At 39.3% G+C, this 72,089-nt stretch overlaps 2 protein-coding genes across 7 annotated transcripts; one reads left to right on the forward strand and one right to left on the reverse strand.

The window, feature by feature from the left end:
* Window positions 1-5,694: 5,694 nt before the first annotated feature.
* On the reverse strand, window positions 5,695-24,606 carry LOC148130211 (uncharacterized). Of its 5 annotated transcripts, none has more exons than XM_087968201.1 (5): window positions 24,544-24,606; window positions 16,504-17,634; window positions 11,866-12,029; window positions 9,687-9,816; window positions 5,695-5,987 (listed from the first exon to the last, which is right to left on the reverse strand). In XM_087968201.1, exons 3-5 carry the CDS (start codon window positions 11,990-11,992, stop codon window positions 5,774-5,776), a joined length of 471 nt encoding a protein of 156 aa, XP_087824327.1. In that variant the 5' UTR covers window positions 11,993-12,029; window positions 16,504-17,634; window positions 24,544-24,606; the 3' UTR covers window positions 5,695-5,773. The 5 variants fall into 5 exon arrangements, with proteins under 5 accessions (XP_087824327.1, XP_087824329.1, XP_087824328.1 ...); XM_087968203.1 differs by lacking the exon at window positions 24,544-24,606 and adding an exon at window positions 23,712-23,854 and having other exon boundaries at window positions 11,866-11,992; XM_087968202.1 differs by lacking the exon at window positions 24,544-24,606 and adding an exon at window positions 23,712-23,854 and having other exon boundaries at window positions 11,866-11,995.
* FAM234B (family with sequence similarity 234 member B) lies at window positions 24,602-53,580 on the forward strand. Of its 2 annotated transcripts, none has more exons than XM_026694587.2 (13): window positions 24,602-24,776; window positions 29,902-30,294; window positions 34,155-34,253; window positions 34,602-34,790; window positions 36,040-36,170; window positions 36,580-36,727; window positions 39,426-39,567; window positions 43,654-43,797; window positions 45,093-45,174; window positions 45,738-45,893; window positions 49,692-49,794; window positions 50,397-50,620; window positions 51,741-53,580. In XM_026694587.2, exons 1-13 carry the CDS (start codon window positions 24,740-24,742, stop codon window positions 51,744-51,746), a joined length of 1,854 nt encoding a protein of 617 aa, XP_026550372.1. In that variant the 5' UTR covers window positions 24,602-24,739; the 3' UTR covers window positions 51,747-53,580. The 2 variants fall into 2 exon arrangements, with proteins under 2 accessions (XP_026550372.1, XP_087824324.1); XM_087968198.1 differs by having other exon boundaries at window positions 24,622-24,776; window positions 50,397-50,625; window positions 51,747-53,580.
* The last annotated feature ends 18,509 nt before the right edge of the window (window positions 53,581-72,089 follow it).

A 72,089-nucleotide genomic window follows, 5' to 3' on the forward strand; every position in this document is an offset into this window, starting at 1 on the left:
CTCCCGTGCCGCCTCCCACAGTCCGAAGGGCAGATATTAAAGGGACCGAAGCTTTCCCCATAAATGGTAGAAGTTTCCGGAATGAAGTAGAGGAGGAGCAATTTTTGAACAAAGTTGCTTGCAAAACAGGAGCAGTACAGGAGACTCCAAACTTGGCAACTTTAAGACTTGTGGACTTCAACTCCCAGTCAGCTGCTGGCTGGAGAATTCTGGGAGTTGAAGTCCACGAGTCTTAAAGTTGCCAAGTTTGGAGACCTCTGAGTTAGAAAAAGGCAATTCGCGACAGCGTGGGGATGGGTAGCTACCAATTTATTTTGCTGCTATCATGTAATCAGATGACGCAGGCAGACCATTCTAATGTCGATGGCCTTTTTCTTATCTTATTATCGATGTTTGTTCTTTGTGATGGCTTAACTCAAAGCATATTTTATTCTGTCACTTCTTTCCATTGCATGAGGTAGATAAAATAATTAGTCTATATTGCTTAAAAAGCTCCCGGATGATCCCTTCCATTCTGTTTCTCTTGCTAGTAGGGAGGTGAACAGCTGAACAGATCAGAGTTTATTGTTATTGTTTCTCCTTAAGAATATAAACAGCACTTTGAGCCAAGGTAGTGGTTTTCTCTGGCAGGTAACTTAATACAATGTATATCAGCTAATCTGTAAATGTAGTTGAAAGGCACCAGGTTGAGGAAAACTTGTCTATGCTGTGATTCTGCAGAATGCCAACCTGGATAGCAGCTAGAGATGCCAAGGGCTGAACTTTATTCCATGTCATTTGTGATATTTTATGATGGATTAAAGTGGCAAGGAGGTAGCTATAATTATTAATTATGTTCCTTTAGCCCAAGGGTACAAAACTTGATTGATTGATTGATTGATTGATTTGATTTGTCAATTGTTTACAAGATAATAAGTATAAGTGTATACATAGTTATGAATACATGAAATGGGTACATATAAGAAAAATAAAAGAAACAATAGGACAGGGGTGGTAGGCACATTGGTGCGCTTATGCACGCCCCCTACAGACCTCTTAGGAAAGGGGTGAGGTCAATAGTAGACAGTCTAAGGTTAAAGTTTTGGGGGTTTGGGGAAGAAACTAGTCAGGTAGAGTATTCCAGACATTGACCACTCTGTTGCTGAAGTCATATTTCCTGCAATCAAGTTTGGTGTGGTTAACCTTGAGTTTGTATCTATTGTGTGCTCTTGTGTTGTTATGGTTGAAGCTGAAGTATTCATTGACAGGTAGGACATTGCAATGTATGATTTTATATACCATACTTAGATCAGACCTAAGACAGCGTAATTCAAGGTTTTCTAGTTCTAGAATTTCAAGTCTGGTGGCATAAGGTATTCTGCAACGAGTAGAGGAGTGGAGAACTCTTCTTGTGAAATATTTCTGGACTTTCTCAACAGGGTTGTGTTTGACTTGGGTGTGTGTGGCCATGGTGGGTGTGGCCCATTCAACATCACTCGTGTTGACACTCTGTCAGCGAAAATGGGCTCCTGAGCTCCATTTTAGGCTGCAACGGCATCCTGCAACTCTCTGCCAGTGAAAATGGAGCTTGGGAGGGCTGCCTGCAGCCTCCTGAGCTCAGTTTTCACTGGCAGAGGCACTGCGGGCTGGTCCTTTGCTGTTTTCAGGGCTCCCAATGGGCCAGATCTAAACAGCCAGGAGGCTGATTTAACTAAATCTCCCAAAACCCAGATCTTAAAAGAAATCTGATACCAAAATTTTCTTCTAAAGCCTATCTTTTTTTCTCACCCAAAGGACAAGAAAGAGCTTTAAAATAAAATTTGACCAACTGGGGGGCAAATATTTTGAAGTTGCATTTATGTTACAATTTTCCAAGCCTTTTTGTACATGTTGTCAGCTCTGTTATAGGTGTGTATCTATTACTGTGTGTATTACTTATTCTTGTAAATTAGATAACAGGATGACAAGTTGCTGCTCACTGAAAAGCACCAGGTTGTGGTGAATAAAAAGTGGATGGGACAAATTTTCACAGCTGTGCACTAAAATGAAGGATAATGAAAGACAAGTAGAAGTGGCATGTTTTTTTTAAAAAAAATGAAAAGTTTCAGGTATATGCGGATCACTGTTTATTTTGAAGAGGGTTTATGGTGTGGAAAATATCACCTGTAGGGATTCAAAAGAGCTACAATGACTGTTTGTAGGGCTATACAGAATGCTTATTTCTGGAGTAGAAAGTTAAACATTCTAAAGAAATGTGATTTTCTGTAGAAAAGAAAAAATGTCTGACTTACTTGAAAGCGCTCATCAGTTCTTGGCTAGCTCATGATTAGTCTCAAGCAACAATTAAAGCAGCTGTGCAAAATGTAAGAGTTTCCATATGAATTGGTTTCCTTCCCATCTATATTCTGAATCAAGTAGATTTAAATGCCCTGCTGAAGGTATCCCCAGAGAAAGGAATGAGCAGATTCCTTTTAAAGCTTTAAATATGCTTTATGCTTCTGATGATTGACTATGAAACAAATTATTCAAACAGCAGCCGGTGGAGACACTTATTCACACGCTCCTGAAAGAGCCCTAGGGAAATAGGTCGGTGCAGATCTGTAGTAGGGTGTCTTGATTCAATAAGTTTTAATCATTCACAAAGTTTTAAAATAGCTGAAGCATGATAAAGGTGCCCATTTTGATTCGATGCATTCAATTTCTTTGCTAGTAAGATAGACATTTTCACTTCTAGTTCACTTATGATTTTGGCTGAATCTACTATAGTGCTCTGCCTGTAACCACTTCCATATGTGGGCAACAATTTAGGGGAAGAAATTTGTGACAATTCTCTAAAATTGATATGATTAGCCAGATCTGCTTTTCTAGAGCATACTTAGGGCAGGATTTGCTTTTATTATTATAGCTTTCCTCTGACCTTTTCATCCTGCTAGCTTGAATTTGTTTAGGCAGATTTGTTTGGAGAGAAAGAGATTGTTATGGTTTTTTTCCTTGTTTCTTTCATGATTCCCAACCCTCCCCCAAATCTTATCTATATCTTCATTTGTCTGGCATAGGAAGGATTACTTTGCAAGTCTGTGACTATCTGTTTTTCAGTTGCTTTAATTCCCAGAGAAAGCCTGGATACCCCTGCAGTTCTTTTGGCAAGGTTTTCCAGAGTGGTTTCCTAGGTCTGAGTGTGTGTGACTGGCCCAAGGTCATCCAGCTGACTTTGTGCCTGAAGTGACATTAGAATCCACAATCTCCCTGGTTTTAGCCTGATGCATTAACCACAATACCAAATTGGCTTTCAAAATACAATTCTCTAAATGGAGGGAATTATGCATAAATAGTTCTGAGTTTGTCAGTTTTCTGTCAGATTTATAGTTTTGATTTAGAAGACTATTTAACTCCGTTGGCCCACTCCAGTGACATGGGCCGTCTTCTACTTCAGGGGTTGCCAACCTTTTGGACCTCAGGGACCACCAAACTCATAATTTTAAATCCCAGGGACCACTAACCGGTTCTGTGGGTGTGGCCTAATTTGTGGGTGTGGCTTGTGACTGGATGGGCATGGCTTGTATGTAAATATTATAAATATTTATATAAATGTTGATTTTTTTTATTTAAAAAAGCAACTTTTACCCAAAAGCAGGCAAAGCAGGCAGGCAGATTGAGTTGCTCACAGAATCGTTCAGTGATCTATCTATCTGCCATTGGCTAGCTCAGTCTGTCACATAAAATTTGCTTTCCGTGAGTCTGCACTGAATAGTACCTTCAGTTCTAAGGGAGGTTCAGCTGTGCTTAAAAGTAGAGCCGAAGATCTAAAGATTAGCTAGAAAGCAAAAAAAACAACCATTTCCTGCTTCCTAGCTAATCGAAAATCTCCTAGTACAGCAGAACAGCTGATGTTCAGAAAAAGGAAAAATAGCAATTTAGCAGGTAAGTTTGCTGGGTAAGGAGTGAGTGAGCAGGGAGAGTTCCCGCAGGCCATGTGGGCGGCACAGCCTTGTGTTTCTGCACAGTCTGGATTAATGGCTTTGGGGGGTGCTCTGGGGGTGAGATTTCTCTGCGGCCCACCGGTTGGTGACCGTTGTTCTACTTCACTATTTATTGCCATGTATCTTTATACTCTCTGCTCCCAACATGGTGCCTTCTTTTTTTTCTTCAGATCCTCCTCTTCCAATGTTCTTTCTTCTGGCTTTTATGCAATATCCGTGTCATTTTCACCATTTCTGATGAATCCTAAAAAAAAAGAAAAGAAATGCAGGCTTCCCATACCTTCTAGTAAGAAAGAACCTTTTAGTAAGAAAGATGCCTACATTTGTAAACTATGAAATTAGCATGATACTCAGTGAAATAGTCAAACCTGGTGGTAAACTTCACTATTATGATTCCAACAAATGATAAAACTCATTTGTTTGTTCCCTCTCCCTTGCAGTTCTGCCCCCCTCTAATTTTTGTTAGTTCTGTTGCTTCTTGTTGTGGTTGAAATGTCCTAGCTACACGTCCTTTTTCCAAAGCCTATTAGCTAAGAATGAGCTGCTAGCTGAGGAATGTGACTCTTCTTGCTCTTATCTGATCATTGAATCAGCTACTATTATAAGCTTCCTCCTCAGACATGTATTCAACAAACAAAAATATACTCCTTTAACCAGAAAACCACAGAGTCAAACATTCTTCCCCAAGGTTCAGCAGACTAGTTTCACAACCATTTGATTCCCTTGCAAAACTTTCCTGATCTTTTTTTTTTTGCTTCTTCTCATAACAACCATCTGACTATTCTCTTTCTAAAGAATGCTTTTAGACTTGTTTTTTTAAACCTGAATCTCAAAGCAAATCAAGATCAAATCAATAATTTTGAAGTACAAAATTAAATTGAATGCCGATACATCAACATTTTGAATCTTAGTACACAGCTTATATGTATTGAAAACTCACAGTGGGAATGGATATTTCTTGAGACTTCGTGAGCTACATGGACCAACCTAAAGACTGGAGATTTTTGTTTGTTTCTTGTAGAAAGTTAGCACCCACCCCTCTCCTAAAAGAATTAAATATTCTAAGAAATATTAAAAAGGCAGAATATTATATTTCCCTGCATGAGAAAAGGAGAAACATGTTTTTAAAGACAAAGCAGCTCCCTGTTCCACCCCGCTTAAGCTCCAGGATGATGGGTTTAAGACATGGCCCTCAGGATATGATAGGATTAGCCCTCTACTCATCTAACAGCAGAGCTCACTACATTGTGATATCACCTGGGGACATTACATCACCCAGCAAGATTCAACCAAGCCTGGGACTCAAGACAACCTACAGAGTTACCCCTGCATGGCCCCATGGGAGTCCGACAACCAATCAGAATGCATTTCTTGCCATGGAACAGGAAGCAAGTTCAAAGCCCAACAGAGGGTATAAATCTCTCTCCCTCTCTCACCCATGTGCTCCATTTTGCCCAGGACTTCAAACTCCATGTGGTCCTGTCCACCATTAAACCATCCTTCCAAGCAGTCTCCATGTTTCCAGTGTCTTTCTTTCCACTTGAAACTGAACCCAGATGGACATTTCTTCCAACATTGTGTTCTATAGAAATGGTGCTTCACTGAATTTAGAAATAGGATTGAAAACAACAGTTGAAGAGGAAGAAGGAATTATTTTTTCAAATAGCAAGAAGTCACATGTTTAAGAAGCATTCATGAGGAGAAGCATTTTCAGTGAATTAGCATTAAACCTATGTCCTTTTAACCAGGCTTTTATTGTGTGGTTTCTTAAAAATCTCAGGAATTTGCTAGTCTTCTTCCTTCATAAAAACAATTTAATCCCTCTGAGCTCGCCTCCATGCATGTGTCCTCTTCTCTGGTAGTCGTTGCAGCTGGAGATTAGTAAACTTTTGACTCCTGGCCTTGTAACGGATAACAAACGGAGCCCTTTCTATTATCCTAAGCCTCTCATTCAGTTCTGCTAATCTTGACTTTATTGAATTCACTTGTTTCAGGAGATTATCAATTGCTTCTGAAGCAGGGCGGAGGCTGCAGATTTAAAAAAAGTGTCATGAGGTGATGTACAGATCAGTATTCAACAGAAACCATAGCAATTTATTGACAAGCAATGGCATACTGCAACGAATCATATGTCATAGTTTATGATAAAGTATCAACAAATTCAGAGCAGCCTTTCCCTTCCTGGAATTCTTCAGATATGGCAGACTGCAATTTCTGCCATTATTCCTAGCCAGTATGGCACTGACAGTTTAGACAGGGAGATGTAATTCAACTCCTCTGGATAACTAGTTAGCTTTTGACAGGAAAACACATCCAGTTTTGCTAGTTGGATTAACCAGATTTCCCCTGAGATCCACCAAAGCTTACACTGGTTGGGTTTTTTTATTTGTTCCAGATTTAGATATACTTTACCACAGAGGAAGCAACAGAATCTTTTGACAGGTGGGGCACATTGAATATTAAACTTGCTTTAAAACAGGGGTGTCAAACTCACTTTGTCACAGCGGCATCATGTGAGGTATCAGGACTTTTCCCTCCTTCGCTAAACTGGGCAGGGACATGGCCACCACGTGACATATCTGGCCTGCAGGCCGCAAGTTTGACAGCCCTGCTTTAAAAGCATAACATAGATGGATATTTAAAATATTACAGGTTAATATGCAGTTGTATGCTAGCCTGGAAAGAAGATACATTGACTGACAGAAAATAAAATCCCTGAATAATATTATGTACATGAATAATGCATGACTCTGACCAGGACATTTTACGAAGTAGCCTACAATCCAAATTCAGCATTAAAGATGTCTAAACTGCCAACAGTGCAAAATACTTGAATACTGCAGAGATATGTCATGAACTGCAGATACATATATTGGCATAAATTGTTAGGGTTTGAATCTCATGATGTTAAAATAGACCACATTATCCTTCATATGATTAGCATTAGTCATCAGAAACAAATATGCATTCTAAAATTAATAATAACTGATAGAGGATCGTTTGAATATTAAAGTGCTTCATATATGTTATTTCAGTAACCCTTATTACATAGACTAATGGTATTTTATTTATTTGATACTCATTTTAGAGAACAAGCAAAGAGAAACAATTATGTTGATATTTTTCTATGGATCATAATTTGCTTGAATTCATCTGTCTGAAGTACTTTCTGATAAAAGGATTTTTAAAAACTGTTTATTCTACTTGTGTTTATATAAATGCCTGCCTACTGATTTCAGTCAGCCCAGGTAATGATCTATCCAGTGTCTGTGTGCATGGCTATATGAAAGAAAAAGAAAGAGAGGGAGAGGGAGAGACAGAGACTCATGCTGAATGCATCTTTAATCTTTGGAAAATGGATTAGGATAGGCATTTTATTATGTATTTAGCATGACATTTAAAATCCTTTTGGAGACTCCTGTACACCTAGCTACCACTTTGCATTTACTTTAAGAGCATATTTTACACAGGGGAGCATTTCATGCTCACAACTGGCACCATTGAAACATTATAAGCAAATAGCTCTCATCTTTTTCTAACATTAAAAATTCCATCCTTGTTATTTAAAAAGAGGTAAGTGCAATAATTTATTTGTTGTCAATGGGAACCAGTCCTCCTCTTGCACCTCCTCTCTCATATAATCTTTATCCAATCCTACACACCCCACCCCACTCTCTCTCATTCTATTTTTCTCAGTTTTGTTCAGCTACTTTTGAATGATGAACAGCAATTTCTTGCTTTCTGGTGGACAGACAATCACTTATCTCTTTACCTTTACTAATCTAACTTATTTGTTAAACTGAAGCATTATTATCTAAGCCAGGTTAGATTTATCTATAGGAGATGCAGCCTGATCCTTCCCACATTTACTTGGAAGTCAGCTGAACTATCTTGCTTCTTCAGTCCTGCTCAGACTTTTGCCTGTTCTCTTGTAGGCAAATCTTATAGGTGCCAGCATAATTCTAAACCCCTTTACACATTTCTATAATGGCATTATATTTGCTGTTTTTATTTCTAGAAAACAGACACACATGAATGCACACACTAACTACAGAGTATGTGGTTCCAGCCAGGGATGGGATTCAATTTTTTAAACAACTGGTTTAAACTGTGGGTGTGGCTTAGTTTGTGGCCGTGGCTTGGTGGCCATGTTATTGGCTGGGTGTGGCCAACTCAATATCACTCACATCGAGGCATGCATCTCCTCGCCTGGCCTCTCATGACTGTGGGGATGCTGTAACAGTTGTAAGTGTGAAAAATGGTCATAAATCACTTTTTTCAGTGCCATTGTAACTTTGAATGGTCACTCCACACAAGGAAAGTACCAGCAAAGGAGGGGAAAAAATTTCCAGTGACGTTCCAGAGACAGGAAGTCTAGTCCTGCCAAGAATGTAATAAGGGTTAACGGAGAGGCAGTTTCTGTAAGCAACACCAGAATGTTTCCTTCCTGCCTTCCTAATTCCTTCTAACAACCGGTTCTCCAAACTGCTCAGAATGTTAATAACCGGTTCTATCGAATAGGTGTGAACTGGTAGAATCCCACCCCTGATTCCAGCAGAAGACATGATAATTGATGGCTCATTTTGTCTTCATGGAAGTACAGTACATACAAGTGAAATGAATCTCAAGCAAGTGGAAAGTGAAACAACCCTCCGCCCAATTTCTGACATACCATGGAGTCTCTTAGAGCCTTGGGTGTTAAATGGCAAGAAAAGTCTGGAGCTGCAGTTCAGCAGCAATAGGTGTGAGCTACAGAATCTCCACATCTATGTTAATCTACCGTGTTTCTCCAACAATACGACCTCCCCCAATAGGAAGACCCAGCATGTTTTCTAGGCATAAAATGAAATTAAGCCCCTCCCCCCAAATTTAGGCCTATTTTAAAACATGCGAAATGGGGGGAAGGGCGGGGGGACTTGCCGTTAGGAGCGCCCCATGGGCAGCAATTCCTAATGGGCGATCATGGCAGAGCGCGGAGAGCGCCCTACTCCTGCCAAGCACCTTTGCTGAAGACCCAAGACCTTCAACGCCCACCGCTGTTGATTTCCCTTCTGCCCATGCCACCGCCGCGTTTGGAGCTGCCACTTCCACGTTTGGAGCACCCCTGCTGTTTGGAGCACCGCTGCCATTTGGAGCTGCCGCTTCTGCATTTGGAGTTGCCGCTGCGTTTGGAGCTGCCGCTTCTGCGTTTGGAACACCACTGCTGTTTGGAGCACTGCTGCTGTTTGGAGTTGCCATGTCCGCATTTGGAGCTGCCACCGCGTTTGGAGCTGCTGCTTCCCCGTTTGGAGCACTGCTGCTGTTTGGAGCACCACCGCCATTTGGAGCACCTCCATTTGGAGCACCGCCGCCACTCCAAACATGGCTGCAGCTCCAAACACAGAAGCGGCAGCTCCAAACGTGACGGCGGAATGGGCAGAAGGGAAAGCAACAGCGGCGGGTGCCAAAGGTCTTGGGTCTGCAGCAAAGGTGTTTGGTGGGAGTAGGGAGCTCTCTGCGCTTCGCCATGATCACCCGTTAGGAGCGGCTGGTGGCGAGGCTGCCCGCGGGGCGCTCTAGATGAGGATGCAAGGGGGGGAATTAAGTCACCCCCGAAAAGACGGCCTAGCTGTTTTTTTGGGGTTCAAAAAAATATAAGACCCGGCCTTATTTTATGAGAAACTCGGTAGTCTTTCCTATAAAGGACAGATTATACAGAAAGATGAACTGCCTTTCTCTTATTCTTACCTAGACAGTTCTGGCAGCAGAGTGTCAGGGTGACTTAACAAAGAGAACTTTATTTGCCAAAAGATGCTGTTCCCCCACTTCTCCAACAGGCGTGTGATGCTCTTGGTTCCTTGAACGTTGACCTTGTCAGCTACAGAACCAAAATTGATATGATGGTGCAGGGAAAAACAAAGACTTGAAAACAAAATAGTTTTCTTATCAACTATCGATACAAAGCTACCTTTGTGAATTAATAACAGCTTTAAATAGTGTAACCTGCAATAAAGGTACATGTTATTCAAGTTCTGCTTATGGCCAGTACTGGGAGGGTGATAAAGGAGAATATTTGTAGCTCAGAGTTGAAATTAGGGGTTTTTGGTGCTCTCTGAGCTTGCTTGTTTTCATGCAGACATTTCATTACCCAAATTAGCACCATGATGTTACCTAGTTTGGCAGTGAAATGTCTGCAAGAAAACAAGCAGGCAACAGAGAGCACCAGGGCCCCTCACTAGGAGGGGAGGCAGGGAGAGAAAGGAGAATGCTAGATGAGACCTACTCCATTAAGATTTTCTTCATACATATGCGCAAGACTGCTTTCAGTTTTCTAAGATTAGTTTTTAGACTTTTTAGAAATGTGAGTGGCTGATCCATTATCCACAGCTTCTCTTCTGTACTCCTGCAGACTGACTAGTTTGCACTGCTGGCTTCTGGGAACAAGAGTTCCTGCCAATTTGTTTCTTTGTAGCGTTCTCCCAACACTTAGGTTTTTATCTTTAGTGCACCAGTGTGTTCCAGCACTCTTATCTCAATGTCTGCATAAAACTTGGAAAAGCTGGCCAACTGAGATAGGGTTTCTATGGAGACAACTCTTCTTGGGTTTAAGCTTTTGAATAAGTAGGGGAACTGTCTATGCTTCATTGCTGGAGATGTGTTTACACATTTCAAAGAATAAAAATGAAGAGAATAAAAGTCCTGATTGGATATTTTCAAAAGTGCTACATAAGCATAGATAGGAATGTCCAAACCTCTAACTTTACAAACTTATTTAGTATTTTACTAAGATGTAGCTATTCAGTGGGGATTATACTAAATGAATGTGACAGATTTTGCCTAAAATAGATCCCAGCAATAATTGCACTGACAATACAAACTGGAGTAATTTTTGTTTGTCCAGTTGCAAGATATTGGGGATATGCAATATTTCACAAAAGCAATGGCAATCTATTGAGGAAAGACAACTGTTTCAGGGTTAAAAATGCAGGGGCAGTGGCTTAACTATTGTAATTACTCTATGAAAACTTTCAATATAGCATGAAAATAGTGATGAGAAGAAAAATTGTTTGGATTCCCCTCCCCCACCTATTTGATAAAGCTTAATTCACAGATTATTTCAAAGGAAAAATGTTGATTGCTGATGTAGCTTTTTAATACTTATTTTATAAGGGGCCCAGCGATTGAGTAAATTCCCCTCCATTTATTGTACAATTGTTTTTCCCAAGTCTGCAGCCAGCTTCCCTTTATTTCTAAAGGACAATATAATGAAATTATTTTTTCATTGTGGTCTAATGAGCATGAGATATGCTGTTGAGAAATTTTACAGTTTACTTATTTCTCATGGAGAACTTCGATGAAATTAATCACCAGTATTTTATAGAGAATTTTGAAAGATATGTGCTCTTCCAATTTTTATATTACATTCTTGAGTTGTGCAAATCAAGTTAAATCTCACTAGAATGATGGCTCTCTGAATTGGATTGTTGTATTCAGTTGATTCAATCTGAAAAAATCTGATCTGGGAAAAGCTTTTCTGTATAGGAGAAATGGTCATTAAATTGGCAGATAAATTCAAATCGATTCACCTGTTTTATCGGATCTGATTATGTGATTTGAAAAACTGATTGAATTTAGAAATTATATTGTGACTTCGTATTATATTATTATAATACCAGATGTACCGTTATATGGATAACATTTTCATCTTGCATTTGTTTGTAGTTTAGTGCTCTGTACTCATTGTAAAAATAAAGGAATCATTCAGTACCTTACAAAAACATTCATGTTTGTACTAATACAGAACCATATGTGCTCATGAAATCTTTAGAGGGTTAAACAGGCAAACATAGATAGCCTTCCTCCCTCAAGAATGTGACTCATCTAATGTTCCACAACTACTGTATTCTTGCCTAATTGCACCACTTACCTCCGTCTCTGTAGTCCCATTCCTGAATCTGATCCAGAAACTCCTTCTGACAAAGGCTATTGGGCAGGAAGTGGAACAAGAGAAGAAGTGGGAGAGCACCTATGATGAGCTTGGTCAGAACCTTCATCTTCTAGGTCAAGAAAATATAATCCAATTCTGAGTTTCTTTTAAAAAGAAGAAAAAAGCTAATTCAAAGAAGCAGAAATAACACAATATAAGTTAAACGTCTATGGAGATTCTCAGTCTTCCAGGTCATGGTTGTCCCAAAAGTGCTTTTTCAAGAGGCAACTAGACTTTCTTGTTTTTCTTTGAAGATGTTTCTGAAGAAGTTTCTTGGATGAGAAGCAAAACATCTTCAAAGAAAAATCAGAAAGTCCAGTTGCCTCTTGAAAAAGCACTTTTGGGACAACAGAATATAAGCCCTTGCTGTGGCTATAGTGTTATATTCTACACATGACGAATTATATCTTTGGCTATTTTTTTAACTTTGGAAAAAATAGCAGGTTGTAGAGATCACTAAAGAGAGAATGAATGAAACTTCCTTAAAACCTGCTATGTGATGCCAAATGTAATTTTCCCAGCCCCATAATTTTGCCCAATTTAGTGAAATTTGATCTTATTGGATAAAGATCATTAGACAATTGACATATTAGTAACATAGTGACTCCATTTGTTCTGTTAGTTTTCACAAATATCGCTTTAAGGAAAGATAATGTGGCTCATGTATGCAAGTCTTTCCATTCCTTAACTTCCTTGGAACCAATACAACAATCTGTGCCCTAATAAGGAACTAATACAATTGCAAGGGAAGGTTAATCCTTCCCCATTTCTTCTCAATTGGCACAATTATTGGATTAGAAGGCTAAGTGCCACCTATCTCTAATCCTATCCTGCTTTTCTGGTTCACTGCAATGAACCAAGGACTAGACTCTGAAAGAAGTGGAAGAAGTCAATTCATTTCAAGATCAGGATGTTCTTAAGCACTGAACTATACTGTACTTGTAAATACCAGATGATCTTTTGCTGTTTTTCCTCCAATGGATTAGCATAATTGTGTGAAAATGGCTACTCATCATTATTGCATCTCACATTTGATTTTTGTTGAGCTGGGTGTACAGCTGATCACAATTGGTGGCAATACCCAGTCAGCCTTAGCCACCTTGAAAAAGCTGAGCAGGTGATTATAATTAAATAAGAATTACAAAGAATTTCCCAGACTTTAGGCTATATTGGGAAATTAGGAAACCATCCAAAGCAATGGCAATCCACTTCTGTGTTAGTGCTAAAACAGCTGGAAGGCCATCTGTGTATCTTATGTAGGTTCCATGAATTGAACTGTGACAGATTTTGCATTATATGGATATCTGATGATTGCTATAATGAGAGCTTCTAGCAGTCAGTAAGCAGTTGTGCTAATTCTGTTAGTTCTGTTAAATTGCAGAGGATTAAAAGAAACCCCAGTACTCTCAGGATTACTGGTAATAATTCACAAGGTTTATATCATTATAAACTAAGTTCTCATATGAGAAATGAAAAAGTAGATATTTCATGTAGAATGCATGTGTCAATTACTTATGCTAAGCTTGAAAAAACTTAAATTATCCTTCCAATTAAGTATGATTTGCATTACTTAATGACCTAGAAATCATCATAACCTCTCTTCTGAATACTCTTAGGAATTATTGGGAATTGATTCAAATATGAGCAAAGATGCGCACTTTTCCAGATTGGGGACTGCAGCGATAGTTTAAGAAGAGTTAATACTCAATGGAACATTAAAATTTATTTCATGCTTTCCCATCCCATAAGTACATGGTGGAAGTTTCACAGTTTTTAGATTAATGACGTTACTCCTTTCTGGTAATATGACATTACAGAAAAGAAGTAAGTCAGTTAAAAAAAAAGTTTTGGAAATTTGATTATTGACAAGTGCTTAAGTATGCAATGTATCTTTGATCTTAATGTCAGAGTTTTAGGCAGGTTAAGTGAAAGCAGGTACCATGATCTCTGAAATAAAATGTGCATAGTGGCTTACAAGTTTCACCCCAAATGTTGTTGGTAACATCATATAGGAGGAATTATATAGCAATATTTCTGTCACAGCAAAGATTTGTGAACATTTCTCTCATGCGAAATATGGACAGGCTCACTGATTTTCTACAAACTGCTGAAGATTTTTCTTAATCCATTTGTTGAACAGCACTATATTTCACTAATATTATCCTTAGTGACTTTCTCTGCCAATTCTTATTAATAATTGAACATTCTTCTTTCTAAATAAACTGCTACTCCTTTTTATATTACATTGGTAATGAAAATGCTTGATCATTTTCTCCCAGCAGAGACAGATCAAAGTTTATTATAGCAAAAGGCTGAAATTGTAGCATAAATCTCATAGGTCAAATAAATGAAAGTGGAGGCAATCTAACAGCTCCCATCCCTTTACTGATTCACTCCTATGAGATAAAATATTTCAAATCTTTCTCCGTTGAGGATATAAAAGGCAGAAATAATCTTCCTTGTATCTGGGGAAAAAACTATCTTCGTGACTGTGGATTCTATAAAATGTAAATGGTAAACCTTCAAATAGAAATTTCACTTATTACATTTTCAGGGCCTTAGGAGACCAATCTTCCTCTCAAATCTCTTCATAACAATACACTTTCAATTTTTATTGATTATAATATCCCATCATATCTGGTTAAGTAGTTGCATTTGGATTACTATGCTATTTTCCTTCTTTACTATTTATAATTTAAAATTGAAGACTTTAGAAAATGTATTTGTCTTATTTTGCAGTCTTGCAGATTTCCAGATTCACTTTCATCATTTCTTTCATATCTTGTAGATCCAATCTCACTTCTGCAAATAGTTCTCCCATTTTTAGGCTGCTCCTTTTTTCCTACTTTCCTTGATAATTATACAATCCAAACGTCCAGTAAGTTGTTTCAACCAGCATCTTTTATATTTAATTTCAACAATCAATGTCCATTAGTCTTTGTTTCCAGTTTCCTTCTATTGGTTTTTCCAAAGGCACCGGATAGTTCCAAAGCAATTTCTTCAGATGTCTTCCCCTTGTAATATTCTAATATTTCACTTTTCAGAGTTTTTCAGGGTTTTTATTTTATTATAATGAAGTTCCTCTTATTTTCTTTTAAGTTATAAGTCAATTTTAAAAGGACCAGACACTTCAAAAAGTCACTGAAATTTTTCCTGTACCATTAGGTGATGCTCTCAATTCTGTTTCCACATTCCACTCTTTCTTTCACTTCTTCCTCTTTTTTTAGATAAAACTTTTGTTAATTTTGCTAATTCTAATTATTAGCTGTTATTTCTTTTCAACACATTCTATTCCAGCATTTACATCTATTTAGTGCCAAAAATCCAATAATTATCCAATTTAAATTCTAAGCCTTTTGTGTTCAAATATTTTCCTCTAGATTTTCACCTCCAAATTAATTCTTTCAATATTCAAAGCCAATTTTATAAGTTCTAATTTCCTTTTTTCTCTCTCTCTCTGGTCGCCACTTCAATACACTTTCACAAAACAGTTCTTTATTCCTTAATTCTGGGGTACCTTAATATCCATATCCAAATATCCAATATCCAAACTTCACATCTCCAGGACAGTCTTAGTTTCCAGGACTGCTTCCCGTCTTTGTGTAACATGGCATTTCCAAAATTTCTTACTGTAAGATTTGTTCAATTTAAATATCATTGATGGAGTGGTGTACCATCTATATAACATTTGGTACCAATTTTATATCAAATTATAAATTAATGTAATTTTTATATATTTAGTTCATTATCCTTCCTATTGTTATATTGTAACTGTGACTTTGAAATTTCAGTCTCTAGTTTATTTATTTCCTGGATCATTTTATTGAGATTTTTCATGCAGATTCCATGTTCCTACCATACCATAAGTCTGTCTTTGCAGCTTCAAATTTTCTTCTTGTTCCTGGAAGCCCAAAGGCTTTTATTCTAGCCATGCAACAATGGTGCTTTTTACTTTGCCTGCTATATTCATTGCTTCTTAGGCTACAGGCCTATGCACATTTACTTAGGAGTGAATGTTATTTGATAGCTGCCTTATATTTATTATGTTTTTATTTTTAGATTTTGAAAAATGGATTTTTTAATATGAAGTGAAGAAAACGAAAAGGAAAATTAGATAAATTACATAAATAAATTAAATTCAAGTAAACAAAAGAAGCAATAACATCAAGACAGATTCAACCCCACTTATAGCTTCTACAATTTATATATTATTGAATACATATTGTTAAGCAATAAGTTGCTTTGGAAGGAATAAATAAATGACGAAATGAGTTAAACTTTATGATGTTGTCCTTCAGATATATCTCAAAAGAGGCATAGATATTTCATAACATAGATAACCTATATATGTCCAGAATCTAAACTCTTTAGATCTATTCAAAGATTTTCTCTCTCTCTCCAACCACTTGAACTACTACCTCATTTGTAAAAAAAAAAAACACATACATTTTCACATTTTGGCAACTGGACTCATCCAGGGACCTGATAGAAATATTACAGGTCACATAATATCTTTTGTATATTGGACATTTACTTTATTCCTGGCTAGGAAAGCATGATAGTTTATGTAAAATTTACCTGGATTTCACAGGACAATGCTCTCAAGAAGTCTCTGTTTCCTCTTCTCTATCACAGGCACTCTTCTATGTTCAGCTGATAAGTGATGTATCCTATTATGTACTATCGTGATTTTTATTCCACATGTTTCTCCAAACTGTGTTCAGAGCTTCCTCCAATTTCTCCTTTCTCAGCTTCCCAATTTATCCATTCAAGCCAAACATATCTTCCCCATATAGGGGAATAGCAGAGAACTGAAAATATAATTAACTGGCTTTTTTCAAAGCTACTTCTTCTGTCCAATGTCTTCTGATTCATCTTTCTACTTCCCGTTATATCTCCACAATTATTTGGCAGCCCCAATGATGATATAACCCCGTTTGCTGTCCACAGTAGTTTCTACTACTCTGTTGTTTTCCTTTATGGAAGACAAAGTTTGTAGCCAACTGTGAATCTGTTCCCCAGGATGATCCTGCTGTTTGTCAAATTAATTCTTCGTTGATTACAACATTCAGGATATATTATGCCAAAACTTTTTTATGTCAAAGTAAATTAGGAAATGAAGGGCGTTTCTGTTTTTTTCTTTTTTCTTTTTTTGGTCATGCATTTCTTTACTCTCAAAGTTCCTGGATTGTCAAACTAAACAAAATCAGAATTACTCAACAGTTTCATAACAGCACAATCCTAAACATGTTTACTTAGGATTAAGTATTATGGAGTTCAGTGAAACTGCAATGAAAGAACTTCCAAAGAAATAATGTGATAACACAAGAACTAGTTTTTGTGTCTGAGCGTCTGTGTTCTTATTCATCTTTAAAAAGTGAACTGACAATTCAGTGATACCACAGAATAAGTCATATATCCTTCAAGGTAGACAAATTTAGAAAACAGGAGTTATTAGGAGTCTTTGAATGTACTTTGATATTGTTAAGGTATTGTAACAGAATCTTGAAAAACTGTCAAATATCCTCCCTACTTCAACTTATATCTAACCCAATTAAACTGGAGTAGTTTTGAGTTTCTTTTTGTGCTTTATTTTTCCAAGACTCCAGTCAATTTTCTGCAATGTCTTGGCACTTCACTCCTCGGAGTCAAACCAACCTTCATGTTGCCTTCCCCATCAGAATTACTCTTCCCTCCCATGAGGCAGGTCTAGCAGAATAGAATAGAATAGAATAGAATAGAATAGAATAGAATAGAATAGAATAGAATAGAATAGAATAGAATAGAATAGAATAGAACAGGAATACTTTATTGGCCAAGTATGATTGGACACACAAGGAATTTGTCTTGGTGTAAATACTCTCAGTATACATAAACAAAAGATACATTCGTTAAGAATCAAGAATCATAAGGTACAACACTTAATGATAGTCATAGGGTACAATCAACAATCAAATCATACTAGGAAACAGTCAATATAAATCGTAAGGATACAAGTGACAAAGTTACAGTGATACAGTCACAAGTGGGAGGGGATGGGTGATAAGGAGTGATGAGAAGATTAACAGTAATAGTAGTGCAGACTTTGTAATAGTTGTACAGTGTTGAGGGAATTATTTGTCTAGCAGAATGATGGCTTTCGGCAGCTAATCATGGTAAATGGAGAAGGCCAAGATGGAAAACTTAGATGAATTCAGAATGCCCACCCCACCCCCTGTTGCCAACTAGAAAGACTAAGGTGGCAGGAAGCAAAGGGTTCATTGTCTGTCCAATCCGGCCCACCCTGAAAAAAAATTGCTGGGCGTGGCATATTGCCCTGTGCGCGTGGCCCCAAAGCTGCAAAACAGTGCGGAGCGATCTAGGGGTAGGAAAGAAAAGAAATTTGCAAAGGCCTTGGCTGGGAGTTCAAAAATCACCTTGAGTGCGACCTCTCCGAAGGTGAGTCCCCCCGATCCCCCTTTTTTTCCGGGGCTTCCAGGCTTAAACTTTGCAAAGGCAAAGCTTGCAGGCTGGAGCGTCTTCCCGCCGAGGAGCGGGAAGGGTTCCACCTGGCGGGCGGGGCGGGCTGCTTGGAGCCACCTAAAGCTAGGCCGCTGCTGGTGGAGCCTTGCCCTGCCTTGGTGCTCCGTTTCCCGGCTCGGCGGTCCTGCTCGGGTGGCACTTTAAAAGCCTGCTCCCAGCACCCGAGCAACTTCCCAGCAACTTTCCGCTTCATTTTAACTCGCGGGTGCTCGCGCCTGGCCCCGAGCCGCGGCGCCCGCGAGTTAAAACGAAGCCGAAAGTTGCTGGGAAGTTGCTCGGATTTCAGGGCTTCCAGGCTTAAACTTTGCTCGGGCGGCACTTTAAAAGCCTGCTCCCAGCACCCGAGCAACTTCCTAGCAACTTTCGGCTTCCTTTTAACTCGCGGGCGCTGCGCCTGGCCCCGAGCCGCGTGGCGGAAGGGAAGCCCAGCGGGCAGGCAGGCAGGCTGCTTGGAGGAGGTTCCGGGCTTCCCCTCCGCCAGGCGCGGCGCCCGTGAGTTAAAACGAAGCCGAAAGTTGCTGGGAAGTTGCTTGGTTTCGGGCTTCAGGCTTAAACTTTGCAAAGGCAAAGTTTGCAGGCTGGAGCATCTTCCCGCCGAGGAGCAGGAAGGATTCCGCCCGGCGGGTGGGCAGGCTGCTTAAACTTTGCTCGGGCGGCACTTTAAAAGCCTGCTCCCAGCACCCGAGCAACATCCCAGCAACTTTCGGCTTCCTTTTAACTCGCGGGCGCTCACGCCTAGCCCGAGCCGCGCGGCAGAGGGAAAGCCCAGTGGGCGGGCAGGCTGCTTGGAGGAGGTGACCCGGCAGTGCTCCGGCAGCAGCAACAGGCAGTTTCGCCCGGGCTCCGCTCAGGTGTCCGGCTGGGGCTGTCAGGAGTTGCTACCGCCGGCGCAGCTCCGTGCGGCTCCAGTCCCGCATTGCCTCGGGAAGGAAAAGGCAAAACCAGGAGCCGCTGAGCCTGAGCCTCCGGTGCCGCTGCTCCCGTTGCAAAGCACCGCCGCGGCTCTTCCTTTTTGCCTTTCCTTCCCGAGGCAACGCGGACTGGGCGCGCCGGCGGTAGCAACTCCTGATTCAGGGGCCCTCCGAGGGAGGGAAGGAGGAGAAGAGGGGGGGAGGAAGGGGGTGATTCCCAAAAGATCTTGTGCTGACCCAGCCCGTCTGTCAAATTTTAAAAGTCAATGCGGCCCCCGAGCCAAAAAGTTTGCCCACCCCTGGTCTAGTGAGTCTAAAGTTCACAGAGTTGGTGCTTGCATGGATATCTCATATGGCATTGTTAGACCAATTGTGATGCATATGGGATCAGGGATAGCCCTTCCATTGAATTAAATATTCATTGCTCCTTGCATACAGAATTAAAAAAAACAACAATATTCCACCTTGTATTCCTGTGATGAATATGATAGACAACTGCTCCTACCATTGGCTATCAGAACTTACTGATCAACAGACGCAACCTGAACACTCTCTGTCATCTTATTTTAGTGTTTTGGCAATATTGCAATATATTTTCTCTCAGAGAAAGAGGAACATATAAATGACATTTGTGAAACAGCTGTCCGTCAGTCACAGAAGAAGGAGGTGAGTCAATGTATAGGTCTCCTTATAGGTCATCAGTTCAAGCTTTAATTATGGGTTTGCTGTTGTGATAAGTAAAGCTTATCCAATTTATTTATTGGTGATCTTCCTGCCTTTAGCTTCTTTAGAATGCACTTTGAGGGGTGGAGTTGGCAACATTTTCAGATTTCAAGGTTGTGATAGATGGAAAGGGACAGAAAATGTCAATACAGGTTTGCATGATGTCACATTTGCCAATTTATTTTGTGAGTTAGTAGTATAGGTGATGCAGAAATTGAAGGATAGAAATAGCACCTCCCTGATCTTATATTGAGCGAGAGACTATCCATTCTGCAAGTGTTCCTGATTCCTCACTTGCACAAGATGGATGGCTCTCGTTAAAACATTCTTCATCTTATTATTGATATGCTGCTTTATTAGCAAATCTTTAATGAGGATACAATAATTCTCTTCAGCAGGGAGAATGTAAGGTGAGGTAAGAGGGCCTTTCCCCCTTCCACTGAAGCCTGGAGTAATAAAGGTCCTAAAGGAAAGTTCAGCGTATCAGTTTGCACAAAAATGGAGATCTGGATGTCTGAATAATGGCTTGGATGAAAAGTTACTCTAGTTCTCAAGGTATTTTGCTCTTGATTAGACATTTAAATTGGCATTCTTAGTTTACATGATCTGTTAAACAGGAATGATGCTTCTAAAGATGGAAATAGCCAGAACATTTTGGAGATCTTTAATCTTTCTAGGTGTCTGCATGTAAATATGGAATTAACTTTTATAGGATCCATCAGATTTATAGAAATCTGACACCTCTAATAGTCTAAGATAAAAAGTATTTTTCCAACTTGGTACACTGTTTGTTTTCACATTGGTGCTGTATCACAATCCTGACTTGAATTGAATATAAAGAAGGGATATCTGAAAACAAAACTGAATGTCATTCAGATAAATTACTACACAATTGTCCAAAATATCAGAAAATAACTCACTCGTGAATCTGAAGAATATGACAGGGCAGATAAGTACACCACAGGGCATTACTATGCATTCAAATTTGTCACAACAGCTGTCATGATAAATATCTATATTCCCTTTTCATTCAAATGACTTTATAAGATCTTTCAATTTAATGAAAATGCATGTATAGGAGAAGGAGTGGCAGAACGTGGGAGAAGTTAAAAGAGGGATCAGTCTAGAATCCCTTCAAAGCCACAAGCAAATTACATCCCATCTCTCTTGAATTCCATTGACCCTTATCTAACCCCAAGCAGATATGAACAATTAGTTGAGAAGATTCTTGTACATAGGCATGATTAAATCAGTTTAATTGGATCTTCATGTGTGGACCTGATCTTTTATACCTGACAACTTTCTTCTGAGGTAATCCAGCAAAGAATGGTGGATAATGGGCCCTAATAATCAAAGAGGTTAGAAGTCCATCATGAACAGTTCTCATAGAAAAATAATCTGTTTAATTAAAAATATGTGCAGGTGCAAGAAAGAAAGAATTTTTTTTGTCAGACTAATACAAAAATTATTTTAAAGTAGTTAATTTCTGAATAGTCATGGAATATTGCCTTTTGACTGGGACATGGGGTCCAAGTACACATATCACACCCATTCAACAAACATGTCCACCTGCAAACCTTGTGTTCTAAGCAGAAATGCTGGAAGAATAGAGAAGACTTAGAACCTTCCTTTTTATTTTTATGATCTGCTTTATATTTCTGGGCTCCTGGCTACCCTTTGGCAGAATGAGAACCAAACAACCTTGATCAGAATTTCTTAAGAAAAAAACCATGTTTCCCTGGGTTTCTCAATCTTGCTTCAGCAGTTCACACTGCCATTTGTAGACATGTTTGGCTATTGGGAGGTACATATTTTTCTGGAGACTGTTCCCAATACAATCAATCTTTCCAATTGCTCACTACTGAACTAATGGATGAGGTTACAGGGACACTGTGATGGGCTTCCAAAGCAGTCTCCAAGAGCCACAAGTATTAAGCCAGAGGATCTAGTATTAAAAAAATAATGTATAATATCAGATGTGTAATAAAAGGAGCTTTCAAAGCCATGATTGTCAAAATGTGTTCCCTGGCTTAATGGGAAACAGCAATTCTTGCTGCCAAAAAAAAAAAAAAAAAAAAAAAAAAACCAAGAAAAACAAATAGTTTTAAGAGATGTCCAGAAAATAATCTATATCACATGTTTCTTACAGTTGTTTTCATTTTAGAAGGGCAAACATATTGAAGTTTCTTTCATCACCATTTAGCAAACCAACATTCCTGGAAACATTTAAAACCTGAACAAGTAAAATAAGGCGTACTTAATAAAGCTGCGATGGCAGATGGTTTCATACTGAATAGCAATTTCTATGCTTCTAAAATTTACCTATGTAAAACACTGTTAAGAAATATGTACTTTGAAATAGCACTGGCTAGAGGCATGGCTAAAAGCACAGAAAAGAATAATTAACAATAATGTTTAGATAGCTTTTCATTAACCTGTATGGTTTTTTTTTTTCAACGAATGAATTGGCTTATATTGGGGAGATATTCATGCCATCATTTTATCCAATGTACAAATATCTTGGGCAACGTACTAGAAACCCACAGCTGTTCACAGGGGTGGCTTCAAAAATTTCAGCAACCAGTTGTCTGCCTGGTTGCTGGGGGTGGTGATGGCATGGTGGGCGTGGCCTAGTCGGCCTCCTGCACCATAGCAGGGGGGGCATTTTTGCCCTCCCCAGGCTCTAGAGGCTTTCCTTGAGCCTCCGGGAGGGTGAAAACAGCCTCCCCAAGCTCTGGAGGCCAGAAACGGGCCTGTTTCCAGCCTTTTGCAACTTCCGGGAGGCCCATTTTTTGTCCTTCCTGAGCCTCCACATGGACCCTGTACTTACCCGGCATCCAAAACGGACCACAGGGGGACTCCTAGGAGGGGCAGGGTGGGTATGGCCAGCCAGGGGTTGGCTTTACCGGTTCACCGAACTGGTAATTAAACATGATAAAATTAGATACCGGTTCGCCCAAATGGGGACAAACCAGTAGCAGCCCACCCCTGGCTGTTCGTAAATTAAGCATAATCTTTTCTTGGGACATAATCTCCAGATCATTAGCCAGCTGGTAAAATTTTCAGACTGCAGACGTTCTTTCTCAAGATTGGATAGATATTATTTCAAACAGAGTTCTCTATGGGAAACAATTAGTTCACATTTTGCAAATAAAAAAAATGAAAAGTCCTTTGATTCAGATTTTTCTATGCTTCATTTATTGATATAATTTATGAAGAATAATATACAATATTCACACACTCTCGGTTTTGTGTGGGAGCTATCACTATACTGAGGCAGTGAAGCTAGAGAAAAATTTCATTGTTGCAACAAAAAGTCCAGGAAACTATCGAAAAACAATGTTTTAATTTAGAATCAATCTTTAAAAAACAAACAAATCATTCCTATGTCTTTTAAAAATGACTTTAAGGTGCAGAGATAGTAAGTTTTGTGATATCTTAATAACTCACACAAACTTTTCTGCATAAAGAAAGATCCAGGAACATTTTGTTATTAAAAATAAACATCTCTGGGTGAGATGGGTAGCATCCAAGTTAAATAAATAAATAAATAATTATTTAGAAATGGAATTTACAATATTCTGTACATTTTAACAAGGGCAGTTTCATATGACAATATGAACTACAAACCTTGATGGTGCTATTTGCAAAATCGAAAATATTGGTGCCAAGAAGAGATGCGCCATAATTCCCCTAGAAAAGACAAGCAACGCATTCCAGGGGTAGAAAAACATTCTGATCCCGGACATACTATAAGCGGAAACGCTAATGGGAGTATCGGAAACGCTAATGGGAGTATCCTGATCGGAAAGTTCGTTTTCGTTCTCCGATCCTTGAACGACTTTTGGCTAGGGAGCAAAGCACTTGGAAGGCGCTTCCTCTGAAGACGCCTGCTAATGACCGCTTCCCCAACGTTTGAAACATAAGCAACCTTTCCAGCCAACCTCCCCCCTCCCCCATTAAAATACGGCTCCCCAAATGGGAATTGTAGTCCTAGTTTATTAAGGGCAGAAGCGTTCTGTCTGGTCTGGCTTTTTCTGTCGGAAAGCAGGATAAAAAAATAATCAGACCGTGAAAGAAACAGCAAAACACTTGTTGACTCTCGTTCCTCCCAATGCCTCACAGCTGTCTCTTTCTAAGGAAGGGAACTTACAAACTGAAACCCTTTGATTGAAAAATGTGATTTACTGTATTAGAATTGCCGAGGTCGGGGGGGGGGAGGATGGGAGGGGGAGTAGGAGAAGTCCTGTCGCCAAACTATGCGCCAACCTAATGTTAATTATCTCCCAGAAGTCCAATATTCCAATATTAGCAAAGTTTGGCTCATCTCTTTAGTGCCCTAGCCGGAAAGGATCCTATAAAAAAACTGGTACCCAGCATTTTAGGGAAAGCTGAGTGGATCTCTTGCATCTTGTCATATGATCCAGTCACTTAGAAAAACAAAATGCCTTACGCTGATTACCTTAAGGCGGTCTCAGCCGTAAAATATGTACAGTTGCAAAGCTAATTACAAATGCAGACTGTCGGCTGTTTTCCCATCTACGTAATTTTCGTGCAAGCACGCTAAAGTTCATTAACACTTTAATGCCTGCCATCTGCAAAACTACACTTCCCAGGAGGCAGAAGAGTCGGGCGCATGCGCGTCTCTTGCCTCCAGCATGGCCACGGTGTTGTCACGGGCGCTGAAGCTGCCAGGTAGGGGTCTTGACTTGCAGCGCGCCAAACGCTGGTGGGAAATGCAGAGTGGGCAGGATGAAGATGACATCCCTGGAGTATGCAGGGCTGGGGCTTTTAGACTCGGATTTCTCAGTCCGAGAACATCCGGGTCCCATCTGGAGAATAGACCCACCAACATCCTCCCCGAGTATATCCGGGTCCCAGCAGGTGCCCTTTATCTCTGACCATTATAGAGAGAAAAAAAAAAAGATGAATGGATTGAAAGAATAAGGATAATTATTGTAGGGAGTGGAGAGGCGAATGAGATAAATCGTGGCTATCTTTGTTAAGCGTTTGTGGATGCGCAGTAGAGGTGCGGAGACCACCCAGTCCTTTAGCGGGGAGGAAAGGTTAATCTTGATGGCAGAAGAAACTGAGGCAGTGCTGGTCCCAGGGGAAGTGATGGGGTGAAGCTTTGAGATAGAGGAATGAGTAGGTATTATTTTACTGTTGCAACAGAAAATAGGTCTGCCTGTTTGTGCAATCTTTGTTCCTAAGAGCAATTTGGATCAAAGTATTGCTATCCAGCATTTTTGCAAATATTTACATTTCACGAGGAATAACGTGTTTTGGAAGTAAAGGAATTATTTGAGAACTCGACAGACAGTGAAAATGGGAGCCAGATACTTTCTGCCTATGATACAATGTTGCAGTCGCCTTCACTTTCATTCATGGAATTTTCAGGGAGGGTAAATAAGGCTTTTGGGTTTGGAATATTTTGTTTTGTTTCACAGCAGAAAAGGGGAAAAGGCAGAGCAGATAGAATAATAATACAATGCTTGGTTTATTGGCTGTGGTACCAGCTGTCCATTTTGGAATCTTTCCAGCTGTTAGTGAAAGTGCTGGGAAGGTTGTGGTTGATTTAACTGAGTTTTTGTCATCTCTTTTAAACTTCAAGAGATATAACTATAATTAAAGTCTTATTTTAAGCTTTTCATGGTTGAGTGAGGCTGCATATCAAACTGTGTGCAGAGGTCAACAAATAATAACTTTCTTGTACAGCTTGGTTTATCTTGTCCAGGATTTTCTGTTGGGCTAATCTTAACCTTAAGGGTGAAGTCATTTAGGTGAGATGGATGATATAGGAATATGATGAAAAAACATGTTCGTCTTTTTTACATTTTAATAGGTTTAAAGCAGAGGTCCCTAAACTTGGCAGCTTTAAGATTTGTGGACTTCAATTCCCAAAATTCCTCAGCCACCTTAGCTGGCTGAGGAATTCTGTGAGTTAAAGTCCATAAGTCTTAAAGTTGCCAAGTTTGGGGACCCCTGGTTTAAAGGCTGTAACCTTGTGTAAAGATGCAGAGAAACATCTTTAGAGAGAATTGAACAGTGAGAACTGTGAGCTATGCACTCTTCAGTGAATTGGGAAATTCTGAAAAATTAATTGAAAAATTCCAGTTAAATGCAGATTGAACAATTGCACTATGGTACATAATTTGATTTGGTGAGTTAGAGCCTGAGAAATTCCAGACAAAAATGAGAAAGTACACCTAAGAAGCTATTTTTTTCTTCTGAAACTTAACATCTTTCTATTAGCTGAAAATGTGGACTATTCTAACTTCTTGTGGTTGTTAACCAGCAAAAGTAAATCAAGTATCCTATAGCAATGTAAAGAGAACCAGTTCGGTATCATAATTAAAAGCTGGACAGAAACTGAGAGACTGAGTTATAGTCCTGCTTTAGGCATGAAGCCAGCTGCATGACCTTGGGCCAGTCGCGCACACCTAGTCCTAGGAAGGAGACAACAGCAACCACATCCAAAATCATGCCAAGGAAACTCCAGGAAACCTTTCTGGGCAGGTATGAGGAGTTAAGGTTGACTTAATGGCAAAAAAAAAAAAAAAAAAAAAGTTGGGTAGAAAAGCCCTGTCATACTGGAATTGGATTAATAATGGTTGGCTTCAGAGTCTGCTTTTCCTTTATCTTGTTTGCTCTGGCATAGATCCACAAAGTCCCAGGAAGAGAAATCCCTGGAGAATTGAGATAATGCACTTCTGATTGGGAATTCTCTCAGCTGTCTTGCTCATTAGACTGAACCATGTAATCCCTTTTTAAAGCATTTCCCACCTTTCTATCAAATACAGCCTTTTCTCTATTATTTTTCCTTGTAGAAAGCATTCATGTATTGTGTATCCCATATTTTCCCTTTCCTCCCCCCCCCCCGCATTGAGAAGATTTAGCTTCAGTTGAGTTTGCGTAGTATGTTTTTCTTCATATTTGATATTTGATTTGCATAGGTTTTTGTTACTGACATTTTAAAATGTATTTTTAATCCTTACTGCAAAATTAATAATAGTGGAGTGAGGTAGTAGATAAATGGGATAAAATTGAAAACACACAAACATCTTCCATAACATTTTCAGAGCAGCCACATAAATTCCAAAACATGTATCAGAAAGCAAAGGAGTGAGGCTCCCCCTTCTACAATAGCTTAGTCTGCAAGTTAAGTTAATCTTTGTTGGTAATAAAGAGGATGCCCAAAGACAGATCTTTGTTTTGCATTAAGCTAACTTCTCACTTAGTTTTGTTGCAGTTAAAAGGATATTTAAGCATAATTTCAGATGAAGCATAGAGCCTGGTAGGCCACTGAGTGCCATGGAACACACTGGCACATACAGGTGCTGATTTTAGGATCCAGGATTTATAAATTACTTTTCTATGGGTTATGTGAGTCGTGGCAGCGTTAAGATGCTGGGCTTGACTGGAAAGCCAGCAGCCCAGGTTTGAGACCTGATTGTGAGACCTGATTGTGATACACCACGGTTCCCATCCTTGCCCCAGTTCCTAGCAGTTCGAAAGTAGAAATGCAAGTAGATAAATATTGGTAAGTATCACTTTGGTGAGAAGGTAACAGTGCCCTGTGATGTCATGCTGGCCACATGACCACAGAAATCTCTTTGGAGAGCATGAACTCAATGGCCTTGAAACGGAGATTAGTATTGCCCCCTATAGTTGGCAATGACTAGCGAAGGAAGATCCACAGGGACTCCTTTTGTTACTTCTCAATTTTACATTGCCTAACCAAAGCAGGCAAAAGAAATTGAGGATGTAGTCTTTTAATGAAATTGATATAATTGGATGAATGTATAAGTGATTTTTTTTTAAAAAAAGTATAGTGACAGAAGACAAGTTTCTTGCTATAGTAAAGCATATTAGATATTGTTCCTGAAACCTTAAGGTGTGATCTCAAGCATAATTATGGGAAGTAAATCATACATGGTTATTTTGAAGTAAGTGTGCGTTGATAACAGTTTAAAATTCCTTTTGCTTTGAGCTATAAAGTCAAAATTATTTGTTAACCCCTTTTGTATTTTAAACATCATTCTAGGAAAACTCTGTAAAGTGTTGCTATGATAACACTAAACAAATGTACTGCTTCCTAAATGTGTTTACAGATTTTTGGCTACTAATCATGAAAATGACCTGTAATTTAAACTATCATGCACCATTTTATAGAAATCATCTGTTTTTACACAATGGCAATATAATGTACAACCTTCAGTACCTGTTGGTTGTGCTGCGCGCATGAAAGAAATATACAAAAATGTGAAACTTTATTTATTTACTATTTAATTTGTCAATTGCATACAAGATAATAGGTATAAGTAAAAACATAGCTATGAATACATGAATACATATAAGAAAAATAAAAATATATAAAAGAAACAATAAGACAGGGACGGTAGGCACGTTGGTGCACTTATGCACGCCCCCTACAGACCTCTTAGGAAAGGGGTGAGGTCAATAGTAGATAGTCTAAGGTTAAAGTTTTTGGGGTTTGAGGAAAAAACCACAGTCAGGTAGCGTATTCCAGACATTGACCACTCTGTTGCTGAAGTCGTATTTCCTGCAATCAAGTTTGGTGCGATTAACCTTGAGTTTGTATCTATTGTTTGCTCTTGTGTTGTTATGGTTGAAGCTGAAGTATTCCTTGACAGGTAGGACATTGCAATGTATGATTTTATATACTATACTTAGATCGGACCGAAGGCGGCGTAGTTGTAGGTTTTCTAGGTCTAGAATTTCGAGTTTGGTGGCATAAGGTATTCTGCAACGTGGAGAACTCTTGTGAAATATTTCTGAACTTTCTCAACTGTGCTAATATCAGATACGTAATGTGGGTTCCAGACATTACACTAAGTACAACTGGAATATCTGCAGAGATCTAAAAGTAGTAGCTTTGCTGCTTGGAATAAAGCTTGCCTATATCAAGTACTGTTGTTACACATGTGATGGGATAGCTGAGCAAGAAAAAGAAATGGTCACAATTATATTTGTGTTCAGTCTGAAAGGGTCTATCAATGCCAAAGGTTTTACAGAAACAAAACTTTGGGAAAATGTTGTTGTCCAGTGTAACTTTACAGCACTAGGCCGTAAATGATAGGCTACAAAATCGGTGGTATTTTAGTTATTGTGCTCTGAAAGCAGGTGAGAGAATGTTTTAAACTGCCTCACCAGAAAGATGGTTAAGAGCAGAGTTCCCCAAGCTTTCCGGCTTTGGGAACTGGCCAGGAGGGGACAGAAGAGATGTTTTTGCATGGATGGTGGGCGAGCATGAGTGGCAGGCATCTGCACCTGCTGCTTGTGCACATGGAGAGCATGTGCCCATGCTTGCCCACTTATCACGCAAGTGGGGGGATGTATGCAATGTTCCAAAGGGCTCAAGGCCTGGTAGTGGGCCTCAGCCTGGGAGTTGGGGACCCCTGGTTTAGAGGACAGAATTTTGGCGTATATAGGTTAACCGTAAAGGAACAACATAATTGCTTCACAGATAATTGTTTTCTATTATAGAAATGAAGGCATTAACAATTATATAATCCATATCCTTTTTTTCTTAGAAAAACTCTGCCTATAGTGAAATGGGTGGTCAAATTTGATACATAAAAATGAAATAATATAATTCAAAATAAAATTTGAAATATAAGCAGACTTTTTCTTCTGTCCAACAGTGTCATCTCCATGCAGTAAGCATGCCTATTACCTTATCTAATAAATTGCCTTCTTTTCTTTTTTAGTGGTTTTTTTTTTTAAAAAAAATAGTGGTCCTGAAAATGCCACAAGTTCTTTCATCATACCTCTCACTTTCCACCTACCTTCTCAGGTAAGAAGAGCCCAGACCTTGGGGAATATGACCCTCTCACTCAGGCTGACAGTGATGAGAGTGAAGATGACTTGGTCCTCAATTTGCAGAAGAATGGTGGAGTTAAAAATGGGAAAAGTCCCCTAGGGGAAATCCAGGATGTGGATTCTGATGTGGAAACTGGTTCAGCCAAGCAGCATCTCTCAGAGGGTATCACAGAAGAGTACCCAAGTGAAATGAACAATGGCTTGGAGCAGAAGACATCCAGTTCCTTAATGCCTTATTTGCGCACAGCCATCTTTTTACTCACTGTAGTTATCTCCATGATCCTTGTGCTGGTGTGTGCTTTCCTCATTCCTTGCCCACCAAGAGACTTGCATAATACTTGGATTCACAATCTAGGTCAAGTAGCAGGTAAGAAATATCTGGAAATAACAGATTATGAAATGTACACCCTACCAAGAAATATACTGAGAGTTTTATTGAAAATATAGATACCAGTAAAGGAGAATATTTATAGCTCAGGGTTGAAATGAGAGGTCCTTGGTGCTCTCTGAGATGTTTTCTTGCAGAAGTTTCATTATCCAAATTAGGTAACATCATCAGTGCTAGTAAGGAGTTGGGTTTGCTCTCATTATTCTGGTGGCTTGCCCTGTTGGTGGGGGTAGTCTTAGAGATTCTTTGGTTAGGCCAGTGGTTCCCAAACTTTTTAAATCCACCGCCCCCTTGGTGCTACAAACTCATCTCGGTGCCCCCCACCCAGGGATGGGATTCAAATTTCTGTGGGCGTGGCCTAATGTGAGGGTGTGGCTTGCTGGTCACGTGACTGGGTGGTCGTGGCTTGCTGGTCATATGACTAGGTGGGCGTGGCCAAGTGACTGGCAAACCAAATACAAGTGGTCCTCACTTAATGGCCGGTTGTTTAGCAAGCATTCTAATTTATGACTGGCCTCCCTAGAGCTACTTGACTTGTTTTTGGAGTTTTGACAGCTTTAGATCAGGGGTCTAAATTCCACCCCTGCCTGTGTGTGTGAGAGAGAGGGAGAGAGAGAGGTTGGATCTGATCTCTCTCTCTCTTTTTCTCTCTCTCCCACCAATGCCAGAAAGCCACCATCAGTCAAAGTTCATATTAGTGGTCTTCGGGATTTAAAATTATGAGTTTGGTGGTCCCTGAGGTCCAAAAGTTTGGCAACCCCTGATCCAAAGGGATGAGCCTGAGAGAGGGAAAAAGAGAGAGAAAAGAGAGAAAGAGAAGAAGAAAAGAAAGAGAAAAGGGAAGAGAAAGAGAAAAGAAAAAAAAGGGACAAAGAAGGGATGGAAGGAAGGGACAGAAAGAAAAAAGAAATAAAGAAGGAGGGAGAGAGGGAGGAGAAAGATAATGAGATATCTATTCTAGTCCAATCACCTGCTCCAGCAGGGTTAGAAGGGAGTGTGTGTGTGTGTTCTCCTTGGAATTTACCAGTATATTTTGGTTTTGCCTTCTTCAGAATTGGCACTGTAATACATTGGGGAAAAGTAATTTTTAGGGTGGAGATCTGGTCCAATGGATCCTGTTTAAAGCCTCAACAAAATGTGAGAGCTTCCTGATAGTCTTGACCATGTTTCGTCCACAAAACCTTTAATAGAAGCCAAAGAGGTTTCAATATGCTGGCAAAGATGTTTCAATGTGGAAAAGGACCTCAGTCTAAACTAGGCCTCATTTAATCTGATGCATCAGGTCTCCCTCTCTTTCTCTCTCTGTCTCTCCCTCCCTCCCTCCCTCCCTCCCAGACTGGCTTTGCTCTACTTTCCCAATGCGCGGCAGGGCCAGCGCTTCGAACATGGATGGATAGATGGATGGATGGAGAGAGAGAGAGAGAGAGAGAAGCAGTCAGGCAGGCAGATAGATATATTGGTAGGTAGGTAGGTAGGTAGGTAGATAGATCTATATTGGTAGATAGGTAGGTAGGTAGTTAGGTAGACAGAAAGACAGACAGACAGGTAGATAGGCAGGAAGGCAGGCAGGCAAATAGACCTTTTGGATGGATGGACGGACAGATAGACAGAATGCAACAGTGGTGGCACTTTGGGAAAGCGGTGGTGGCGGCTTTTCCCAATATGTTGCTGCATTCGAGGCACCAGTTCCGGTGCAGTACAACAGTCAATGGGGTGAGCCTGCAGGGCCGGTGCCTCGAACGCCCCCCCTGCCGCCTCTTAGCATCCCCAAGGGGGCCAGCAGAGGGGCGCTAAGAGGTGGCAGGGGGGTGTTCGAGATGCTGGCTGGCCCTGCAGATTTACCCATTGACTAGCACCACTCTGGAGCCGGCGCCTCCAATGCGGAAGCAGTGGCACTTTATCTGCTGCCGCCACGTTCAATGCGCTGCCTCCCTGCCGCTCTTAGTGCCCCTCTGCTGGCCCCCTTGGGGATGCTAAGAGGCGGCAGGGGGCGTTTGAGGCGCTGGTCCTGCAGGTTCACCCATTGACCGTAGCACCGCTCCGGGAGCCGGCGCCTCAATGGGTGAACCTGCAGGGCCGGCCAGCGCCTCGAACGCTCCCCTGCCACTGTTAGCACCCCTCTGCTGGCCCCCTTAGGGATGCTAAGAGCTGGCAGGGGGGCAGTGCATCAAACATGGCCGCGGTGGCACATAACGTGCCACCGCTTCCGCATTGGAGGTGCCGGCTCTGGAGCATTACTACAGTCAATGGGTGAACCTGCAGGGCCAGTGTGTCGAATGCCCCCCTGCCGCCTCTTAGCATCCCCAAGGGGACCAGCAGAGGGGTGCAAAGAGGCGGCAGGAGGCAGCTCATGAATGCGGCAGCATGTAACGTGCCACCGCTTCCACATTGGAGGTGCCAGCTCCAGAGTGGTGCTAGTCAATGGATGAACCTTGCAGGGTCAACCAATGCCTCGAACGCACCCCTGCCGCCTCTTAGCATCCCCAAGGGGGCCGGCAGAAGGGTGCTAAGAGGTGGCAGGGGGGCGGCATGTTGAACACGGCCGCGGCAGCACGTAACTTGCCACCACTTCTGCTTTGGAGGCGCCGGCTCCGGAGCAGTGCTACAGTCAATGAGTGAACCTGCAGAGCCAGCGCCTCGAACGGCCCACTGCCGCCTCTTGGTGCCCCCCTACCGCCCCCCTTACCTCTTAGCGCCCCCCTAAGGCATCCCACCGCCCCCCCAGGGGGTGGTACCACCCACTTTGGGAACCACTAGGTTAGGCTGTTTACTGTTGGCTCTTTGGCAGTTTCTTGATTGGGGTATTTTATATCATACTTGAAGTTTTATTTCAATTTAGTAAAAGCTATCTTAGGCTATTTCCAATTAAACAATTGTTCCAAATTGTCTCAGATTCCATAAACAAAACATATTAAAGCTTATTTTTAAACCAGGTGCATACATTTATTTAATTCTGTGACAGTTATTCTGTCCAAGGATTTAGTTTCTTTTGATTATGAGTATAGCAATGCTCTATCCAGTTGAGCCTTGAATGACAAGATAATTAATGTGCATATGTGAATTTTTTGAGTCATACATGAGAATGTTAACTAAATTTGACCTTTGAACAGAGGAAAAACAAATGAGGGCTTAAATTTAAGCTAATTTATTATTCCAGGAAACAAAACAATTATCTTTTATTTCTTCATTTGTTATTCTGTAGCTGGAAATACCATTTTTAAATGCTGTTTTTGATATCTACATGTTTCCCACTTCAGAATTATATAGAAATGGTATAACTACTTTGATATTTATTATAGTACAAGATATTTAGTATGTGCAAGAGTTATTATGTTGTAGAGTGAAGAGCAGGATTTGTAGTTTCTAAAAACCACAGCATGATAGGAAGTAATCCTCAAAATAGCTTTACATCAGTAACTTATCTTTGCTGTTATGTAGATTCAGTTTGTTACTTTGGACCAGTCCTGACATCAATTTTGTTCAATTCCTCTTTTCCTCATATTGAAATGTTTCAAAACTCACGCCAGGCACCTCAGGTTCTTGGATTTTAAGTGATCTGAACTCTCCCTTACATTTGTAGCAATAGTAGTGATTTTGAGTTTTAGGATAAGGGGTCGGGATCAAAGGTTTCTCAAGAAGGTAGTTTTGTGAGATGTTAGCTCATGTGAATTGATTACAATGGTCAAGAAATATGTCTGAGTGGGCTAAACTGCAGAAAATAGTGAAATTACATTTACCACAAAATTTTTATGATACCTGTATCAATAGCCACCCTGAATATGCTTAGAATAGATGGGAGGTACACTCTGGAAAAGTAACTATTCCACCTTATTTTTCAGATGGAGTTCTGTTTCCACCAGAACTTTTTGATGTAAATAATGATGGTCTCCCTGATGTCTTACTCTCCTTCACAGCTTTGAAAAATGCTAGTGTATTGGGTAAGTATTCATATTGTAATAAGTAATTTCAGAATTGAGAGCTTAATGAAATTGTATCAAGCTGGCAGCCCACAAACTCAACCTTCTTTCTAGCAAACTTGCCTGCAAAGAACATGAACGCAATTTCTCCATATCTGGGTGACAGTTTTTAAACGAAATATTTAGTGTCTTTGATTTCTTAATGAACAATCACTTCACTTAATTAATGCACTTCCTGCGATATGTTGCAATGTATACTTCACTTTCCAAGTAGCCTTGGAAAAATTTGAAAGTAGCACAACTCTCCACAGCAGTTTCCCCCCTTTTGTTATAGAAAGATCAATTTACCTCTTCTACCTGTGTCCTCAGGTGTCTCCACACCATGGGTAACAATAATAGCACTTTCGGGTATGAACGGCAGCATCTTATGGTCCAGCCATGTTAAAGAAGAGATTCTGGGTGTGCAGTGTAAGAATTTGGACTCTGGATTCCCTGCACAGCCTGTCTGCCTTGTTACTGGGACCTCTGCACTCCTCAGTCTTCTGAGTGCCCCATCAGGTAAGTTGATTTGGTGCAGCTAATAATTCACACTATTGAAAATGAGGAGTTTGGTACCCCATTTTCTGACTCTGATTCCTTATTAGAAGGAATAATGATACCTTGTTGAACAGCTTCTTTTTTCTTCTTCCAACATTTGATCTTTTAGATGAGAAGTGTCAAGGATCTACTGTGCCATTGAATTGTCAACCTTCTTTCTTCAGTGCTAACCATATAAATTACTTTTAAAATAATGTAAACTTCAACAATGGACACAAAAAGGGTCAATAAGACACAGTTTTGAAAACAGGCACAGATTTGTAAAGTGGCAAATATTTTGCAGGTCAAACTATGTATTATGGGTGCAGGCATGTGCGTATGCATGCGCACACTTTCTGCACACGACGACGAAAAGGTTAGCCATCACTGCTCTGTAGCACCATCCTGAGGGAAAAAGATGAATCAGTTTGTGTCCAGGATGTGAGGAGTCTGCAATCATGTGACTACATTTTGGATGCTGGGTAATTGGCTTGCATTTATGACAGCTTGCAGCATCCTGTGGTCATGCGATTGCATTTTGTGGGTTTTTAAAAATGTTTTACAGTAAAAAAAAACCTATTGGATAAGCTGGATTTGGACTTATGACCGTGTGGCTTGCTTATTGACTGCAGTGATTCACTTATCAAATGTTGGAAAATACTCATAAATTGAAGACTGGTCACATGTGACTTGATTTTAGACTGCAATGGCTTATGACCAAAATTCTGAGCTCAGTTGTGGTCATAAGTCAAGGACTATCTACAAATCCAGAACTGCTGGGCTTTGCAACATTGTCACCAAATATGAAAACAAAACAAGCTAAGATAAAAAGAGTTCCCAAACTTTTTGAGTTCATGGTGCCCTTCATGGTTCCCAAACTCTGCCCATCAGCAATAAGAATTCTGTTTATTAAGTAATAACTGTGACACACCTGTAGGTTTGCTGGGGCAACCCTGGGGCAGTGCAGTGCGCAGTTGGGAACCACAGATCTGACTTAATTATTGTATTTCCAACGATCTTTAGAAATTAAATTATTGGAGTTGCGATCCTAACATACCTGGAAAGTGCTAAATTGAATATTTGATAAATGTGACCAGCTTTTGGTTGAAGTTTGTTCAATTGCCACCTCCCCCTACACCCTCACCAATCGAGCACACCCTACCTGTAAACCCTAGCCAGTTTGTAAGATGCTTCTTGGCTGATACATATTTTATTGTATATCATCCTTTAGGGAAGCCAGTTTGGACCTTTGATACCTCCCACTTTTCTAATGGAATCTTGGCTGCTCCGGCTGTTATTATACCTGATGTGGATGGAGATCGGGTCAGCGATTTGATGGTCTTGACTCTTGGAAAAACACAGGTAGGCTGCATTTCAAAAGCCTGGGTAAGGAAGGAGAAAGATCTGAACACACTATTTTCTTATAGCTTATCCCAACAAGGTGTTCAAGATATTTAGAAAGATTAGGCAAGGCTAGAATCATTGCTTAATGAATAGTCTTCCAAAATGTGCCAGCCTTTTTTTTCTGAAGCGGAAAAATATTCTAAACTTTTGTTAATTCAAAAACTGCAGTAATAAGCTATACTCAACTTTCCCCACAGGATCTGACCCTTGGATAGATTGGTTAAATAAGAAACCTGATAAGATTTAACAGGGTGAAGCTAGAAAATAATATTTTTTTTTCATTCAGTCTTTCTTGGATGTGCATTGGATAGAGAGTAATTGGACTTCCATCTTTACATTCCCTCTATCTTTTTTTTTTTTTATGTAGCCAGAATTAAGCTTTATCCTGATATCGGCTAAAACTGGAAACCCAGTGGGAGGACCTGTGAACTACAGTATCAATAGAAGTGGAAAACTGATTAATCCACAGACTTATATCACTTGCCATGGAGCAGTCTACATCCTGTTTGGCTTTGGTAAAATGTCCAGTTGCTTTCTTATTCTTATTTCTAAATCATACTGAAATTACATAAAAACAGTTTGACCCATCAACCCTGCAGCATTACTTTGATCCTGATGACTAGCATTTCATAGGCTTTGCCTTCAGGATATTTATTTCTTTAATTTATAAATGCCAAAATCATACCAAGCATAGCGATTTACATTCCTAAAGAATATCTAGTTGGCAAGGTGGATAAAAAAAATGAAATCACTATGGGCATGACTTTTCTGTAAAGCCCAACCTTATTCAGTATCTTTTTAAAAGCTATCAGCCCCTTTTATTTCATATATACACATAACTGCTACTGTATTGCTTAGAAAGGTACCAATTTCTTTCATATATAAAAAAGCTAAAAATATAATGATACCTGAGCCGAAAGGAAACTGAAACAAAAGATCAGCTCCTAATTGACAAGATGATTTTGGAAAACTCTTAAGAGAAGGAACGCCAACTTGAATGTAAAAGAAAGCATTCAACTCCCAGCCACATGATTGGATAATCAAGTGCCTAGAAGGAGTCAATAGAAATATCAGAAGCTTTGTGCGAAGATCAATGGCATAGTGGAAGACATAGTTCCTGGTCAATGGTGATAGACTGGGAGAGATTAACGGTAAGATTGGAATCTCTCAGAGAATCTCGCTGTCACCACTACTGTTTGTCATGGCACTGATTCCTCTGTCAACAAAACTGAACAAGTCAACCCATGGCTATCAAACACCAAAAGCATCTGCCAGGCTACCCTACTTCCTTTACATGGGGAAAATCTGAAGCTGTATGGAAAAACACCACCAAAAATAGATTCACTGCTTAATACTGTCCGTATATACAGCTAGGATATTACAATGGAGTTTGGACTGGACGAATGTACCACCCTTACCATCAACAGGGGAAAATAGTAGAAACTGAAGGAATCTAGATGCCCTATGGAAATAACATAAACAGTCCGAAGAAGATCACTACAGATATCTGGATATCTTTCAATTGGACAACATCAAGGACATTAAAGTCAAGAAATTAGAAGGGAATATATGAAGGGAATGCAGGTAGTCCTCAACTTATAACAGTTTAATGACCGTTCAAAGTTACAGTGGCATTAAAAACACAATTGTTTCAGCATCCCCGGGGTCACGTGATTTACATTTGGATGCTTGACAACCATTTCATATTTCTGATGGTTGCAGTGTCCTGTGGTCATGTGATTATCTTTTGCAATCTTCTGACAAGCAAAGTCAAATGGGGAAGCCAGATTCACTTAACAACTGTGTCACTAATTTAACAACTGCGGTGATTCACTTAACAAATGTGGCAAGAAATGTCATAAAATGGGGCAAAGCTCACTTAACACAGTCTCATATAGCAACATAAATTCTGGGTCAATTGTCGTACATCGAGGACTTCTTGTATAAAAGATCTTAAAGTCCAAACTCAGAAATACAATCAAGGCAATGAACACCTGGGCAATTCCAGTCATTAGATACACAGCTGGAAGAATGGACTGGACCCAAGCAGAACTAAAAGCCCTGGAGACAAATAATGACAATGAATCATGACCTTCATTCACACAGTCATGTTGACAGACTACTTACCAAGGAGCACAGGTGGGTATGAAATGTTGCAGGTACACTAGAAGTTGAAAAAAAGGGGGGGAGCATTGGAAGAATATCTGAAGGACAATGAAGAAGATATAAGTTTGTTCACAGTGAAGGCTTACTGAATACCAGAGAGACCAAACTGGCTTACAAGAAAGATCTAATGAAGAGTAGAAAAGAGACGTGGAAAGGCAATTACATGATCAGTGTACACACACAAACACACACACACAAACTAGCAGGTAAAGTAGATAACAAGAAAACCTGGAAGTTGCTAAGAGCAGGAAAGTTGAAGAGAGACACAGAGGGACTAATTGTGGCTGCGTAACCTAAGCTTTAAGAAGAAGTGCATACAAAGCTAGAATTGGAAAGATGTTGCCAAACAGCAAATGCCATCTCTACAAGGAAGAAAGAGTGGTCGCCTGTTTAGCTGCTTCCAGACGATCACAGAGACTGACTGCTAACAATGGCATGACAGAGTAGCAATAATGGCACATTTGAAGATCTGCAACAATTCCCATTTGGTGGAAAACAAAGTAAACAAAGTAATGGAAAGTGAAGAAGATAAATGCTCTGGGATTTTAGAGTTCAAACGTACAAGCACCTGCCACAGAACATCCTAGACGTAACAATTGTTGATAAGAAAGGCAGAAAAGTCTGGATAATGGATGTTGCAGTAACTGGAGACAGTAAAAGAGAAGGAACTCTCAGAAAAATCGCAAAATACAAAGGCCTACAAATAGAAGTAGAACAACTATGGCAAAAGAAAGCAAAGATAGTATCAATATTAATACACACCTTAGGTGTAATCTCAAAACATATGGAGCACCACTTAAACACCAACATTGACAAAATCACCACCAGTCAATTGCAAAAGGCAGCTTTATTTGGAAAAGCTTACATCCTGCAGCAATACCCTTAACATGGTCAAATAACATCTGCCTATCCTATCTATACATATAAAGGCCCTCATAGTGATGGGATGTCTCTACTGAATGCCTTTAAGTTTCCAGCTCCTGACTGATTTCACACCTGCTTTATCAAACAACAGAATTTTAGACTTTGCATTTCCTTTTTACCTAGGTCGAGTCTATGCAGTTGCTTTACGAGATATCTTTGCGCAGGCTAGAAATCATGATAATTTCCCTTCAGGACTGCAGCACGAAGAATCAGAATGGGAAAAACACAGATTGGTCAATTTGTTAGAGTTCATTGATATTTACAGGTATGATACTATCTTTTCTCTACAGTGATATTTGTGAATCACCCAGTCTTAATTCAGTGTGAAATGCATGAATCTTCAGCTGGCTAAAGAGTTAGAGTTAGGTCCAATTATTTTTGTTGTTGTGATCTAAGTCCAATATACATATACTGTAAAACTAAAATTAAACTAAAACTACAATTAGACAAAAGCAATGCATTGTGCACTAGAAATATCTATGTATTATAAAAAACCTCTTTAATGTCATGACCTTTAATTGGATGAAAGAACAAACAACCATTTTTGATCCATGACTCCAGAGAGAATGAGGGAATGAAAGTTGGGGAGGTTATAGCTTTTACTGAACTGCTGGGGTGCTGCTGTGGTCATATGATTTCCATTTTCAATATTCTGTGACAGTTTCCCAGCCAATCTTGAAATCTCTTGCTCCCTCCCCACCCAATTACAGCAACTTACATGCCCATTGGGAAGGAATGGGGGAAGGGGGGAAGGGAGGGAGGGAGCAAGGGAAGGGGGGGGAGATTTCTAATGCCCCTGCCAAATTCCCACAAGAAAACTCAATGGAGAAGCTGGCAGGAAGTTAGAAGTTGCTTCTGCTTCCCACTGCATTTTTATCTATCCATTCTGTTTCAGTTTTAGGTAAGGAAATATCTTTGAAATGATGGCCGAGTGGGGTATTGGTTGTTTATTAAACATTAAAAGTGAACTATGTAAAACTATACAAAACAGACACCTCTCCCCCAAACCCCCCCCCCCCAGCAAAAAAAATGACTAAGAACATAAAAACCTGAATAGAAAGTAGCTAAAATTAGCCCTAAATGTACAGATGGTAACTAATAAACAGTAAGAACTATCTAATTTGAAGTGGAGATTAATATTTAGTGGTTAAAAATTAAAGTTAAAAGGTTGGGGTAGGAATAGTTGTTTCAGGTTAAATTACTTAAAATATTTATAAGCCTGGGCACAGATACATCTGTAACATTAGCAGAGGGGTTGTACATGGAGATAAGTATACATAATGCTATCCTAGGCCTGGATGAGTATGTAAACACATAAGGTGAAACCTAGGACTCTATTGGCATCTTAACGTGGGCACTGATTTATCTGCAGGGTGCATGGATATAAATTGGGGGAACTATGCCACACTGCCTCAGGAATTCTGGGACTTGAAGTTCACAAGTCATAAAAGGGTCATAGTTCCCTATCTCTGATGTAAATAGTGGTCTGCTTTGACCCAATTTAGAGCTTCTCAGAGTCCACTGTGCTTATTATGCTGTTACACAGAATTTTGCAGTGTGGTACATAATAGCAGGGAGGTTCACTGTCCTGCAGCATTGAACATTTGACATGCTGCTTCTTTGTTTTTCTCTAGAGGCGCAGTCCTGGGGCCTCAGGCACAGGCAGCTTCTGAAAGCTTTGAATGCAGCTCTTGGAACCCACCAAAAAGTGATCGTTGAATTCTAATATGCAATCTGGCAGAAGGGAACATTATTAAAGACCATAGGCTGCAGTCCTATTTATTTCTTTTAGTTAGTTTAATTTAATTTAATGACATTAAATCATTTTGAATTTTTCTGGGGAAAAAAACAGATATCTAAAAACTTCTCATACAGGTATTCCTTAATACAACCATTCATTTAACAACAGTAGTGACTTATGACCATCTTTGCACTCATGGCTGTCACAACATCCCCATGGGCACATAATGCTATGGGTTTCCTCTCCTAAGAAGGTCCATCTGGTGAGTATCAAGAAGAAGGGCCTTCTCCATGGTGGCTCCCTCCCTGTGGAACATCATCCCTGCAGAGATGAGATTGCCTCCCCCCCCACACTTTGACAGTCTTTTGCAAGGCTCTGAAGATATGGTTGTGCCAATGGGCCTGGGGACCCCAAAATGCATGGAGCCCATCAAATGGCTTGATTATTATCACTCTGTGCGTGTGTTCCTTTTTGTATTGGGATTTTATCCTTGTAAACCACCCAGTGTCACTGAGAGTGAGTTGGGCAGCCATATAAATAAAAAGGAATTAAAATTTTGGCACTTGTCCAGCTGCATGTATTTATGAAGACTGCAGCATTTCAGGATTGTGTGATTGCAATTTGAGACGTCCTCAGTTGGATTCCAACAAACAGAGTCAATGGGGGAAGCTGGATTTGCTTAACGACCACATGAGTCACTTAATAACTGCAGTAATTCACTTAACCACTGTACCAAAAAAAAAAAAAGGTTGTAACTGCCTCGCTTAGCAACAGACATTTTGGTCCCAATTTTGGTCCTAAGTCAAGGACTACCGATATACTCTAATTAATTCCTTAGCAAAGTGCAGGACAATTACCTTAAACCCATCACAAACATTTTATGCTGGAATTAGTTTTTAGAAAAAAAAAATCAATACACCAAATACAAGCTAGGCGGATATGATCTTGTTGACGACCCTCACTCTGTCAAGGATCTTGGAGTTCTCATATTGAATGACCTAAGCGCCAGAGCTCACTGCAACAGCATTGCCAAAAAGGCTTTCAGAGTTGTAAATCTAATCTGACAAAACTTCTCCTCTGGTAATACTGAGGAATCCGCACTGTATATCAGACATTAAAACAATTGAATGAGTCCAGAAGTATTTTACCAGAAGAGTACTACATTCCTCTATTCGCAACAGAATACCCTATACCACCAGACTTGAGATTCTAGGCTTAGGCAACCTTGAACTATGCCAGCTAAGATTGGACTTAAGAATAGTATATAAAATCATATGTTACAATGTCTTACCAGTTAATGAATATTTCAGCTTCAACCACAACAACACAAGAACACACAACAGATATAAACTTAATGTAAACAACTCCAAACTTAATTGCAGAAAGTACGATTTCAACAACAGAGTGGTCAATGTCTGGAACTCACTACCTGACTCTGTTGTCACCTGCTCAAATCCCCACTCCTTTACCCTCAAACTAACCTCTATTGACCTTACCCCATTCCTAATAGGTCTGTAAGGGGCATGCATAAGCACACAATCATGCCTACAGTCCCTGTCCTATTGTCCCCAATTATTAGTTCCTATTTCTTGTATTTAAACTCATGTTTATTCTTATTTCTATCATATTGTAAGCGTTTGACAAAATAAATAAATAAAATAAAAATATTTCTGGTGGGCTTAAAAAGTAAAAGTCTGAAGTCTCTCTTGCGAACTCCCAGCAATAACAATAGCACTTAGACTTATATACCACTTCACAGAGCTTTACAACCCTCTCTAGGCGGCTTATAGAGTCAGCATATTTTCCCCAAAAATCTCATTTTACTGACCTCGGAAGGATGGAAGGCTGAGTCAACCTTGAGCCTGGTGAGAATCAAACTGCCAAATTGCAGGCAGCCAGCAGTCAGTAGCCTGCAAAACTGCATTCTAACCACTGTGCCACCAAGGCTCAATACACAAATTTGTTTAGATGTTGCCCCAGACTACACACCTTCTCCTTCATATGAACTTAACTAGCAATACAAACCATTATTTGATTGAGAGTTTGTCTCAGCATCAACTCTCATTTGGTAACCCTATCTTATAAAGACACAATATCTCCTTTTTTTTCCTATTAAAAAACGCTATAAGTATTTGCATAAATGTCTTGGTTCAAGTGCTCTCTCTGAGGCTCAAATACCCAGCACAATTATTGTGTGGTTAAAATTAGAAGATTCCAAGGACAGAAACCATAATAACAAACATAATAATAGCTGAATGGTAGCACTTACCCAGGCTTGGTTAATCTAGAAAAGTTAAACTGTGTCAGAGCCTTTTTTTTTAAGATAAACATTTGTTGCTTTTACAATAATAGCAGAAAAATAAAACAGATGGTACCTGCTTAATAGTTGAAGCAGAGACCACCAGAAAGTTCTAAGCTTATATGATAGATTGGAAATTGAAAGGAAAAAAAAACACATTAGAAGAAAAATGGGGAACCTGTTCTGTACAGAACTGCTGCCATTACAATGAGTCTGTGACCAGAAAAGCAGTATGAATTGAGTATACTGGGAAAATGATTGACATTACTGTAATTTACTCATTATTTCTTTTTCCTCTCTGTATCTTGCAGTGATGGCGTTGTGTTCCTACAGGCAGTGAAATCTCCTGACAGCAATTGCAGTGACCTTTTGATCACCACTGAACGTGGTTTGACTTTACTGCGAGGTCAAGATTTAGAACAGCGTTGGACTCTAGAGCAGCCAGATATTGACAGGTTACTGGGTTTGAATGGGGGAATGTGACCTTTTCTGTTTCTCCTGTTGAACTCATATGTAATGGCAGGTTGATGGAGAACAACTCTTGTTAGCGTTAATCTACAGGAGCTTCCTCTCAGATTTGTGGAATGTTTTTCTGTTAAATCAGCTTTCCTTAAATCTGGTTAAACTGGATGGGGTTTTGGGGAGTTGGCATTCAGCGCATCTAGTGAATCATCAAGTTGGGTCAGGTTGATCTGTTTGTTTGAAGAGCCACTGGAAACAGTTCTAAGCAACTGAAAGATATATTCATCTGAACCTTTAATGGCTGGTGTTTTTTTTTTAATTATTCCATTAATATGACATGTCTGTAATGTCGTAAGTTGATTCTCAGACATGAAAATAAGTTAAAGTAATTACTGACATCAACATCAACATTTATCATTAGGGAAGCAGGGAACTCATTCTATTTTTGCCTAGGCAGTTATTTACTTACCTGCCGCATTCTTGTTAGTAACCCTTAATAATTGAAGTTTCTTTTTTCAGGAATCTGGTTGGCTTTTGTTGCCTTCAAGTGAGCAATCAATATATTCCCCCTTTTTAGTTGTTTGACTCGTTTAAGTTAAGGTGTTAGATGAACAGGTACATCTTTAGTTTATGCCAAAAACTTACTAGAAGTGGTAACAGACCTAATTAGATGAAAAATAATATCATACACATTTTAAACAAGCTACCTCTGACTATGAAAGTATTTATGACTTTGCAGTTGAAACAAGAACCTTGGCATTACCGGTAGCATTAAAAAAAGGTTTTGGTTTGAAGTTTTGGTTTGAAGTTGTCCAAGTCCAAATGGACAACTTGTGTGTGTGTGTGTAATCCTAGCCATGTTAAAAAGATGCATGAAAGGGTCATGAAGCTTTGAAGACTGACTGTTCTTGTATTACTGTATGTACATGCACAAGATTCATCTCCATTCACTACTCTGAACTGGGTGATAGTGGTCATAAAGGACACAAAGATTCAAGTGAAGTAGAAACTTAGCTGAATCAGATTCTACTTAAGTGGGGAAAAATTGCTGCTAGAAAATTCAAGTTACTACTAGGGCCCAAAATGTCAATTTGCTTTTGTTTTAACAACTACTGGTCTCCTGATTAGGAAAGCAGATTCAGTGGACAAACATTCTGAAATTTTCTGATGAAGTCTAGGCTCATGGGGATGCAGATATGCTCCAATGAAGGAAAAGTTACTTCTCTCCAGGCACGGACATGTTTCCTTTGTTCACTTTTCAGTCTAACTGCTTTCTTCATTTTTACAGCCAGCCTTGCCCGGGATACTTCAATGATGATCAAACTGTGGACTTCATGCTTCAGGCCCAGCATGGAAATGTCTCTAGAAAGGTGCAGTCACTGCTTTCTTACAGTACAATTATGTGCAATCTTAACTATTGAGGCAGGTAGCTCCAAAGTAAATGTTTATCACATATTTCCTCAACCCAATGCTGGTTTGGAAATTCTGCAGTTGAAGAGCGCCAGATTGGGAAAGAGTTGCATAGCTGTCCAATGTGCAATTTAAAGTTGATCCATTGTGACAAGCAGTATTACTTGAATTCTAATTCAAAGTAAGCCAGATGATCCCCTTCCCTGATATTTTGGATTTTAATTCCTACAAGTTGTGGTTAGTGGCAACATAGAATATGTAGTTTATGGCATTTAAATGTATCTGCTGTTGATACAGCTATGACCTTTCTTCTAAACTGACCACAAGATGTTGATTACATTTGTCATGTGATCATTCATTAAAGGCATTTTGGCATTTAATGTGCATCTTTTAAGTATGGTAATTAAAGGGAACACAACAGATGTGGAACGGGTGTTTAATCCTTTGTTTAATTCTCTTCCACTGTTTCCCCCCTTTTCCCCTGAAGTTTTATCTTGCTAATTCTGGGTTTCTCTGTTTTTAGATTCTGGTTGTGGATGGTAAATCAGGATTGCCAGTTTGGAATTATGAGCTGCCGTATCACATGAGGAAATCAGATGCACTGTCAGTGCTGACTTTGGAGAAAAAATCTGTCTTTCTTTTCTGGGCTAATGAGAAGCAATCTCTCTTCAAAAGCTTGGTGAGTGCAGATTTTTTGAGTTTGGAGGTGGCATTTGCCCTGAAACCACACTATCTAATTATGTTTGAAAACAAGCTGCAGTTATATAAGGGCATGAAAAACATTTTGCCCATTCTATCTTCCTTTTCTGATTTTATGTGTTTCCGGGACTTTTAAACAACATTTTTTGGGAAAAAATATTTTTCTTTCTGTGAATATTTTTCTGCTCCATTTCTTTATTTAAACACATATGTATCTGTCATCAGCCTGAATCAAAGGCTTCTTCTCTGACAGTTATGGACTACAATCTACTATGCTGTGTAGATCAGGTTGGTAGATAGAGAGTTTTTAATTTTCCTGTCTAGGGCTGAGAGAGAAACAGGCTGGCCCAAATTCACCCAACCAGCTTTATAGGAGGACTAGATTCTTGGGTCTCTCTTCTCCTAGTGTAGTAAACATTACATTTCTCTCTCTCTCTTTCCCTTCCCATTCCCTACCCCTACATATTTTTACATTTTAAGAAAAACTTCCTTTGGCAAAAAGTATCAGCCTAATGCAGTATAGCAGCTGCAAAACCCAGGCATTATGCATTTAAAAGCATACACATGATAAGAGATAAGAAATATGCTTTTAAAAGCCAATAAGTGTTTGCACTCACATTTTTTCCTAGGAAAGGAATTCCACATGGGGTTTCCATTTTTCTTGTACCTGCTTGTTTGGGCAGTCTAGTAGATTGACAATTAGGGCCAGAGTAATATAGATGGAGGTAATGCTTAAATATATTAGTCTCAGATTATGAGATTATCAGAATTTTAAACTGGATTTGGAAGCAAATTCCAGTTCTGAATAGGTGAGCTTTTTATTCCCATGTATCCTAGTTAGTAAAGCCATTGGCAAATTATGGAAGCTACAAACCTAATCATCTGAAAACATCAAATTGTGTCTCCCATTGGAATTTCACACTAGCTGACTTAGGGTAAATATTACTTTTCCATATCTGGAATGTTGATTATTTTTCAAATGCTTGCCAGTTCCATTAAACTTATAAAACCATAATGGCCTTGAGTTGGACATGTTTGTCACATCACACATGTTGGAAGATGTAGCCATGTTCATTTTGAACCTGTGTTCAACCTGGCGTGCTATGGAATCGCTGCTGCCCTAGATATAAATCCAAGCTAGGGAACACACCTTACATTTTAGGAGAATTATTTAGCAACTACAAGAGTGTGGATGTCTTTGAAAACAATAGTGTTCATGCTTTCATCTGTCTTTTAACAAAGGGGCTTATTACTCTGTCAATAAGCAGTAGCAATATTTATTACTGCAATGCAGCTTTGACCACCTTGAGGTAATTTTCATGCCAAGATTGCATAAACAATCTTTGTTCATCTCAGCCAAACTATATCGGCTACACACAGTAAAAGAAAGGGAGAACATTGACCAAACTCTTAATGTTAAGTTTGATAAATCCACACAGACATTACCTATATAAGGAACTGAATAAAATTTGTTTAATAAACATAAAGGGCTAGCACAGCTAAAGAGAAATCTGGTACAAGTAGTCCTTGATTTACGATCAGAATGGAGCCCAAAATTTCTTTTGCTAAGTGGGATGTTTGTTAAGTGAATTTCCTCCCTTTTTATGACCTTTCTTGCCACATTTGTTAAGTGAATCACTGCACTTGTTAATTTAATAACAAGGATGTTAAGTGAATCTGGCTTCCCCATTGACTTTGCTTGTCAAAAGGTTGCAAAAGGGGATCACACGACCCCAGGGCACTGCAACCGTCATAAATATGAGTCGCTTGCCAAGCGCCTGAATTTTGATCACTTGATCTTGGGGATTCCACAATGGTTTTAAGTGTGAAAATCGGTCATAAGTCACCTTTTTCAGTGCCATTGTAACTTTGAACAGTCACTAAATGAGCTATTATAAGTCGAGGACTATCTGTATGCATGGGTTTCTATTCTGACATGATGACATGATAGCAGTGTTCCAATATCTCAGGGGCGGCCACAAAGAAGAGGGAGTCAAGCTATTCTCCAAAGCAGCTGAGGGCAGGACAAGAAGCAATGGGTGGAAACTAATCAAGGAGAAAAGCAACCTAGAACTAAGGAGAAATTTCCTGACAGAACAATTAATCAACTTGCCTCCAGAAGTTGTAAATGCTCCAACCCTGGAAGTTTTAAAGAAGAGATTAGGTAACCATTTGTCTGAAATAGTATAGGGTTTCCTGTCTTAGCAGGTGGTTGGATTACTAGATCAGTGGTCCCCAACTGATGGTCCGTAGACCACTGGTGGTCCGTGAGAATATTTTGGTGGTCTGCAGAAAAAATATTTGTATTTTTTATATTGTACTAAATCAGGGGTCCTCAAACTACGGCCCCTGGGCCAGATAAGTGCAATGAACATTTGTGTTGCTGCAGAGAGTCTCCCACTTCAACCTATTGTGTTGAAGGGTGCTTTTGTGCAGAAATCCCCATATGGGGTCTGCTTCAGTCTCCTGGACGGGGCTTTGGGCGAAGGCTAGATGGAAGTGCCACTGGTGGCAAAGAGCCAGAGGGCCTTGTTCCAGTGGGACTGAATCATGGCCTGGAACTGGCTGACCATCTCAGCCCGCTGAGCCTCCAGGTGCCAGTACCTGGCCTTGCTCTCCTACAGATCTTCCCTCTGCTTGGGAAGCCTATGCTTGTAGTCCTAAGTGAGGTGCTTCTGTTGAGCCTCCTTCTCAGTCAGATCCAATTTGAACTGATCCAGCTGTTTTGCCAACTCTTTCTCATGGTGGCTGCTTAGCTCCAACAACTGCTTCCTGTTGGGGTCCTAAAAAGCAGGCAGGTGAAGAGTGGCTGGGAGGGGAGGGGCGAGTAGAGGTTAGCGAGGTGCCCCTCGACTTGAGTGACATTGAGTTGGCCATGCCCACCCAGTCACATAACCACCTAGCCACACCCACCCAGCCAGTCATTAGGCAGATTATATTAGTGGTCCCGGGATTTAAAATTATGAATTTAGTGGTCCCTGAAGCCTGAAAAGTGGTGACCCCTGGACCAGATGACTTCCAAGGTCTCTTCCAACTCTGTTATTCTATTCTATTCTTTCTAATGACTTTTCCTCACCCTGTCTGTGCTTTTCCTCCACTGATCATACATGATCATCGGAATACCTGTGATGAGAAGAAAACATTAGAAGGTTAAAAAAAACATTAGAAGGTTTCTAATTCTTGTTTTCATTTTAGCTTCATATCACATGACTGTTGCTATCATTATTAATTTCAATTTAGGCAATATAAACAACCATATAAGGTGCAACACTGATCCTGCCTTAATCTATGGATTTGGGCAAACCACTGCTTCCTCCCATCCCCTTCTCTTGGAATAAAATAAAATGAAATAAAAGCTGACTCTCAAGAATTTTTTCAAGGAACATTGGCAGTTATTGTGAATCTGGCACTTTAACTTACAAGCAATATTGAGGTGAGTGGAGGAGGCAGCAAGATGAAATAGTGATAATTGACATACATACACAGACTCATTTTAATGGGAATTTGAAGGTGGTAATAACTGGAAAATGTCCATGTACTGATTGGTGTTTGATCATTACAAGCTTTTCTCATCTCTGTTCTAGGTTGCTTTAGATTCTTTTTACTACACTGTGTAATCTTGTGTTTTGCAGTGTAGCTGTCATTACCTTTTATCACTGGCCACGCTGGCTAGAGCTATGGAATTGGTCTACAAGGTCTACTTTAATTCTGTTGAAATGAGTGAGATGAATTAAGCAGGGGCCCTTTATGACTGCTACTGTTGTTGCTGCTGTTTTAGGAACCCAGGCCAAGGACTCACCATCTTTATCTTCTTCATCCTACTTTCCCTTCAGTCCTTTTGGACCTGAGTAATACGACAGACCCAGTAATTGCTTCGTCTAGTGAGTATGCCAGGAAACATCGGAAAGGAAAAGCCAAGTTTCCTTAAGTAAATGCTGAAAGATGTCCTAGTTTGTGATGGCTAATAATGGCTCAATTCCCATTTTTGTTGTGTTGTTTGTAGTACTTAAGCCTATTAGTTAATTATTGATCTCTCCTTTGAATGCACAATGCAGTTCATTATTTGCATATTTCATTAAACTGGTCAGGGTTGTCAAGGATCTAAAATACTGAAGGTGTATTTTTCTTGGCATCTTATATTCTTCTAATGAAATTGGTTGCGTTTTTTGTTGTTGCAATTACAATTTCTAAGATTTCGAAGTAGTTACAATGTGCTAAGGTTTCAGATTATTTGTTTTTGCTTGTGTGTAATTGTGCAACCAAAAATGCTGTGTGATTGTGACCTTGTATCTGTGCTGCAGAGCCATTTGTATTCATAGCACTTTCAGACCGCTGATCACCGTTCCTAGCTTTTAGCTGAAACTAGAAGCCAAACCTGAATTCATATAAGAACAACTAATAAATATTAGCTTTAGGAATCCAAATGTGATTTATTGTTTACTAGTCACTGGTGGTTGTTTTTGTTTCCCTTTTCATTTGTTAGTTGGAATAAATGATCTTCAAAAAGATGCCTTTTATATTATGGTGACAAGAAGCCCTACTTCTGAACACCAGCCAGGGGTTCTGTCAGTTAGGAAGCTCCGCCTGAGGTGGGCCTTGATGACACAGAGCCGAGATGTACCTCTGAAAGACACAGATCCCAAAATCAATCATGGGGAACTGAGGCGGATTCTTTCTAGGATCAAATTTATTGATTTTGCTCAGAAGGTGAGGTTCCTTGGGGTTTAAACAAGGGCATGTAAGAGGGTGGAGAACTCACTTGACTGTTCTATTGAAGAGGAAGCAAAATGATGTTCTGGTGAATTACAGAATGAAAGAGTTGAGAAACTGCTAAGCTATATGATTTCTCTATTTTGATATGGGAGGAATTGGCCTTGGTCATGCTCTACAGTGACTCACTTATCTGGAGAATGCTTAAGTGAGGCCTCAAGTAAGCAATTGTGGATTAAAGTTTAATGTTTTAATTTGTCTTCCCCTAATACAGAAGTTAACTTGCATGACTCAGAAATGTGATACAGTAGTTAAATGTAGACAATGTGGATTTTTATGTGTTTATTTGCTTTCCTAAAATTTAGTATTGTGCTTTTGGGTCAAAAAGTGAAAATAAGACTCAGATTGGGCTATGAGACTTTGGGAGATGAATGAGTATCTATGGATGAACTGACCAATTCCTCAAATACATAAAAAAGATCAATTTTCAGCGACATCAGAGCTGCTGTGTAGAAATATGGTTGAGAGACTTCCTGGCCAGTTGCCTTTTTCTGTACTTCTGTAGAGTATTTCCATATTTTAGAAGATTGCTAGAATCTTCGAAAAGGAAGTTTTTATTAAAAAAAATAGAAGAAGAAAATGAATAAACTCCAGCAGACAAATTGGAAATTGCTTTCTTCATTAAGATTGAAGTTTCAAATATAGTTAGTGATATTCTCAGGCAAGAGTAGGCTCATTTTCTAATCTGTTGAGATCTTTGGTGCAGGAGAACTGCAAGTATCCTAGATAGGCTTAGAGAGATTTATACAGTTCACTTATTATTGTAAGCCATTACGTGTTTGGTTAACACAATATGTGAATTCCAATTGCAATTTGTGTATTTTGGCTTACAGATTAGCTTGACATGAGAACCTAGCTAATTATAAATTATTCAATAAACCACGCTAACTAAAATCTTGGTTCTGACTACTGTCTGGCTGACATGATACAGTTGATGTTTCATCTCCCCTTCTCCCAACATTCCCTTACTGTTAATTGTGCCTTGCATAAATACTAATTCAAAAGCCAGACTTGGCATATCTGACACCTTTTCTTCTCCCTTTCCCCGCTACCTCAGTTCTAGCCATATATCTCAGGTGTTCTGAGTGACAAATATGGAGCTCAATGTCTACAATCAAGCTGGTCAGTCAGACTTTATGAAAACTCCGGTTAATGAAGAATGGGAACTAAGCCCAGATGTTTTAGCACTGGGGAAGCCGAACTGTTCATCCTTAAGTATCCTGACTTGAAGAAAAGCTGCTTGTCCCTTTGTTTGCTATTACATGTCTGCATACTTCTTTCCAGGTGGATTGAATATATTTAAACTGGGATATTGGGGTATGGGTATTGCTATTTTAATTTATGAAATATATTAAAAAGTTCCTATTTATGTTGTAGAAGTATTTAAGCTCCTATTTATATTGTAGAGGTATTTCAGTGTACTCTGCCTTTCACTACTATTCCTTTGACTGACACCCTTCACTCTGAGTTCCTTCAGTTTTTTAAACCTCCTTTTGTTTTAGGATTACTCTTTTTTCCCATTTAGTCATTCCAATCTTCCATGTCTCAATCCATAATCCTCAGTGAATGATATTATGTGTCCTAGTGCCGCTTGACTGCATGCATACATAAATGCATGCCTTAATTCATTCATTCAGAGCCAGATGGATTAGCTACTGAAAGTTAGTCTAGTGACCATCAAATCTTCCAAATGAGTCTAGAATCAATCTATTCAATTTATAGTGGAGTTTTATATAACCAATGGATAAAATGTTTGTTTTAATGCTCTTGTATATTAACCATATGAATTCTGATCAGACATTCCCAAGGAAACAGCACTATAGATGCTTTTGATGTTAGTATTACACAAACTTTGATATTACCTCCTAAAATAGAACTTGTCTATCATTAAACAAGGTGATGATGGTTCTACTATCTTCTCATAATATGTGTTTTGCTTTAAAGCATTAAAAATACTAATTCTGAAAGAAGATACAATTGAAGTTTTTTCATAAAAACATGAGAGCTCTAAAGAGTAAGATTAAACATCTGTTTATTCTAGCATCCTTTTCTGGCTGAACATATACCTTTAGAAAAATCGCTAGCTATTTCCTGCTCCTATTCCCCAATACATATTTTGGTGACTCCATTGCTTACATTCCTCCTTTATGAGAAATGTCAATTTATTCCTGGATCAGGTACGGATCAGGACTACTGCCCTGGCAATGTAAGAGGAATTGCCATACTGGATTGAATTCAAGATCTGTATATAATCCCTTTCAAATGTGTTTATCAGCTTTTATCCTCCCAGTAATTCTGAGGCAGTGCCTCACTCGACTGCTCTGTTTTTATTTGTATATGTTGGAAAGGAACTTTGCTAAATGTTAGCACAATTTATAGCGCTTGTCTTTCTCACTGCCACCTCCTGGGCTTCTTCTGGTTTTTCAGATAACTTAAATATATAAGATAGTCTTCCCTAATTTGGTGTCTTTCAGCTTTATTGGACTGCAACTCCCTTAACAGTTTAAGGTCCTACTGTGTAGCAGTAACAATCTTAACACAACCATAATATGTATGTCATAAATGTTTTGAGTGTATTTCCCATAGATGCTTCACACGGCAGTTTGATATATCTGAAAGGCACCCAATTGGAGAAAGCAGTATCCACATTGCTTCCAGAGTTTCTTTAACAAGGAAAAAAAATCTGAGCAACACAGATTTTTTGAAAACTACTTGAAATGATGACATGCAACCTGAGTTTCTCCCTTCAGTTCAGATTTGATTTATGCCATTTGGTGCTTCTGAACTTTCTGCAATTGTTTTTCTCTCTCTCCCTGTATTCCCTATGCACTTTAAAGAAAAGGCTTGTCTGTATGTTGTTCTAAACCTTACTGGAAGAAATAAATATGTACAGCATATCTCTTTGTCAACTGAGTTTTCTAGCTTCTCTATAGCAATTGAAAGTGGGTCTTGAAAAGAATAAAATTAGAGTCTGTAGGCTGTCAGCAATTAAAAATGCCATGAGAAGCTACTGTGGGAATATGCACATGTCAGCTGTGATCATACACAACCTTCTGCCTAGAACAGAATTTGCAGAAATCTCCCCCCCACCCTGAAATCAGATTTATGGAATATTGATAGTTTAGCCATGACACAATGCTAATTGGCCCTTTAGTTAATCATAAAGCTATTCTTCCTAATAAGTCTTCCTAAAGTTTATATCCATGGACACAGATTCTTTAAATTCCAACAAAGTTTGACAAAATGCAGGACATATGGAGTGAAGAAAAGGAGAAACTAAGCATATAATTCAGTAAAATAAATCCATATTGTTCAGTCACTACGCGGCTCATGTGAGAAAAGCCCAGATTGTCTGGGATAAAGTGTCAGTGCCAATCAGTATATATGAGTCTCACCAACTTCCTGTTATTTCATGCTGTTAGCAAGTCCTGAGGCTGTTTTGCTATAGAATGAAATGGAAACACGTTTATAGGCCAGTATATTATCTAATAACCTGCATTTGTGATTGGATTTTATAAATGCTGATTCTCCCACCATTAAGTAAATAACACAAGATGGCAATTTAGACTATTTAGATATTCACATTTCTCCCTCTTCTAACTGAATATAGCACCCCATGTCTATAAACAGTGAGCCACTGAGGCCAGCCAGCCTAGTTCTAGCTATTACAATGAAATGTTCCCATACTTCAAAGTTCTCCTTACTAATTGGCCTAAATTTCAGCTCCTCCTGTCTCTGGAGCATTGACTTGCCTCCTGTGGCTTTTGGCAGATGACAACAATGACAAGGCTGTCAGTTGAAAAAAAAAACCAAAACCCTTGTCATCTTGAAACATATGGAGTCTATATGCTACTTGTAGGCTTCTTGAATGAGACTTTTGGTTATTTGTTCCTTCTGGAGAGCAAAAGCATGGGAAACATGCTTGAGCTATTTTGCTTTGCTTTGTCCAAAGGTTTTATGAAAAGCCACAACAATAAAAAAACAGCCCCCAAAAGCAAGCTGTTTCTTATCTTAGCTGAAAATACTGTTATACTATGAATGCTAAAAGCGGAATCCTTGGGATGTGGAAGGCTGAGACGGTATTTCTAGGCAAACTGTGAGAGTAGTTTGTTTTCCATGAATGTTAATGCTTATACCACACTCCCAATTTAATGGCAATGTCACTGGAATGATAGTAATTTATGGCATTTTTTGACAAATCTGTAATCAAGCTCGTCTGTCAGGGCACTCCCTCTCAGCCATTTTTAATGTGCTTTCCTCTCATTCTTGAGGTGGGAAGAAAACAGATCAACCTAAATTGTGCTACTTCCCACAATCAACCTTGACTGTACTGCAGTATTGTTGCCATCACACAAAGGACATGGAGTGGTTTCATGGGCAGTAAATACAGATAGCCCTCTATTTATTTCAGTTCATTTAGCGACCGCTTGAAGTTACAACGGCACTGAAAAAAGCGACATGACTTTTTCACAGTTACAACAGGGTTGCAGCAGCCCTGTGTTCACATGATCAAAATTTGGACACTTGGCAATTGGCATCTATTTATGATGATTGCAGATTCCTGGGATCATGTGATCCCTTTTGGCGACCTTCTCACTGGGGCAGTCAGAGTCACTTAACAACCGTGTTACTAATTTAACAACTGCGGTGGTTCATTTAGTAGCTGTGGTAAGAACAGTCCTAAAATGGGGCAAAATTATCTTGCTTAATAACAGAAACTTTGGGCTCAATTGTGTAAGCTGAGGACTACCTGTAATGGATTCCCTGCTAATCTTTTTCTTTTCCCCATTCAGTTTGAACCACTGCTGGGAAAATCAACCAGTACCCATCCTCATGAAGGTGTAGTGGGGCAAGGTTGATTTGCCCTTTTATTATTCACTGGGTCATAAGATTTTTGTGGAATTTAAATGGCTGAGAGAAATGGGGTATTTACATTTTTAAATTGCATAGAGATTATTGTATGGTTGGTTGTGTTTAGTTCAATTTTTTTTTTCTTTTAGTGGTGTTTGTCCAGTTTTACTTTGTGGAAGAGCACCTCATTTCGTTGCACCCGCTTGCGAGTGTAATGACAAATAAATTCTTATGTCTTATGTCTATGTCTTATAAAGAAGCTGGATAATGCTCTAAAGGAGGTTGGGAGGAATTGGTCTATGGTGGGAAGCTTGTTTTAGACATCCAGAAGTAAATGAAGAACAACAATTAAATGAAGTAAAACAATATAATTACCCTGATAAGAAGGCTACCCACCCAAAGAGTGATTTGATAAGAGGAACAAGGAAATTCATAAAAGTAAATAGAGTCACTCCTTGGCTATGCTGCTTTCTGTAACTTCTCTCTTCCAAGGCTGGATTGGAAGAGCAGTTCCATGAGTCAAGACCCTCCCGTCAGGATGATGATTATGATAATTTGCTAAACTAATCCACTGGTCATTGTGTAAAAAATACAACTTACCTGTATCTGAAAAGTCATGGGAACATAAGTGGAAAAAGTTGTCGAAAATGAGAAGCTGAAGATCTTGTGGGACTTTCGAATACAGACGGATTATCATTTGGAACACGACATGCCAGACATCACAGTTGTCGAAAACTGAAGCATACAATTTATTGATATCGCTATACCAGGAGACGCCAGGGTCAAAGAAAAAGAACTGGAAAAAAATCACGAAGTATCGCAACCTGGCCATCGAAACTACGCGATTATGGATGAAACATGTAACAGTGATACCCATTGTCATTGGGGCACTTGGCACCATGTCCAAGAATTTTACAAAATACATCAAGAAATTGCAGTTTCCTGCAACAACACCAGCAGAACTGCAGAAAACTGCGCTACTTGGAACATCATATATTTAAAGAAGTTACTCGGTTGATACCTAAGATGCTGGCAGCAACCTGTATCAACCATTAGCACCAGTCACTGGTATTTATGATACATTTTTAAATGTTCAGTTGAATGAGTTTCATGTTTAATGAATAAAACAACAACAACAACAACAACAACAACAACAACAACAACAACAACAGTAATAGGAAGGTGGGGGGGCTCTCCGGCTAGAATGGGGAGTTTGCCTTTCTCTAGGGATTAGTAATCATATACTGATTTTTTTAAAGTTCAGTGTGATGGAAATATTGATTTCTTCTCATGGAAAAGTTCAATATTCCCTCTGCAGATTCAAGCTGCTGCTCTGCATTTCTGTGGCAGAATAAGCTACTTTAAAAAAAAAATCTAGGGACCTGTGCTGTCTTCCTTCCCTCCCATTTGAACCTTTTCCTCAGTGTCAGCATGACAGAGTTGCCAATAAAACTGCAACCTTGAGACAGATCTGGGCAGAGAAGTGTGTTCTGGGAGCTGGGTAGCCACCAGCAAACAAGAGAAAGGCAGCCAAATAAAATAATGTATTTTTCCTTCAAAGGGAGTGGATGATCCAGAAGAAAAAGTAGTACAGGTATATAGGCACAGCAAATCAAAGTACAAAGTGGAAAGGTGCAAATACATGCCAATCATTAACAAAGAAGAATAAAGAACTCTCAAAGAGAAAAGAATTAAGGCAGAAGGGTTTGTAAGAAGAAAACACAGCTAGTAACACCAGTGAGTATAGTATAGTAATAGTAAAAAGGAAAAGTAATAATAGTTATACTATGGGTCAGGGATTCCCAACCCTCAGTCCATGGACTGGCACCGGGCAGCAGCATGCCAGAAACTGGGCCACACAAACAAGTGAAGCCCCATCTATGGGATACAGGCAGCATGGGAAATTCTCTCTCCATGGAACTGGTCCCTGGTGCCCAAAAGGTAGAGGGCTGCTGCTATAGTTGATAGCATAAAGGAAATGTTGTAATAATTGATTAGTAGTGTAATAGGGTATAGCAATTGTTATAGAAATGGTAATTAGCATAGTAATGTAGAAATAATAGCTTTAAAATACATGTTTGGGGTAACTGGAAGAAACAAATCAAGATGATAGAATAGGACAGAAATCTTGTGTATCCTTCTATCCTTGCTAAATAAGGCATTAATAAAAGCATACAGACCTGGAAAGCTTACAACTAACCAAAACTGAATCAGCTACATCAATCATGCTTGACTGCCTGGCATTGATCTGATTTTGGCAGATTCAGCAGGCAACTTAACTAGTTTAGCAAGCCCCTAGTAGCCTGTCATGTATGAAATAAAAGGTGTAGCTGTACTAGGTAGCACAGTCCAGTTTTAGGAACTGGTAAGGATTCTCATAGGCAACAATGGATGATGGGCAATTACAAGGAAACAAAGGAAATATGGCTGTTACCTACAGAAATAGCACTTAAAATTATTTACCATTTCATAGTGCTCCCTAAGCAGTTTACAGTCAGCATATTGCCCTGGGTCTTAATCTGGGTCTTCATTTTACCAACCTTGGAAGGATAGAAGGCTGAGTCAACCTTGAGTCAGTGAGAATCGAATTGTTGGCAATCAGCAGAATTAGCCTGCACTACTGCATTCTAACCACTGCGCCACCACAGAAATGCAACATAGAGACTAAATATGGCTATTGGTTATTCTCTCTAGGCCAGGACCTGGAAAGCCTCCATGGCCTGCTTATGTTCCTCTGACACCAAACAGATCAAGCTGAAGAATGGGAAACATATTGTAGATTCTCATTCATGCTGGCAGCAGCCTGGACCAGAGTCATTTGAAAAACCTCTCTCCCTGGATCCTGCTAAAGACTGGTGATGTTGCTGCAGTTTTTTTTTAAAGTGTGTGTGGTGGTGGTGGTGGGAGACAGGGATAAAGCATCCCCTACTAATAACACTGCACAGATTGTTGGAAAAAAACAGAACATTTTTCTCTTCCTGGCAAGCATTTTAAAGACTACTAATGACAATGGAGAAGTAATGATTGCAGCATCACTGTAGAAAGAAAGAAGCACGGGGATCCAGTGATCTCCAAGCATGGTGGGATCATACATACATATGTATAGCCTGTGACTTCGGACTACCAGATGCAGTTATCAAGGTTAGAAAAATATGACTCATCCTTGTCCTAAGTAACAATCCTTCTTACTTGTCTGATGTTTCTGAGTCACAATTCTTGATATCATTTATCATTGGACATATTGGCAGTCATAACTAAAAACTGTAATTCAACAAATTTCTAGCAATTGAGAGATTCCCTGATATTACTAAGAATGGACAAATTATTGATATCAAATTCTAAACTGAAAAAAAAACAAACAAATCACATCTTCAGCAATACAAAGGACTGTAAAGAACAACATCTCAGAGTATATTCTTCAAAGGGCTGAAACATTACGGTTTTTTAAAAAGCCTGGATTAGTTCTGGCATCAGTGTCTTAAATGCATATGGCAGGGAATGGATGAGAATCTGCCAGGTTTTTGAGATACCTGGACACTTGGAAAAAATGTTATATAGATCCTGGGTATTATACGAAGAACATATTACTGTTGTAAATAATCTGCAGCAAGACTCAGGACTGTGGAACTGAACTGGCTAAACATTTTTTGTAGCTGTTTATACTGTTGATCATAGTATCTTACTGGACCACCTTCAAGCAGTGGGAATAGAAAGCACTGGTTTGCAGTGGATTTTTGCCTTCCTAAAACAAAGGTTCTAATCAGTGACAGTGGGAGGGGAAAAGTCATGTTTCCAGGGTTTTCCAATAGGGGGTGCAACTACAACAATATTCAGCATTGCCATTGACTATTCTGGACTGGAGCCTCCTGCTCACATTCACCATGCCTTAGTTATCCGATGGTCTTGCTTATCTGATCATTCCCTAGGCCAGGAGTGTCAAACTGGATTTCTTTGAGGGCCAGATCAGCATTGTAGTATTTTTCCGTGGGTCAGCAGGTGGGGGTGCAGGATGGATGCACCCTGCCAGCCAAAACGCGGCATGGGGGGGGTCTGCATGCAGTCCCCCTGCACCTCATTTTCACCCTCGATGGCCTCCTGCAGCACTCTGCCGGCCATATTTGCCCTGTTTTCCGGCCCATTTTCCAGCCCCATTTCCGGCCCATTTTGGCCCATTTTTAGCTGCCAGAGTGCTGCAGGAGGCCATGAAAGGTGTAAACAAGGTGCACAGGGACGCGCGCACCTGCAGCCCATTTTAGCCTCCAGAGGTACTGTGGGCTGGTCCTTTGATATTTCCAGGCTGGCCGTGCAGGCCGGATTTAAGCACCCCAGATCCAGTCCATGGGCCTTGAGTTTGACACCCCTGCCCCAGGCAGCATCTATTTCCCCATCTCACAAGGTCTTTCCCACGTATCATTATATATATATTTACTTTGTGTACAATAAAACTAGGTCACTACAGGATACTTACGATTGTTAAAAGTGATAACAAAAGAAACCAAAAATACCACAATAAAAATGTAATCCAACACAGTACACCACTAGACAATCTCCAATAGAAAAAGACCAAATAATATACCATGTTGCTGCAGAATTGCACATATCATAAAGATTGCCTGGTCCAAAATCTGTGATGGCTATTCTCCATTTAATCTAACCTCAATATGAATGAATTTCATTGTCATGATGATGTTCCCTTCAGCCTGTGTGTAAGATAGCCTTAAATCATCCTTATCTGTACTGTTATTAAAAATATTGTTTTCTTCTTAAGGTAATAGCAACTAGGGACAGTTTTATGATATGTCAAATGGGACACTCAACATCACTCATGCTAGTGGTGATAACAGTGAGAAGGCTATAGGGGCAGAATTAGCCCAGGGCTTATAGGTGGTTTGGCCTGGTGCATGCATGACTCCCAATCACTGAGAAAAACGTTGAAGTACCTGGAATATGCAGATTATATTGCCAAAAAAGACAAGATGGTGGCCATGATGGAGTGGTTGAAGCTCTACTCATTTTAATGTGTGTCATACATATGATACATAAAAACAAACAAAGCTTTAATCTCATTATCCTGGCTGACATTTTAACTTTTCTGTGCAGATATTTCTGGCACCTTTTAGTTTTTGAAAGAGGCTTATTTTTCTGCTTGAGTGCTATTTTTTTAAAATCCTAAGTTTCAACAAGTGATCAGGAGGCTAGCAGCCTTTCAAAATGCCATACCTCCTCAACTCCCTAAGTGCTTAGCTATTTTAGTTAATTAAAACCAAAGAGAGAAATGGGGGAGGGAGAAGGGGACAATAGATTAGGGTTCCACTCCTCTCTCTAAATCAGCACTAATTAATATCATCCAAAGGAGCTCAGTCAAGTCAATCTGCCAGAATTTTGCATTCACCAGAGGGACTGAAAAGACTATTTGTTCCAATTCTTTTAACTGTCAGCCTGTGTGTCCTTTATAGCAAACATCTTAAACAGATTTATTTGCAGTGAGATTTAAAAGGTGCATTCATAGACAAACAGTAAAGTTGTACAAAGAAATCAGATTTCACATGTGTTATTGTGTGGCAGATGTTTCCTATCAGTTGGTAATGCTGAGAAGCATGGAGGGGTAGCAAAGCCAGAAGGAATCAACCAAGGGCTTTGTTTAACACATCCTGCAGACACTCCATCATCCTTGCATCATGTGGCTGCCAGCCAGAACAGAGGCTCTAGAGGCAGGTTAGGAATTGGCAATGGAGACCACAGATTTCATGCCAGGATATTTTTTCTGCCAACTCAAAGTACATAGTATTTCAGCTCAGCAGTGAGAAAAGGTCTCTCTCTCTCTCTTTCTCTTTCTCTCTGGCAGAGATGAATGTTCAATGAAACTATGCAGGGGTGGGATTCAAATTTTTAGCGACTGGTTCTGTGGGCGTGGCTTAGGTGGTGGGTGTGGTTTGGTGGTCATGTGACTGGGTGGACATGGCTTGGTGGTTATGTTATTGGCTGGGTGTGGCCAACTCAATATCACTCACATCGAGGCACACATCTCCTCACCTGGCCTTTCATGACTGTGGGGATGCTGCAACAGTCGTAAGTGTGAAAAATGGTCATAAGTCACTTTTTTCAGTGCCATTGTAACTTTAAATGGTCACTCCACATAAGCAAAGTACCAGCAAAGGAGGGGAAAAAAAACTCCAGAGAAGTTCCTGAGATAGGAAGTCTAGTCCTGCCAAGAATGTAATAAGGGTTAATGGAGAGGCAGCTTCTGTAAGCAACACCAGAATGTTTCCTTCCTGCCTTCCTTACAGGATTAGGCCAGTAATTTCTTCTAACAACCGGTTCTCTGAAATGCTTAGAATGTTAACAACCCATTCTAGCAAATAGGTGTGAACTGGTAGAATCCCACCTCTGAAGCTATGGCATTTCTCATTTACAATAGAAGAAACTGTAATGATCAAATGTCCCTGAAAGAACAGGAAGGAAATGTCAGTTCTCATGCAATAAGTTAGCTTGTAACTCCTGGCCAATGTAGAAGTTTGTTACATTTTACAATTTTTAACATTTGTTTTTTCAAAAATATTTGTTCAGCACAATAAAAAATTAAAAGAAAAAAAGAGAAAAAAGAACTGAAAAAATAAAAAAGCACAGAATTATGACTTCCCTCTTTCTTCCTGTTAAGTAATTTCCATCTTATTATTCCCCCTTCTACCTTGGCCCTTTTAAATTCTCAGTCTACAAATCATAAGTTCATAGCTCTTTTTCTTTCAGCAAAAAATCCATTTAGGGTTTTCAGTTTTTTAAAAAACATCCTTATTTTCCCCCTGACCTAACTATTTGCTATTTCCACAAGCACTGCCAATTTTATAACCCAGTCTTCTACTGTAGGTATAAACATTTTTAGAATGATCTACATTTTCCATAAGCAAACATGCATGTATTTGTTTTGAGTAAACATGTATATTCTGCCATTTCCAAACTTAAAAATAATTTCTGTTCATATAATTTTCTACATAGTTTGAGTAGATAAATCCTAGCATCCAAGCACCTTGTTTCCTGTTGAAGGGGATCAGGATATATTATTAAGTAGCTCTATACCCGTGCTTCGCTATGAAACTGTGATTGGGCTTAATTTGGGGGGAGGAAAACAAGGAGAAAAAATTGTGCTTCTGCCTACCAGCATCCATGGGTATTCATCTGGCTAGTGTCCTGTCAGTGTGTGAGAGAGTTGAGGGCTGTCTGGAAACTGAAACATGGAAACTGAAACAATATTTGCCATGTGAGCAAGAAGGAGACAGCAAGGAGCCTGGATGTGGCTTAGCTCAACTGTTCTGTACTGCTGGTTGCTTTTGTGAAACTAAACTGAAACTGAAACTCCTCTACTTGTGTTTTGTATTTGGAACAGATTATGCATAAACCCCACCTAGTCTTGTTTGGCTAATCTTTCCTCACAGTCTCTTTTGGCAAGAGAATGAGAGAGTGAGGGAGGGGCTGGGAAAAAAACCCCTTACACTCCCAGTTTAGAAAATCTTTCTCTGAAGTAGGCCTAACATTTCTTTCTATATTTTATTTAAAGTGATCATATCATTTTTTTTTCTTTGAATATTTTTGGTTCATGACACCCCAATACAGAATTTTCTTAGAATGTCATTCTAGAATTTTAAAGCATCTAGGAAATAAAGTTCTGCTATATTATCTAACTGGGTTTGTAGGGAACAGGTTTATACAGTTCTACCTGTTTATGCTTCACCCATTTTTTAAAGTCTTCATGGTATTTGATTTTCTCAATTTTCTTTTGGCAAAAGAGCCCAGTCCTTTTCAGATGACTACACCTTGCCTCACCCAATTCCTTTTAATTTCATGTTGCTTTGCAGTTTATGAAATTTATTCTTTCCAAAGGGGTCTCTTGACATATGAATATATAGATCCAAAGCACTATCTCTTTTCATGTACAACAATGCAAAGAATGGATATGCTGTGATAATTTTTTAACGTCAGAAATAGGGCAGGAAATTGCAAAATAAAAGGTTAACATCCCAAGGCTAATTTTTTACAGAATTATTTTAAGCACAGTGATATCTTATGAACTTTAAAACTTCATATCTGCTAGTCAAATGGGGATCTTTCTGTTCTCATGATCTTAAATAGATAAATATTTGAACTGGGAAGGTATTAATGAAAGTGATACTAAAAGAATATTTACAGTACTACAAGTATCTGCAGCACAACGTTTATAGCAGAGTCTAGGTTTGCATTGCCTTTCGTCACATTTAAAAAGTCTGCTTAATGGCTTTTAGTACAGCTAATTCTTTGGTTCTCAAGCTTTACATTTTGAATAATTACAAAACTTCACAACTTTCTAAATGTTTCGGCACTACAGCTCCCATAATTATGATACTTTCTCAGTCTAGGAGTTGTAATTGAAACACTTTTAATGAGTATCGGGTAGGGGAGGCTGTCCTGGGCTTTCAATTAGAAACTGGCATTGCAAATCATGAAAGACTCTCTGTTGATCCCTCAATCATTTCATTTACTGTATAGGCTGGGAGGAGGTGGCCAACCCATAGAATCTGATCTAGAAACAATGTAGGGATTATGGGTCGATACAGAGGTGGTATTCAGCAGGTTCTGACCAGTTCTGGAGAATTGGTAGTGGAAATTTTGAGTAGTTTGGATAACTGGCAAATACCACCTCTGACTAGCCCCACCCCCATCTACTCTCTGCCTCCCAAGTCCCAGCTGATTGGCTGGGTCTTCTTTTGTTGCCCTGCACAGGAGAACGGAGCTGAAAAGCAGGTTAGTGGGGTGGGGAGAGAATGGAGATTTTACAGTATCCTTCCCCTGCCACGCCCACCAAGCCACACCACGCCCACCAAACCATGCCCACAGAACCTATAGTAAATATTTTTGAATCCCACCACTGGTCTGATAACTCTATAATGCAGTGGCTTAAGGAAATATTTCTCCTCCCCTAGGCAGCCAAGGCACAAGTCATGGAATAAAGCAGATCTCCACCAATGTCTCTCAAAAATGCTTCAACTCTTCACAGCTTCATATACAGCTTTCCACATAAATGTACTGTAGATAAAATTTCTCAAGAAAGATTCTTCAGTAGCAATAGCAATAGCACTTAGACTTATATACTGCTTTATAGTGCTTTAACAGCCCTCTCTAAGCGGTTTTACAGAGTCAGCATATTGCCCCCAACAACCTAGCTCCTCATTTTACCCATCTTGGAAGGATGTCGGCTGAGTCAACCTTGACCCTGGTGGGATTTGACCTGCCAAATTGCAGGCAGCTGGCAGGCAGCAGAAGTAGCCTGCAATACAGCACTCTAACCACTGCACCACCAAGGCACAGTAGCTTTGAAAAAGGGATGAAACAGGTTAATTTAGAATACTACTCTGTTGCCTTCAACCTTCAGTTTCTCTACTGCTCTCTTTGGTTTAATATATCTTAAATATATCTTAGAGGAAGTTCTCTGTCCCTCCAATCTTTTTATTTATTGACATCTAGAAGAAAGAACACCTACCAGCACCAATCCCCAAACCAGCAATAGACTGTAAATGATGGATTTTTCTCTTTTCTTTTTGGCCAGAGTACAAAATAATTTCACTTGGACTGTAATCGTTTTGGCTCTTTAATTCTGCTTAGGTGATTACCTTGAGTTGTGCATTTCTAGCTTGAAATTACTTTTTTAAATGGAAAATACATTTCTATAGGTCTGTAAATGTGAGAGCCATTATCCACTTTAGAGATACTGAGTTTGGGAATAACTCAGTAGGAACTAAAAACCCCGGAATTCAAAGTGCAGAATCAAGAGGGACAGTTAAATTTTTTTATGCTCTGGTTGATTCAAACCCCTTTCTGAAATGATAGCTGTATAAGGGATTGTGAGAATCAAAGATATAGCTTATTGATCTATTAGATTCAATAAGTATTATGGATGATAGCAGGCCCCAGTAGAAAGAGACATGAACCAAAGTTTTCAGCTAGGATGGTTTCAAAATATACCAGAACTATTTGCAATCCTGCTGAGCCGTTGCTAACTATGAAAACATATTTTTGCAAAGTATGCACTTGGATGGAAGAAACAAGAAGAATGAAACTGTTGGAAACGAGGAACTGACAGTAAAGTACACAGGTGTTTAAAGAAAGTGACAGTTAGTGAAGATGTGAAGCGTGTATGTGGTTAGAAGAAAAGTATAAAGGATAGGGTTGGAGATCAGCTCCGGGCCCTTTGATCTATGGCAGTATTGTATTGACATACTGCTGTATGTCACTGGACCCCATTGCAATGGCTTATTAATGTAAGTGTACTGCTACTATTATATCTTTTATATCTATTCATGTCTTATGTTCCCAATTATTAGAAACAATAAACCTCTGATCTTAAAGTCAGAATTTTTGTTTATGTTGCTGTCTGTTTCCTACTGGTATTTTTTTTATGACAGGATTATTTCCCTTATCAAAGGGAAAGTAATCAGCAGTCATTTTCTCTAATTTGGAATGGGCAGGATATTGGATTTAGCCACCAAACATTTTTCTAACAGGTAGTAGGTATTAAATGAGACTGGACAACCGTTTGTTTGAAATGGTATATGGCTTCCTGCCTGGGCTGGACTAGAAGACCTCCAAGGTCCCTTCCAATTTTGTTATGCTGTTAAATAAGGTCAGGTACTGAAGCAGAAGGAACTCTCTCCCTGTGCCCCTCAGAACTCCTCCTCCACCTCTGTTAAACGTCTTGAAAAATAGCTTGGCTCACAAGTAAACAGAACAAGGAGGGTTCAGGAAGCAGAAAGGAGGGAATGAAAATGAACAAGTTCCATTCCTGTGTGGCGTTGCAAAGGAATACTGGTCTGGCTGCCTCGACTTACAGCCACATTTGTTTAATGGCCATTTGAAGTTACAAGTTATGACGACACTGAAAAAAGCGACTTCTGAACAGTTTGCACAACAATCACTGCAGCACCACGGTCATGGGATCAAAATTCGAACATTTAGCAACTGGCAAGTACTTAGGATGGTTGCAGTGTCCTGGAGTCATGTGATCACTTTTTGTGACTTCTGACAGGCAAAGTCAATGGGGAAGCCAGATTCAATTAACAACTGTGTTTCTAACTTAACTGCAGGGATTCACATAACAATGTTAGCAAGAAAGGTCATAAAATGGGACAACACTCACTCAGAATAATAGTGTCAGGGCTCCAACAAATCCCCCTCATTCAAAACAAAAGTCTCTAGCCGCATCTCAGAAAAAGTAAATCGGTTTATTAGAAATTGCCATGTTGGTGCGTGGCTGGGTGCAGCCGGTACTAAATCACATCATACATTTCCCCCTTGACCCTGGTCTTTCCCCCACCCCCTGGATGTGACTTCTCCAATAGGACACATCCGTCTCCAAGAGTCATCCATCATGCTCTCCAATAATCTTCTTATGCTCCAACAACTTTGGGCTGCTGAGTTGATATCTAGACATTTCAAGAATGCCTTGTTTTCCCCCACTCCCTTTTACTGGCAGCTAAAAAGACCAAAAGGAGTATCTTTTTAGTTGACAAATAGAATAACAGAGTTGGAAGGGATCTTGGAGGTCTTCTAGTCCAACCCCCTGCTTAGGTAGGAAACCGTATATCACTTCAGACAAATGGTTGCCCAATCTCTTCTTAAAAACTTCCTGTGTTGGAGAATTCACAACATCTAGAGGCAAGTTGTTCCACTGGTTAATTGTACTGTCAGGAAATTTCTTAGTTCCAGGTTATTTCTCTCCTTGATTAATTTCCAACCATTACTTCTTGTCCTGCCCTCAGATGCTTTGGAGAATAGCTTGACTTCCTCTTCTTTGTGGCAGCCTCTGAGATATTGGAACACTGCTATCATGCCACCCCTAGCCCTTCTTTTCGTCAGACTAGATATACCCAACTATCTTGTTTAGCAATGGAAATTTTGGGCTCAGTTGTGGTCGTAAGTTGAGGAATACCTGTTAGGTATAACATTGATACCAAATATGGTTTGGGTGAATAAATATATAAAACTTAGATATCATGGTTTAAGTGCTTATCACTTTAAGCACAATGCAGCAGGCAATTAGCCGATTAAGGGTGCGGTTAGAAGTTACAATATAAAGGAAGCATTAGAAGCTGGAAAGCTTACTGTGATGCTGGCTGTAAATGTTACTGTCTGTCTGTCTACTGGCTGTTACTGTCTGGCTGTAAGTGTGTGCTGCTGCGACTAACTGTGATTACTGACTGTAAGTGCCTGTGACTGAACTGTTATTGTTTGCTACTGTTTGCTGATTTACTGCGTAATTCTACTGAATATCCAGCGTTTGTTTCTCTGGAGAGTGAAACCGGAGGAGGAGAAGATATCTTTATCGGCTGATAAAGATATTGCAAGGACTCTTAACTTGGACTATACTAGTGAGTCTTACTGGATGGAAATACTGTGAATGACTTAATGGACTGAATGACAATGCTTAAACTCTAACTAGATTAAAAACTATTTAAACTACAAACAGTGTTTGTGTTCAGTGTGTGTATACTCTGGGGCCCTTCCACTCTCGTTTGGCTTCCTGGCTTGACTACTGCTGCAATACTCTGCTAGGGGTTAATCTCCAAACCCTAACATTGGTTATGGGCCCAGCAGCATAGTCTGACTAACCAGGATATAGCAGAGAGAGTTGGTGTGAGTTGCACATTACTGTAAAAACAAACTGTTTTAATTAGTTTAAAATAGTCAAAATATCTGAAGAGCAATGGCACAAGTAAATTTGTCACAACTGTCCATGATATCCAGGCTGGATGGAACAAACTATGTTTCATGGTCAATGAAATGTAGTTTACTTCTACGCAGAGAAGGTTTGTGGGACATTATAGCAAACCCACCAGATGTGAGTAGCTGGGATCCTGCTAATGATGATGATAAAGAAAAGTTACAAGACTTTAAACTAAAGAATGAGCAGGCTTTATGCATCATAGGACTGACTCTCTGTGATCAGCAGCTTGTCCATATTCGTGGAGAAGAAAATGCTGCAAACTGCTGGGAGAACCTCAGGAAGATTTATGTTCGGGACAGTGTAGGAGCACATATAAATCTTACACGGAAGCTTTTTCAACGCATCTTCAGAGGAATGGAGATATGTTAGTTCATTTAAACTGTATGAAGAGCATTTTTCAAGATTTGCAAGAAAAAGAGCTTATATTTAATGAACTGCAACAAGTCTACATAATATTATCTTCATTAGATCAAAGCTATGATGACTATGTGACTTCGTTAGAAGTATTGCCAAAAGAAAGCCTCTCATTAACCGAGATTACAGGCAGGCTACTAGAAGAAGCCAGAAGAAGGCGTGAGCGTGACGAGCTGAGAGAAGATAAGAAAGAAGAGAAATTATCTTCAAAGCTTGAAAGAAACCAGCAAAGCAAAGTAAAGCACCTGGAAGAAGAGAATTTATCTTCAACGGCATACACAATTAAAAAGTGTTTTAATTGTGGAGGCAGAGGACATTTGGCAAGGTTCTGCAAAAAGAGAAAAAGCCAGAATGTAAAAAAGCCAAAGAAAGCATTGGAACTAGCCACGATTAGCAACTCTGATGTGAAGAATAATTTATGGGTGGTTGACAGTGGCGCATCCCACTGCATCACAAGAGATAAGACAAAATTTATAAAAATGTCTACAAGTTCTCAACATATATCTCTTGCCAATGGCTGGAACCTGAAAGCAAAAGGTCAAGGTTTTGCACGTTGTCCGTACATAAACCAGGATATAAAAATGTTGTATGTACCGCAACTAAAGTTTAATTTGCTTTCAGTAAGGGTTTTAGATAAATTAGGTTATGTAATTACTTTTAAGGATAATAATTGCATAATTGAAAAAGATAACAAAAGGGTAACTGCAGCTTTAAATGGAACATTATATGTCTTAGATAATAGTAAGAAAGGGGAGGCTCAAACTGTATTTAATAATATAAAGCCTCATGAAGAATGTATCCATTTATTGCATAGGCGTTTGGGGCATGTAAATTTTAAAATGCTAAAACGTACAGTTGAGTTATCTGAAGGAATAAGGTTAAAACCTTGTGATAAATATTTGCGTTGTAATGTTTGCTGTGAAGATAAGAGCAAAGTATTGCCTGCAAATAGGCTAAATGGTTTCAAAACAAAAGAACCTTTAGAAGTAGTATTTGCAGACATAATAGGTCCAAAGAAACCCAGTATGGGGGTGCTAGATATATACTAAGCATTATGGATCATTATTCTAGATATGGGTTTTGCTATTTAATGAAAAGCAAAACTGAAACATATCAACATTTTTTCAATTGGCTTAGGTTTGCTGAAAGAAAGTCTAAACGACAATTGATAACACTGGTGACAGATAATGGTACGGAATTTATTAATAACAAATTCCAGAACAGACTTAAGGTAGCTGGAATAGAGCATAAGAAGTCTGCTCCATACAGGCCAGAACATAACGCTTTTATTGAAAGAAGAGGCCAAACACTACAGGCAATGGTTAGAACAATGTTAACTGATTCTGGGTTACCTGATTCTTTGTGGGGGAGGCTACAATGTGTGCTAATAACATATTGAACAACGTTGTTAATACAACAACAGGTGAAATACCATTTACCAGATGGCATGGCAGGAAACCTGATCTAAGTTACCTGCACACATTTGGTGCACCAGCATGGGTGCATATTCCTGCACAACTCAGAAAAAAAGGGCAACATAGAGCTAAAAGATTTTTCTTCGTTGGTTATCAGGCAAACCATAGGGCATATAGATTTTGGGAGAAAGGCACATCTAAAGTGTTAAGTAGTGCTAGTGCCCAATTTCTAGAACATGAAGGATGGGAGAAATTAGAACAGGATGCCAATAAAGATGTAATTATTGAATCCTATAGAAATCCCATTAGTTATCCCTGTAACTTTAAAAATAAAGTAAAGAGACAAATACAGGATGAGATAGTGCCCATAGAGGAAGAAACAGATTCAATAGCTGAACAGGATGAGGAAGATGAACAGGTAGTAGTTCAACAAAGTCCTCCTGTAAGCCCTGTAATTCCCAGAAGAACTACACGTGTATCTAGACCGCCTGATAGGTACCAGGCTAACACAGTGTGCCAGATTAATCAAGTTCCTAATTCTGTTGAAGAAATTAAAAAGTATCCTAATAAGGAAAAAGAAAAATGGTATGCAGCAATGAATAAGGAACTGAATTCATTAAGTGATATGAAGGTGTATGAAAATGCTAAATTACCTGCAGGAAAGAAATCCATTGGCTGCAAATGGATATTTAAGGTAAAAACAGATAAGGATGGTAATTTAATTCATAAGGCAAGGTTAGTAGCCCAAGGTTTTAGGCAGAATGCCAATGACTATGATGAGGTGTTTGCACCTAGTCTTAAGGCAGCAACCTTGAGGGCAGCTTTAGTGTGGGCAGCTAGTAAAAACTATATAGTTAACCATTTAGATGTGGAAACTGCTTACTTGCACGCCCCATTAAAACATATTATTTATATGAAAAAACCTGTTGGTATTAAAAGTGAAAATAAGAATAATAATGATTGTTGGTTGTTAAAGAAAAGCCTATATGGTCTTAAACAATCAGGCTATGAATGGAACCAGTATATTGTAAAGGAACTAGACAATATAGGATTTAAAGCTGGTTTAGCCGATCCATGTCTGTTTAAGAGGGAGACAAATGGGAAAGTATCATTATTATTACTATTCACAGATGATATTGCATTGATAACTGAAACTAATGATGAAGCAAATAAAATAATAACATCATTAGGAAAGAGAATAAAGATCAAGCAATTAGGGGAGATAAAGAAGTATCTCGGTTTGAATATAAAGAAAACACAGAAAGGTTTTAAGATATCTCAGGAAGATAAGATAAGCAAATTGCTAAAAGATTACAAGATGGAGCTTTGTAAGCCAGCTAAGACTCCAATGAGTCAGGAGTTTAGCAACACTGATGTACAAAGCCCTGAGTTTGATAAGGTGATTTATCAATCTTTAATTGGTAGTTTGAGTTATATTAGTAATTGGTCTAGACCAGATATATCGTACTGTGTGAATCAGTTGGCTAGATTCAATTCTGCACCATGTGAAAGACACTGGAATGCAGCTAAGAGGATATTAAGATATCTTAAAAGACAATGAATTATTCATTGTATTTAGAACCAAAGGGTGATTTAATTCTGTGTGCATATGCAGATGCTAGCTTTGCATCAGAAAGAGACACTAGAAAGTCGACTTCAGGAACAGCCATAATGCTGGGTAAGACTTTAATAGGCTGGAAGTCAATAAGACAACAGCATATAAGTTTGTCTACTATGGAGGCAGAATTCTGTTTATCATTGTTATGTACAGAGTTAATAATGTATAAACAAATGTTAATTGATATAGGTATAACTGTAGATTATCCTATAATTATACATGAAGATAATCAGGCAGCAATTCAAATGGCCACAAATATTGGAGTAAAAACAAGGAGCAAGCATACAGATCTAAGATACCTAAACGTGAGACAATCTGTAAGAAGTAAGATGATTCAGCTAGAGTACTGTATGTCGGAGG

This window comes from Notechis scutatus, chromosome 6 (genome assembly GCF_049901735.1).
Source record: "Notechis scutatus isolate UNSWTSFEM ecotype Mainland chromosome 6, rNotScu1.2, whole genome shotgun sequence".
NCBI lineage: Eukaryota > Metazoa > Chordata > Lepidosauria > Squamata > Elapidae > Notechis > Notechis scutatus.

Excerpts from the sequence above, each read along its gene's own strand:
- LOC148130211 (XM_087968201.1), bottom strand. The coding sequence starts at position 11,992 with ATGAAGGTTCTGACCAAGCTCATCATAGGTGCTCTCCCACTTCTTCTC. Across the intron at positions 9,817-11,865 it reads ATGGGACTACAGAGACGGAG|CTGACAAGGTCAACGTTCAA; the intron begins GTAAGTGGTGCA and ends TTGGTTCTGTAG. Across the intron at positions 5,988-9,686 it reads CTGCTGCCAGAACTGTCTAG|CCTCCGCCCTGCTTCAGAAG; the intron begins GTAAGAATAAGA and ends TTAAATCTGCAG.
- FAM234B (XM_087968198.1), top strand. The coding sequence starts at position 24,740 with ATGGCCACGGTGTTGTCACGGGCGCTGAAGCTGCCAG. Across the intron at positions 49,795-50,396 it reads CCCAGTAATTGCTTCGTCTA|TTGGAATAAATGATCTTCAA; the intron begins GTGAGTATGCCA and ends TTCATTTGTTAG. Across the intron at positions 50,626-51,746 it reads GATTTTGCTCAGAAGGTGAG|CCATATATCTCAGGTGTTCT; the intron begins GTTCCTTGGGGT and ends CCTCAGTTCTAG.